A 72,089-nucleotide genomic window follows, 5' to 3' on the forward strand; every position below is an offset into this window, starting at 1 on the left:
CAGAATAGGTGATGGAATTTTAACAAAAAGAAGCTAGTAAAACCAACTAAGTTTGAACGATGTTGTTGTTAATTGTCTCAACATGATATGGTACAAATAACTTTGTTCAAGATTCGATTAGATGTGGAAACATGAAAGGAATTAGGATAGATCCTCCCTTTGATGTGTTTCAAAAGTCAAAATAGAACAGACGTTGCTCTTCCAAGATGGTAGATTTTCCTTTCAAAAATAAGAGTTTTATTGGATTTCTACACCAGTTCAAGTAGAGTCAATCTTATCATAGGGAAGAATTTTTTTGGGGGTAAGAAGAATAACACAACTCAAGACATGCAAGAGTAAAAGTAGATGCAAACACTAGTGGAGATGACTTAATCAGGAAAGAGAATGAAGATTGCTTTTGTAGACGTTCCTTTCACAGATAAAGAAAATAGGCATTCATACATAATACATGAATTTGTGTCATTGCATCATACATCATTTCATACATATATGATAATTTTTTTAATAATATAAGCAAAATATGTTTTGAGAAATTTTTGTTTATCTTAAGATGATTTCCCTAGAAACTTCAATCATGGATTTGGGAACTTGTTTCCTAGGAAACTCAATTTTGTTTCCTAGAGTCAATCCTTGACTTCCTTGGGAAGAAAAGTTAATTTTTGTTATTTTTAAATCCCATAGGAGCCAATCCTTGACTTCCTCGTGAAGAGAAGTCAATTTTTTCAGGACTCCCCAGTAGAGTTAATCATTGACTTACTCGTCAAGAGAAGTCAACCTTTGTTATTCATGATTTCAAATTATAGTCAATCCTTGACTTTCTTGTGAAGAGAAGTCAATTTTTCTGATTTGATATTTATGAAAAGTAATGAAATAAATTATAAAAAAAGATGGCCAGACGTCCTCATCACGAAGGAACAATGTCTTCTACTGACCAGATCTCCTCATCACGTAGGAGTTGTGTCATCCTTAGATAACCAAAATTCATCATCATGAAAGAATCGTGTTATCTCTATTATCAAAAAAATATGGCCAGACGTCCTCATTACGAAGGAACAATATCATCTACCAACCAGATCTCTTGATCACGTACGAGTCGCATCATCCTTAGATAACTAGAATTCCTTATCGCGAAGGAACCGTCTTATCTCCATTATAAAAAAAAAGAAACATGGCCAGACGTCCTCATCGCGAATGAGCATTGTCATCTACCGACTAGATCTCATCATCACGTAGGAGTCGCGTCATCCTTAGATAACAAGATTTCCTCATCGCCAAGGAACCGTGTTATATCTATTATAGTAAAAGATGGCCAGACGTCCTCATCACGAAGGAACAATGTCATCTACCGACCAGATCTCTTTATCACGTAGAAGTCGCGTCATCCTTAGATAACCAAAATTCCTCATCGCGAAGGAACCATGTTATCTCCATTATCAAAAAAGAAAGATAGCCAGACATCTTCATCACGAAAGAAAAATGTCATCTACCGACCAGATCTCCTGACGATATTGCTCATCACGAAGGAGCTATGTCATCCTTAGATAGCCAGAATTCTTCATCACAAAGGAATATTGTTATATCCATTATCGAAAAAAATGGCTAGACGTCCTCATCACGAAGGAACAATGTCATCTATCGACCAGATCTCCTCATTATGAAGGAGCCACGTCATCCTTAGATAACCAGAATTCCTCATCGCGAAGGAAAAATGTTATCTCCATTATAAAAAATGGTCAGAAGTCCTCATCACGAAGGAACAATGTTATCTACTGACCAGATCTCCTCATCACAAAGGAGTCGTGTCATCCTTAGATAGCCTGAATTCCTTATCATGAAGGAACCGTGTTATCTCAATTATAAAAAAAAAGATGGCTAGATGTCCTCATCATGAAGGAACAATACCTTCTACCGACCAGATCTCCTCATCGCGAAGGAGCCACGTCATCCTAAGATAACTAGAATTCCTCATCACCAAGGAACAGTGTTATCTATATTATTAAAATAGATGGCTAGACGTCCTCATGATGAAGGAACAATGTCATCTACTGACCAGATCTCCACATCACGAAAGAGCCCCGTCATCCTTAGATAACCATAATTCTTCATCGAGAAGGAATATTGGTATATCAATTACAAAAAAATATGGTCAGACGTCCTCATCACGAAGGAACAATGTCATCTACTGACCAGATCTCATCATCATGAAGGAGTCGTGTCATCCTTATATAGCCAAAATTTCTCATTGTGTAGGAACAATGTTATCTCCATTATAAAAAAAGATGGTTAAACGTCCTCATCACGAAGAAACAATGTCATCTACTGGCCAGATCTCCTCATCACAAATGAGCTGTGTCTTCCTTAGATAGCCAGAATTCCTCATAGTGTAGGAATAATGTTATCTCTATTATCTAAAAATAATGGCCAGACGTCCTCATCACGAAGGAATAATTTCATCTACTAATCAGATCTCCTCGTCACGAAGGAGCCACGTCATCCTTAGATAGACAAAATTCCTTATCATGTAGGAACCATGTTATCTATATTATCCCTAAAAATAGGGATATTCAAAGATTTCTCGAGTTTTATCTCCCTTAAACAATAGTGAAGCAGATTCATCTTTCCTTTGATTTTATCTCCCTGAAACAATAGTAGAGCAGATCCATTTTACAAAGATTTCTCGAGTCTGATATTCCTTGTATGAATAGTGGAGCAGACTCGTCTTCCAAAAATTGATCTGACTACCCGAAAAAGAGGCACATATCAAAATATTATCTCCCTGAATAAAGACATGAGCAAATTTCCCATCAAAGAATAAAGTCAAATGGATGAAAATTTCTTGTCTTTTCGTCTTTACTCTATTCTTGTTAACACAAAAATGAGCAAAGAGGGGCAGCTGTAGACATTCATTTTCGTCCGTGTTTACGTATTTGCCTATTATTATTATTATTATTATTAAATAATAATTACAAATAAATATTACAAACCTGAAATGATGACTCGAAGGCCCAGAACCTGGTTCAGATCCATACCCGAGAAGCCGATTCAGCAGACCCAAGACCCGTCTAAGGTTTTTTCTCACACATTACCATCCACCAACTACCTCAACCATTGGATCTAGATAGATCCAAGACCCAGATGATGCTCAAAGAAACACTAGGGTTTCATTATAACCCGAGGGCTATGCCGGCCTTCGCCTTGGATTGATGATGATCTCACCGTTGTCACCTTCAGGTACTCCAACCAGTAGCCACCACTACATCGGAAAGATCCATAGGATCTGAGTGCATTAATGAACCCAGCAAATTCACCACACACATCACTGGCCCTAGGGTGAGTCACCACCATAGCTCCGGTGACTCATTGAGGATTCATCATTGCAGACAGCACTCTGAGGCCTATAAAAGGCCACTGGTCCAACAAAGAAAAAAAGAAGGGGCAGAGAGAGAGATACAGAGACAGAGAGACACAACAGAGAAAAAAAATACAAATACAAGGCGATCCACAACAACCAGCAGAGTATTCGAAAGAAGAAAGAAAAAGAGGAGAGAAGACTTACCCACGACCTTTAGAGCCTCCACGCGTCATCGGAGAGTCGAAACATCGAAGGTATAAACTCATATCTACTACGTTTGAGAGACTTTTAGGCTAAGGGGACGTTAGAATTGGGTTTAGGGTAAAAAGGGGGTCATTTTGGTTTTTTTTTTTTGAATTCTGACCATCGTGAACGATGGTCGGCGGTGGTTGTCACCGACGGAGTACGGTGGTCAGCCGGTGGCTGATTTCCCTCCGGCGAGGGAAATTTAGAGAGAATGGAGAGCTTATCTCTCTTAGAGAGAGTCAGAAGAGAGAAATGAGAGGTTTAGGCTTCTAAAGGCCGGATAAAGGGTATTTATACCTGACCTAAAAGGACACCGTTTCAGGGAGGGGATTCTGCATATTTTACGTAGGAGAAAATCACGTTCGTGATCTCTATACTTTGTAAACTTTACAATTTAGTAACTAAAATTGACTTCTATGTATTTTAATTTGGCTTTCAAATTTTATTTATTTATATTTTGTCACTAACCATATGTATATATGTTTTAGGTAAAATTTCAAATTTAGTACTTGGATGTTTAATAATTTATATTTTAATCCTGAAATTTAGTTATGGTTAAATTACACTGTCAATACCTAGGTTTCATGTTACTTTTGTTTATTACTATTATTTTTGATGTTTTGTAATTTAATCCATGAACTTTAATATTTTTTATTTTTAATATTATTATTGGTTTATTTACAATTATAGTACAAAAATATGAATTATTTACATAGGTAACCTTCAACTTTTGTAGTTTTATAATTTAATCCTTAAATTTATTATAGTTATTATTTTAATTTAGTATGTACATATTTGTTAATTGTAATATTTTTAAGTGTTATTTTATTCGAGGAATTTATAGAAATACGCCTTAACTAACAAGGAATGTGTTTCTAAGGATTATTTGTATAAAATAATATCTATTTTTATTTTTTTGAGAAAACAAATATCATAATTTAAATATTATTTGAATTTGCCAATTTTAATAATTAGATGACGTATAATTGTAAGTACCAATTTTGGGAGTTGTGGGGTTGCTAATCCTTCCCCACACATAACCGACTCCCGAACCCTTTTCAAAGTGAATCTCTAGTCAAACGCATATCAATTTTTTATCTTTTAAAATTATTTTTATTAAAATTATTTTAAAAGGTTTTTTTAGGTATTCGACTTACCTAACCCAAAAGTCGATGGCAACTCCATATTTATCTATTTTTAAAACCTGACATATTCCCAAAATTAAGTCCGATTGAATCCCAAAAAAGCCCTGAAAAGCCGGCGGGAACAGTTTCGACAAAAATAATATTTGAAAAGCTCTTATTCTATAGTTCGTTTGACTACTGATATATTCCTTTACAATGAATTAATTATATGTTTCTTACTATTTATTTCATTGACAATGATTGAAAATTGAATAAAAAAGATTATAACTTTTTATTCAATTTCTAGTCATAAAAGATTATAAATCTTTTGAAACTATTGATAAATTAGTCATTGTTACTATTGATAATGCAAGTTCCAACGATGTTTCTATTAATTATTTAAGAAAAAAATATAGCCCTCGAGGGGTTGTATTGTAAATGGTTAATATCTTCATATAAGATGCATAACACATATCGTGAATTTAATTGTTGTTGAAGGTTTAAGATAGATGAATAGATCTATTGCACGTGTTAAAAGGAGTTGTAAGATATGGGAGACAGACTCCAGCTAGATTGAAAAGATTTACGGAGTGTGTTGAGGTGAAAACGATAGCTAACAAAAGAAATTGTGTCTTTATTCTTTTACTAGATGTAACCCAACATACTTGATGTTAGACATTGATCAAAATTTTAAAAGAGCTTTTGAGAGATTCGAGGGGCAAGATACAAAATTTAGGACTGAACTTGAGTTAGGAGAGGGTTAGTCGACTATAAAAGATTAGAATAGTATTATAAACTTGAGGGATTTTTTGAAACACTTTTATGAAGTTACTTTGTGAGTTTCAGAAACTTCTTATGTTACATCCAATAATTTTTTTTGACGAGCTTATTAAAACTGATATCTTATTACGAGATGCTTAATCAAATGTTGATATTGATTTTAGTGTTATGATCAAGAGAATGAAAGATAAATATGATAAATATTAGGGTTACATTAATAAGATGAATATGCTTATATTTTTTTTGTTTGTGTTTTAGACCCTAGGCAGAAACTAAATTATCTGAAATTTGCACTTAAGGAAATGTATGAAAAATCTTCTGATGTGATGTAAAAGTTGAAAAATACTTTGTTTGAATTGTATGATGAGTACAAACCTCAAGTTTTTAATGATTGTGGCCAATCAAATTGGGGAAATCTACTTCTTTAAGTGATCAACTACAAAAAGTGAAAAAGAATATGAATGGTTTGTATAAAAGACATGTCATTATAAATGGTAGTAAAAAATAAACATCTTAATTGGATAAATATCTAGGAGAGGCTAATAAAAATCATGACGATGAAATTGATTTTTTATTGTGGTGGAAAGTTAATAGTCCTCAACTTCCAACTCTTTAAAAGATAACAAAAGATGTGTTAGTTATATCGCTTTCTACTGTAGCTTTAAAAAATACATTTAGTTCCAAGAAACATATACTTAATCAATTTATGAGTTTTTTAACTCCTAAAATGATACAAATCCTTGTGTGTACCTAAGATTTTATTCAAAGTCCATCAACAGAAGAGGAACATAAGAAGATTGAAGAACAAAATCAAGAGCTTGACAAGATTGATAACGGTATGTTGATACCTCTATTTATTAATTTTAATTTAATAAGTAAATTTATTTTTAGCAGTATATCACACCATGACATTAACTTTTAATCATTTAATTTTTTAGATTCGTCTTTGAATACATTAGATCATACCCTCAATTCACAAGCTCATAAGCTTGTGTAATGCGAGATTGTGAGTGTGAGTTGAAGGAAGAGTTTGCATTCTAGTCTTTTAGTGTGTATTATATATGATTGAATTATTTTAGTGTATATTCTATTATGTTCTTACTAATACAATATATATTTTGTAGAGATAATGTAAATGATGATTTTTTGGGAAGATTTAATTGATGCGATGAAGAATTTTGAAGAGTGAAGATTACCGCCTATATATAAATTATATAAATATATTAGTGTTTGTTCTAGCTTGATTTATGAATATTCATGTTGATTTGAATTTTAATGGTTGTTAAATTACTAATGTCTAGAGGCTGGAATGTATGGATCTTTTCTCTTCCTATTTTGTTTTATTCTTGGAGGCTATATTGTATGATTTTTTTATAGATGCAAACTATTTTCTTAATGAAATGGATACTGCTATTTTAAAAATAGAAAAAGAATAATAAGTTTTTATTTATTGGTTAACCGAATGAATTAACCAAATTTTATTTAATTCGATTAAAAGTTTTGAAAATTTTTGGTTAATGGTTAAAGGAAAAAATTTGGTTAATCAAATTTGGATAGTTCAGTTTGGCCGATTAACTGAACTGACCGACTGAACACCCTACTGAAGAATGTATCCTTATGAGAGGCATAAATTGTTCTTTTCTTAGTGCAAAGTCTATGTTCATATAACCAAAATCTTATGTAAGTTCATTTTCCTTTCCTTCAAATTTATTTTCTAATCATAAGTATAAAATATATATTAGCAGATATTATGGTAGCAATAAATTAGTAAATTAATTGGATATAGAACAAAACATAATAAAACAAGCTCACATTGATATTCGCAAGTAAACAAATAAATTCAAAAAAATAATTATTAATTTCCATCACACGATATCAAACACTACATCAATATCAAGTATTTAGATAGTAATATTAACAGTAAATGATACTTTTATTGTATTAATCAAACATTGACAATAAGTTACATTGAACAATAGAATAATTTTTGGACTATTGTAATACTCATTTGTCACATATTATTATCATAGGTGTCGCTTGAAATCCAACCAAAATTAACTTTTCTTTGGGTCAATTAATAAGCTCATGAATCACAAGAAATATATAATTATATATTTTAAATAAACCAATATACACAAAAGATACTACTTTAGTGACATTAAATTTCAACTAATCTATCAAAATAACAGACACAATCATAATATGAATTAATTTGTTTCCAAATATATATATTTAATAACCAACCATCAAAACTAAAAATTTGAATTGAATATATTTATATACATATATTGCATGAATAATATAAAATATATATATATAAATATTGTCAATCAATCATTTTCTTTTAATTTTATCTTTCAATTAAATTGAAAGATAATCAAAATAATAATAAATTTGAATACACTTAAACCTCATCTCAAGATAGCATATACTCCATTAACATTTTATCTTTAGACAAAATATTTACCTTAAGTGATATCTGATCCAGTAACCAATCACTAATAATGTGAATATATCAAGCAAAAATCTTCATTTTGGTCGATTTATTACTCACACATCAAACCAAATAATTATCACATGTTTATTATCAAATTTGTACATGTAATTATGTCAACTATTAATTTTCCTTTGGTTTGATCAATACTAACATATCTTATGTTATATGTACATAATTTTTATATTTTCAAAATCAAAATATTTTCCATAACTGATGTCACTTTAACAAATTATTACTTTAATTAAGTCATTTCAAAATAAATATTAATATTAATATTTAATATTTCTATAATAATCAAAGGTTAAAACTTAAATTTCTGATTGCAACATAGAGCAGAAGCATGATTGCAAATTAAATTGTCTATTGCCTTTAATATTTAAAATTAAATTGCACTTAAATAATTATTCCATGGAAAGTTTCAATCGAATAAGACAAATTATGCATTCATGACTCATGGTCATCTAATTAATATCATAAAATAAATTCTAAATATAAACTTTAATCCACAAACTTAAAATCACGAGTAACTAAAAACCAAAGAAATCGATCTCAAAAAGATTAAGTTACATTTAATTAAATCACCAAATTACTATATAAAACACTTAAAATTTTAAGAACAAATCAACTCAGAAAAGAATAAAAGAATAATTCGATTCTCAATGATTCAATATGATTGTGCGATGATACCACTTATTAAAACTAAACCATAATAAATAAGAAATTAACTAGGATCTACTCATGCCAAATCATCAAGAATAAAAACTAGATGCAAAAGCATACTTGTACCTAAATTAATTGATAAGTTAAAATCTTTGAGTCTTTCTTTAGTTGTGATCTTCCAAAAAGATAGATCTCTCTTAAGTATAAATTCTCTGCAGGGATAGGAGAAAATAAGAGGTTGTCAATTTCTTGTGGACTATGACCCCTTTATATAGTTGATTTAAACAATTAGTTATTGTTTCTACTTATAACTCAGTCTCTAATCAAATTATAAATACAACTTTAATAGTATCTATATTTTTATCTCCATGATACTTCTAACACCTTATTACTTTACAACATAATTGGCCACTTAATTTATATTATATTTTATGATAACAATATACATTAAAAATATATGTCCATAATTATGAATTTTAATCCAACACATCCGTCATAGGTTCAGAGGATGGGACTAGAAGCAGATGAGTTTGGAAGGAGTATGAAAGATTTAGGATTGGGAAAACATTAGAAATTATAAAGTTTTTTGTAAATTAGATTAAAAAAATCATTGTTTAAGGACATATTTAATCTTTTAGTGTCCAGTTTGTTACTTTTGAAACTTTAATGGAGAAAACAAAAACTTACTCAAACATTAATGATCACTTTGTTTTAGTTATAGCATCTTAATTAAATAAAAAGGAAAATGATAAGATATTATGTTTTTTTAAAATTTGATGAGAAAAAGTGTACAAAACTTAAATAAAAGTGATTAATCATGTAATTTACCCGACAATCTTATATTTATCCAAGCGCAAATTTATGTTCATATCAAATAATCCAAATGAAATAATATAGTATTTTAAATAATTATAAAATAATATTATATTATAATAATTTTAATTTTAGACATAATCTTATGTAAACCAAATCTCTTAAAATATATTTTTTCTAGGGTTTGTAACGTTGAAAGAAGTATGCAATCCTAGGGGTCTTCATTTGTTTTGTTAGTCAAAACAAACTGTAGATTTAAAATATTAGAAAGAAAGAAAAAAAATGAGAAACCATGGGTATCCTTCTTGTTTGGCTTTTGTGTTAACTTGCTTTGCATATTTTAACTCAACCTACAAGTTGGTTTCCATGTCTGTGTTTACAGTGTAAAATTGGTTCCCAAAACCACTCTAAGATCACATCTAAATATGTATCTGAATTATGTGTCTAGTATGGTAAGCTCTACATTGGGACCATTCTCTCAATGGGCTATCATGTGGATTGGCTGAAACTTACACATAAGAAAAGGGATATTCATTTCATCCACTATTGCCTCAAACTTTTTATTGTCATATGTTTTTCATGTGACCAAATATTTGAATAAGAGTCCTAAAATAAAAATGCAAGTGAACAAGGCAAATCATGGCGTGGTAACATGAAAAACATCATCTGTCTTTGGTCCTAATCATTGTGACCGACTAAGGACCACCACCTTCCTTTTAGCCTCTACTCATAGTTTTCATCAGATTGTTTCACTTTTCAATGAGTAAAAACGTGTTTTATAATAACATCGCTCCATGGAACGACCTCTCATGTTATGGCACAACCCCTATTTCAGCCCTGCCAAGGTTTTCGTGGGTCACAATCTTATTTTATATGCCAATAAATTAGGACTGCTCCTGCCTTGTTTTTCTTTTATATAGTCAATTTTATTTAAAAAATCACCCAAATAATTAAAAAATACACCCTTTCTAAAATCGAGATAAGGAGGCACATTTAGGATACGCTTTGTACATGTGACAAAAAGGTGCATCCCAAGGGACACACTTTCACTGAGGTGGCAACACACACTAAAACAAAACAGGTTTTTAATGGCGTTTTTCAGTCATTAAGCGCTGTTAAAAACCTTTATTTTAGTGGACCTTAAAAACAAACGTCATAAAAAGTGCCGCTGAAACAAACGCCGTAAAAGGTAGCGGCGTTTGTCGTTCACAAACACCACTAAAGGTTATGTTTTTAACGGTGTTTTTTTATAAACGTTGCCAAAGGTTATGATATTTAATGACTTTTTTTTACGAACGCTGCTAGAGGTCATGATATTTAGCGGTTTTTTCCAAACACCACTATTTATCTTTTCTTTTGTTGCTTGTCCCAAAAAAACTCCCCTAAATGTTATGACATATAGTGGCATTTGTTCTCAAAAATGCCGCTAAATGTTATGTCATATAGTGACATTTGTGAATGTAAAACATCGCTATTGACTACGTATATAGTAGCATTTCTGTATAAACGCCGCAAAAGATCTAGAACTTTAGTGGCGTTTTTTAGAAACGTCGGTATTGACTGTGTTTAGTGGCTTTTTTATACAAACGGCGCAAATTAAAACTAATTTTGTAAATGTTGTTTTCTACTCTTTTGTTACTCAAATTTAACCTGTAGCATTATCTAATAAATTTGACATCCATAACAACAAACTTGAAATCCATAACAAGAAACTTGAAATCTCTAATGCCTTAAACAAAAATTTTACGTATTCATACAATTGTTTTCACACACTCACACTCAATCGCATGGACAGAACATTAGGCTTTCAAAATAATATACAGATTTTATCCTTGTATTGGACTAACCAAAGCACCAATCATTTTTTATTGCGACAACAAAGAAAATGCCTGAAAGGTTACCATGCATCGAATGAGAACTACAACACAAGCTAGTAAGATGTTAAATATCATCTGTTGCGTTAAAATCAGCGAAGAACGATGGTACATCTGATCCCCCGTAGCATCCATCGTTTAGCTTGATTTCTTAGCCTGCCATATGTTCCAACAGAAATGTTCTTATCATATAGTTTCATGTATGAAAAGAGATAACATATACCATACAAAGGTCATCTTGTGTGCAAACTCCCAGCAAACTGATCCTATAGATGCCTTAATCTACATATTTCATCAACTTATGTCTATTCTAAAGAAGGTAAGAGTGCTCGGTATTTAAAGTTGTTCTACTCATATTGTGGTCCCTAAACATATAAAAAAGTTATGTGCCACTGTCATCAAAATGTAAAAAACAGGCAGGCAATATGGAAGTTTGGGGATAACAATACCTCAAGCAGAGGGGACCGACAATTAAAGATTTGATTTGGCTTCCTGGTCTGTCTACTAAATCTTCCATCATAAATTTTGTTTTCATTTGTCTTTGCTGAAGACTTACTTTTTCTGTTCACTTCCTTGACTAGCATGTTTACTTCTTGAAGTGGCATGCAATGCTCATTTTTCTTGGTAGAAGATCTGCTTCTATCAGTTGAAACTTACAAACTTGGACCAGACATAGAGATTGCAGAAGATCCTTGATGAAAACTTGTGGATTGGGGCTGCAATCCTGATGAATCATAAATTATGGAATAAATTCAGAACAATGAAACTAAGATTGGAGGAGACACATGGGGAGAATTTCGATTTTTTTTCCTTAAATTACTAGCGATGACATAAATTTTCAACAATAAAGAAGATTTATCTGCTTGAATTGAGGAGTGTCAAATTTAAGCAACCAGCATGTAGGGTTAACAGTACAACAAAATCATACCAACTACTACTGCTGCTTGAAACTTTTCTCTCATGATTCTAACAAATTTGAACAAGCCATTTGTTCTGTTCAACTCATTAATCAACTCTTTGATGCCATTCAAGGGCGGATCAAAATCCAACACTTAAGATCATAAGAAGAAATTAAAATAATATGTTAGAATAGCACCAATTCGGAATACAATTAATACAGAAGGAGGAGATTACTTACAGGAGTAGGCGTCATCTGCATGTCGAATGGTAAAAGAATATTCTTGCTTTGGATTTTCTATATCCTTATCATTGAATGTGAACCTCACCCCTAGAAAAAGAGAAGAGCAAGTGATAATGTAACAGAGGAATTAAACGGATTCTAAATGCCGTGCAACAAAACTACATTACTTAGCATGACCACCTTCTGTCTTAAAATCAAGAACCCGGTTGTACCATGAAATGGCTTCATGTGTTTCTCCATTTTCTTCATGGCATAACGGTCCTTAAGCTTTTTGGGGCTATGGTGGGGATCAATCCAACTTAATTTTAGAAAATGTCGAATTTTAAAATAAAAAAATAAATATTTTAGGAGTCACCATCGACCTTTGAGTTAGGTAGTTCAAATACCTAAAAATACATTTTAAAATAATTTTAAGAAAAATAATTTTAAAAAAATAAAAAATGATCTGCTTTAACCAGAAATTCATATTGAAAAGGGTTCGGGAGTCGATTACGTGTAGGGAAGGATTAGCATTCCCACAACTCTCGAAATTGGTACCTAAACGATTATACGTCATTCGAATGTTGAAATTGGCAAATTTGAATATACATTTAAATTATGATATTTTTTTCCTAATAAATTAAAAAGGTATATTATTTTGTACGAACAGTCCTCGAAAATACCTTCCCAGTTAGTTAAGGGGTATTTTTATGGATTTCTCGTTCAAAATAATACTTCCCTAGAGTTTTTTAGACACAACGAATATATAAAATAGATAAAAATACAAAAGGATAAAAAAACACTTAAAAATAAAATATATTATTTTATTCGAGCAATTCCTAGATACACACTCCTTGTAAGTTAAGGGGCGTTTCCATAAATTCCTCGTATAAAATAATATTTGAAAATATTTTCAACCAGCAAGAATTTTACAAACATGTAAATTACGGATTAAAATAGTAAATACGACAACTTTAGGGAAATTAAGGAAACTATTACAAATTAAATAAATAAAAAAGCATATAATACAAGAACCAAATATTGCAAGTACCAACAGTGTAATAAACCCATACGTTTGGGACCAAAATGAACAAATTCAATATTACATATAAAAAATTGAAGCAATTAGAAATGCATAGCTCATGGTGACCAAAAATGTAACATGCACTGAACATAAGGGAAAAATCATAAACTTTCATAACATATAACCATGGATTAAAATTACAACTTTACAAATTCGAAGGCCCATCCGAGTAATTTTCCCAAATAATATCAGTTATACATAATGTGACTAAAACATAAAGATAACCAAATACAGAAGTTAAAACATAAAAATAAAAACCCACGCTCAGTGACCAAATTAAAATCCATAAAACTTGAAAGGACCCCCTAGTGATTTACCAATGTGCTAAACTGATGCAAGGCTAACCCCTTAAAACGCCAGCGTTCTGGCTTGGGTATATATACCCAAGCCATAACCGAAAACACCCCACCCCCTTCATTTTCCTTCTGTTTCTCTCTCTAAAAGAGATAACTCTCTCGCCCCTCTTCATTCTCTCACCAGGGGAAGGTCGGTAGCCTCCGACCACCGTCCATCAGAGTCTGTTACCTTCCACGACTACCAATGTTCTAAAAACCGCCCTAAAACGAAGCTCTTCACACCCAAAACCTGAAAACGAACCTCATACCCCTTAAAACCAAACCTATTATCCTAGATCTAAGAGAAACGATGGGTTACCTTCAGTTTTTTTAAGGCTTTCCTTCTCTTTCCGGTGCCGAGCAAAGGATTCAGGTTTGGTGGTAAGTTTACTTTTCCTCTTTTTTTTTCTTTTTTGAAATGTTTTTTTTTATTTTTTTTGTTGTTGCTACTTCTCTTTTTTTTTCCGAAACCACTCCCCAAATATATATATTTGGTTGCTTTATCTTTCTCTATCTTACATGTGTTACTTCCGAGAGGATTTTGATGTGATTACCTAGGGATTGTTCCCCCTTTTTTATTTGGGTTTTTACTTGATTTGCTTGATTGACTTTGGTGAAGGCGACCGACTGAAATGTCTCTGGCAGGAGCGACAGTGGCGGGAGCAGCAGGAGATAACGGTGGTGGTAGTATTGACTCTTTAGAGTTAGGGTTTTAAACCTAGGGTGTTATTGGTTCGAGTCGGGTTGTAATCGAGTCAGATCCTCTTGGGTACTGCAACTGGGTTTAAAGTTGTTGGGCTTTAGTTCAGGCCTGGTGATGTCTTGTGGGCTTTGGGTTTGGGTCATATGACCCTTTGTAATTACCCCAATTGGCCTATTATAATTGTACCTGTAAATAAGATTTAATTATTTAATAATAATAATAATAATGATAATAAAAATAATAACAGGACAAAAACCATTATCTACAGCTGCCCCTATTTGCTCATTCTTGTGTCAATAAGAATAAGGCAAAGATGAAGAGACAATGAGTTTTCGTCCAATCGACTTCATGCTTTGAAATCTTATGATAGATCTATTCCATTGTTTCCCCAGGGCAATCAAATCAACAAACGTTGACTCGTTCCACTGTTCTTCGTGAAAAATTGAATCGATGTTGATTTGCTTCATTGGTTTCTGGAAGAACAAATCTGAAAAAAGAAAAATATGCTCTACTACTCTTTATGGGAGATCAGACTCGAGAAGAATTTTGATCTACTTCGCTGCTCTTCAAGGAAGATTGGATTGAATTTGATTTGCTTCCCTGCTTTTCAAGAAGACCAAATCTGATAAAAAAGAAAAATATACTCCATTACTCTTTATGGGAGATCAGACTCGAGAAAAATTTTGATCCACTTCGCTGCTATTCAGGGAAGATTGAATCATACTTGATTTGCTTTGCTGCTCTTCAAGAATATCAAATCTGAAAGAAGAAGAATATGCTCCGCTACTCTTTAGGTGCTCGAGAAGAATTTTGATCCACTTCGCTGATCTCCATGGATGATTGAATCGAACTTGATTTGCTTCGATCCTTCTTCAGGAAGACCAAATCTGAAGGATTAGATTCTGATAGAATTTTTGAAACCATCAAATATGGGAATCTGCCTTGGCTCGAGTGTCATTTGAACATCCCTATTTTAGGGATTTTGAATTGGTTACTTCTATCTTGAGGTTTCAATATTTTCAATATTCAATTTTCTTTTAGGAAACTTGTAGATACTTAATTACATTTGTATCATGCATTTATGATGACATGATCCTATTTATGCCTGAAATGTGTGCAATGAATCAATTTTAGTGTATTTTCTTTTTCGAATGAGAACCCACTCTACTGGTCGTCTTGTAACTCGGCTTCTTTTCGGGTCTAGAAAACACGACCGTTACCCAGCTGTCAACTTGATCCCATATTCTTTTGTGATACATGATCTTGGTTAAAACTATTCCAAGGTTTTAGTTTCTTGTATCACGTCATCATGCAAGCTTACAGGTTAAAACTATTGTCAGCTTCAGAACACCTGAACTTTTCCAAAACTTTTTGCATAATTATACACAATGATCTCATGTATTTCAAGTTAAACTACATGTTTTTAACTTTTATAGGCATCCTCAAATATCAATAGTACAAATGCTTTTGAACTGACACGCCACAAAGTGACTCAAGTGTAGCTTCTGTTAAACGGATATTGAGAGTTTTGATATTGCGTAATGGTTCGAAGTATTGAATCTCATATGCACTAAATATCTTTCATGGTTGCTATAATCGAGACTCCTTAATCTTCAGTCCTAATACTAATCACCACTTGAGGTTGTTACCCAACCCAGGAACTTTTTAATCTTTATAATGAATCGAGGACCTTCACCAAGCACGAAACCTGAATTTGAATGACACTCAAGCCGCCCTTTGCGGGTTTTCAACTTATGACCTCATTTGGTTTCAAGACATCCTTTTGATATTTTCATCTTAAACCCTCCTTTTATTTATTTTCTTTTTTTCCTTTTTCTTTTCCTTTTTTTGTTCTTTGTTCTTTTTTTTTTTTTTTCTATTTTTTAAGGCAAAATATCTCTTAACCGCATCAGAGTTCACTGGGTAGGGTAATTTCAACCCATCAATCTCAGTAAGAACCAGGGCTCCTCTAGAAAAAGCTTTCTTTACAACATAAGGTCCTTCCCAGTTTGAATCCATTTCTATCGGAAGTCATTTTGAAAAGGTAGGATCCTTCTAAGCACCAGATCTCCTTTATGGAACTCTCGGAGGTGAACTTTCTTATCATGTGCTCATATCATGCACTTCTGGTACAGCTGACCATTACAAATAGCTTTCAATCTCTTTTCTTAAATCAAATTCAATTGATCATATCTGTCTTGTACCCATTCTGCCTCATCTAGATTTACCCTTGACTAAACTCGAAGTGAGAGAATTTCTACCTCAATGGGGAGGACAGCTTCCATCCCGTAGGCTAAAGAAAATGGAGTTTCCCCAGTCTACGTCCGTACTAAAGTTTGATAAGCCAATATAGCAAACGATAATTTCTCATGCCAGTTCTTATAAGTCTCTGTCATCTTATTTGTAAGCCTTTTGATGTTCTTGTTAGCCGCCTCTACTTCCCCATTCATCTTCGGGCGATAAATGGTGGAATTATGATACTTTATTTTGAACTGCTAATTGTCTGATTTTATCATCTTAGTGTTTAGATTCAATGCATTGACAGAGATAATCCTCTCCGGTAGGCCATATAAATAGATGATTTCCTTTTTTTAAGAATTTGTACACTGTTGACTGACTGACGTTTGCATAGGAAATCGCTTCTACCCATTTGTTAAAATAATCTATCACAATAAAAATGAAGTGATGACCATTTGAAGCCTTGAGCGAAAATTTTCCAATAACATCCATGCGCCATATAGAAAATGGCCACGGGGGTGTCATTACGTGCAACAGGTGAGGAGGAATATGTCCATTGGTTGACCAGTAATACCCAAATCTCATAATTTATCTAGCCATTGCATGTCCATTGGCATAGGTACCACATACTCCTTCATGAACCTCTTCAAGAATTGTTTTAGCTGCTTGACGTCTACGCATCTCAATAGGATCTGATCCAGGCTTTTCTTGTATAGGATCTCACCATCGAGTGCATACCATGATGACATTCTTCTAAGAGTTTTATTTTCATTCTCGGTCGCCTGTTTAGGATAAATCTGATATCTGATGTAACACCCATAACCCGTATAATTATACCTATACAGATTATAGATGTCACCTGAATTTCTAAAAACCATTTTCCAATTCAAAAGGGATTTAAAATTTATTTTCTTAAAATGGTAAATGATATTATAAAAATATCATATCATATAAATTATGTTTTATTGTAACCAATTTAATTCAAAAGATTTTTTTAAATGAATAGTGAACAGTACCCATTAATAGTGAATTGTGTACAGTGACGATGAACAGTAGGGGAATCAGTACCCCAAAATCATTCTGGATAATTTTTCTTAAAACCGAGGTTACTGTTCATGATACAGTAATTGCTACTATCTAAAATTTTGCTTAAAAGTACATATAAACTCATAAAAATTAACCTTTCATCACTATAAAAATTTCTAAAATTTATTCAACAAATAAATTGAACATTTTCAAATTACATGCCACTATCTAAAATCAAATTCCATCGTAGGATGTCTTACTGATATTGAAATATACCTCTCGATGCTTGATGTCACTTTGAACTCTTTAATCCACTATTGGCTTTATACCTACGCGTGAAAATCATCACACGCTAAGTATAAACTTAGTGAGACAATTAAAACATTTAACAGTGCAATACAATTCATGCATGATTTTCAATGTCAAAATCGAGTTTCCATAAAATCATTTTACTAACATAACCAATATTTTACCATGATCAAAATATAAAATCCCTTACCATTTATCCCTAAGCTCGTAAGCTTATTTTACCAAAATACTTACCATTTAATTCCATAAGCTCATAAGCTTATTTTATCAATATACTTGCCATTATTCCATAACCATATACCATAGAAAATAACCATAAACAATAGACAATAGCCCAATATACAACCCTGAGGACCCTGGGTACACGAGTCAAATACTTGCACCGTAGTGCAATCCCAAATATAAACCCTGAGGACCCTGGGTACACGAGTCAAATACTTGCACCGTAGTGCAATCCCAAATATAACACATAAGGTCTTGTCCACCATTTGTACTAGGTATCCTTAAGTACAGTTCCCGAATATGACACATAAGGTCGTGCCCACCATATACACTAGGTATCCTTTAGTGTATTCCCGAATATGCAGCCTACTGCTGGACTCTATGGCATGCCAACTATACCCTGTCCCTCAATGACTTACTTGGGAGTACAATCTATTTTATTTGATCCATCCATGGCAAAGTATATTATCAATATTTAATAATGGGGCAGTTCATACCCAAAATAACATTCATGATAAAAATCATATATGTTCATGATAACATCATATGCAAAAATCAGTGATCAATGCATTTTATTTTCAACCTTTGACATATTTAGAATATATCAAATATATGATAAATGACATAAATATCATGTCAACATAAACAAGGTCGACTTATCGCAAGTCTTCCTGATGATGTATAAAACATCCATGTATAATGTCATGCATATATTGCACTCACCTTGACACTTTATAATTTTTCCAAATATTTGTGCCTCACTATGTTCCACAATAAACCCTTTTTATACTTGACTTGCTTCAATCCCAAATCAATCATAATCTATATAAATCACAAATTCATAATGATACATATGTTAGTATTGTACTAACATAAACATATCCCAAAAATAACTCCATAATATATTTGGAACTCATATTCTACCAAATACTCAGTACTTAACAATTCCTTTTAACATTGGAACCAACTTTTCCAATTTACACAACAACCCATCGATTTTCTAGAATTCAAACAACTCGCACTACCTTTAAAGAATCAATATTCTGTATTTATATACAAACTAGAATTCAATTTCGATTCTTGCATTGAAAACTAGACTCGAATACGAATCTATCCATATAAAGAACTCCTTCTAATTCATTCTGTACAATTTATGGTGAATTTTCAAAGTTGACCAACAGAATCTGTTTTGCAGAATCTGCTGTCCGATTTTTGTGACCTTTCCTTGGTTAAGAATTCATATCTTTTTGTACACACCTTGCAATCGATCCCCTTTTATTTTAAACAAAACTATATCAATATATGAACACAATATATAAAAATAACCTCCAAATTATTTTTATATAATTTCTTGTGAATTTTCGAACCTACTGCCATATTCAAAATCCAAACTGTTTTCTTTAACTTCATTCTTAGGTTCTTCATCAATTCTTACAATCAATTCTTTAAAATCACTTAATTCTTCAAAACCCATAAAACACAAGAATCAAAATCCCCTTCATCAACTCAAGATGAACTTGAACATGAAACCCTGGTAATATTCATGTCAAAATGTAGAGAATTGAACGTAGAACATTTTTCCTAATCACACCGAGTCTAATTCTCAAGAAATAACTTCAAAATTAAAACTAAAGATGTTTACCTTTATTGCGATGAAGAAGAAGCTGAAATGTTCCCCCATTATTCTTATTCTAATGTTAATTATATCTAGCACATGCTTAATATAATATCATAATGGAAAGTTTTTTCCATTCCATAAGAATTTCAATTTTTGCCCTTAATGAATTTCCATATTCACCATAAAACCAAGCCATCTGATCATTATCATAATACAAAGTCAAATATGAATTAATTTGACTTTGACCTACGAAAATGCCAAGAAATTTTCATAACTTGCGTTTTAGTCACTAAATTCCACCGTTTCGGTTAAATCTAAAAAATTGCACAATTCCAAACCAAATTTCTCTGATCCAAAATATTAAAATAATATTTCCAACCATTTTATAACATCCTTAAAATTTTTGTAAAATTCCAATTCGATCGGAATTACCGATTCCTTATCGGACTTTAACCCTTTCTAATTTTTCTTTACTAAAATTCCAAATCCATAAATATGATTTCTATAAAACCCCACTCTCAAGAGTAAACCATCTATTTATGGTATAAAATTCTTTTTAGGAAATTATCACTTAATTCCCTAAACTTTTTCCCAATTATTCTACTTTAACCATCAAACTTTCAAAATTTTCATTTTGGTCATTGTCTAAATTTTTTTTGGGTATTACATCTGATGTATTGCAAGATATCACACTATCAAGGGTTCTGATATGATCTCGATTATGATTTTCGAATCATATATGTGAATGGCCGATCGTGATTCTAGTAAGAACTTTGCAGTGCTTTGATTGAAGACTGAAAATGCATAAACAATGTTATAAGAAGGGAAATATGTATATATATAAATATGTGTATGAAAGTAATGGAAATGAGAGAATGAAGTTGAAGTGGATTGTAAATAAAAGAAGAGTGGTGGTGATAGTGGTTGAATGGATGTAACGAAAATGGTAAAGGATGTTTGTGGTTGGTGTGGAGAATGATAGTAATTCAAAGGATGGATTGTGACCCTCTAACTATATATGAGTTAGGAACCAACAATATAATAAAGATGGAATCGAAGTGATAGAGGGTGGAATGCAATCCACTAGCTATAGTAGAGCTATGAACCAACGCTATAACAAGATGGAATGGTTGAAGGCTTCAAAACCGACAAGAAACCGATAGAGTTCTAATCCAAGAACTAAAATGAAAGCAACCTTTCAAAGAGTTTATTATGCAAAACGTTCTATGTACAAATGCAATGGAGGTCATTCTTCTTATCCTTTGATGCTGGCCAGGTATATTGAAATGGATGAATTAAGCTTTAATTTGAGATAATTTCAGCCTTAATTCTCCAAAAAGGAGGGTGACTCTTGGGCTACCTGCTTTGCTTGCAAATGGAAGAAAAGAGGATAAATGAGTCTAGGATAATGTGGACATCCTACATGTCCAAATCACATTGTCTCTTCAAATTCCTTGTTGATTTTATCACTTAATTTGATGATTAAATGAAATAAAATCAGCCTTCATTTCTTGTTCCTTGGTAGCATGTGAATAGCCTTCAAAGAATGAAAAGTAAGACTTGAATAGGTGAATTATGAAGGATTGAATGCATTGTCTCTCGAAGAATATGAACAGCCTAGAAAATATGAAAAGAATTCATCCTTGAATTCTTTGAATAGAAGCATTAAGATAGTATTCAATTGCTTGTCTCTTGGTACAAGATAAAAGGACTCTTCCTTGGCACAAACTCATCCAAATAATCCATGCATGAAATTCCCGTAATGAAAATTCCAGCCTGCACTATCTTCAGTAAATCGATTATATCTCAAGCTCCCGATATTGGATTGGGGTGATTAAAAAGGCATTGGAAAGAAAAGAGATAGAGTAATAATGTCCAATTGATTGTTGGACCCAAAAAAGTCTGTATCAAATCCAGAAGTGGAAGACATTCTGACTGATAATCTTGCATCTGTTGAGACTGTTCAGCTTCCCTATTGCACCTAAACATAAAGATAAACTTTTTTCAATCATAACATGTAAATATGCATGGGATAGTTAAGAGTTAGTTTGATTAATGAAATAGTATTATTCAATGAACTAACTTTATTCAATGAACTAAATGCATGAATGAATTAGTTTATTAAATAACTAGATGCATAAATGAACTACTTCCCTAAATGAAATACATGCTTAAATGCAATGCATGCTTTATGAACAACATACTTATTAAATGAATTGAATGTCATGAAACTAATAAAACTCATGAAAATTCATGCAATGAATGATATCATATGATAAGCATATCCTAAGAGGTAAATACAAACATATGATAAAATATAGTGCATAAATGAGCAGGTATAGGACGAAGTAAGGTAGAACTCCCTTTGAATCATCCTGGTGAACTTCAATGGTTTAATCAATCAAGAAAAAAGTTAGGGCTGATTGGATCACATCATTCCCTCCCTCTTTACAATTGTCCCCAAATCGACGCTTGCTACAAAGGAAACATTCTCGACTTCCTCTAGCTGGGAACTTCTTCATTCTTGTTTTGCACAAATACCATTCTTTGGAATTAGTTTTTCTTGCTTGTGCACTCATTTTTCATCCAATCCAAATAGGTATATGTTCTTTGCACTCCTTCTTTGTGTTCCTTTGAATCATCATGAGGGTGGATGGAAAGCTTTGACCTTTGAACTCCTTCAGGTAGGTAGGTTACACCTTCTCCTTTAATCTTTGTGCCCTTCCATATTATGAACCCTGAATAAATTGATAATGCCCATTTCATCTCTTTGAATCAATCATCATAAAAAAGAGAAATTCCATGAATCAATGTTCTACAAAGTAAATCTAATTTAGAACATGGAACATTGTTAATAAAATGAATGAACATAGAAAATTCATGAAAGTTCATGAAGGGAAGTTGGCCCTTGAAATTATCAAGAATCAAATTCATTGAAACTTCCCTTTTATGAGGTTCTTCGAATGGATAGAGTAAACTTGGAATTTCAATGAACACGTCTCTTGGAATTTCAAGCGATTCAACCTTTGAAACTTCAAGTGTCACTCATTTTGGAACTTCAATGGACATGATTCTTGAATCATCATTTTGTAAAGGTATGACTCTTGGAATATCCTGTAAATCAAGAGAATGAGTGGGAAGAAAAGATTGGTTAGTAGAAAACATATTTTCCAACTTTTCACTTTCTTTTCTCTCACTTTCAAGCTTCTTTTGAACTATCTCTTCAATACCACATTCTTGTTTTTCAATGTGCTCATTTTCACTCTCAATTCTCTTTTCAATGCTCTCAATGTCTTTTTCAACTCTTGTTTCTTCTTCTTTTTTACAAACACTTTCATTTTGTAGTTGTTCTTTCAATTGTGTTTCTTTGACAAAATTATCAAAACACACATGAAGACGAGATAGACTTTTTGAATTGAAAGATGCAAAATTCCTTGGCTCACTTCGCATTGAACTTTTGACATTGATTCTTATTAGAAAATTAGGGTCCTCCTTGTAAGATCTTCTACTGCAATTGGGTGTAGAACTAGAAAAAGATCGATTGTCGTCTCTCCTTTTTAGTTGTGTTTCGATCTTCGATGGACACATTTGTGAACAAGAAGGTCGTTCGATCATTCTCTCTAATTTCTTTGAGATTGGGTCGAGATGCTTTTGAAACAAACTCCTTATCTCTCGTGTCATGGATTGCATTTGCAAGTTTAGTGCACCACCATCATTTTGGTCGTCACCTTCTGAAATATGAGAATTGTCTCTAGAAGTACGAGACATTATTAGTAATAAAAAATAAAAAACAGACCTCACCAACACAAACCCTCACCAATACACTCCAAAGAAAAAAAATAATGTCACTCCACTCGTGTTTCACTCGGGATGGCTTTTACCCTTGATGTTCACTCTTGCCTTTTACCACTCTTGCTTTACTTTAAAGTTCTTTTGGAACTCCCTTGAGGTTTACAAGGCGTCTCATACACTTCGGCTGAAACAATTGTGGCTTGGTTGGAGAATAATGTGAGTAAAGAAAAAAATGGCTACAAGAAAGAACGAAGATGAAAATAGGTAATGAAATCGTAAAGATAATGAAAGAAACAATGAAACGAATACGAAACCTTCTTAATTTTTTTTTCAAAGATGAAAAGAATTTCTCCCCCCTCTTTAAATATTTTTTTCTTTTTTTTAATATTTATTTTTTTCTTTTTTTACTAACCCGTGAGAGAGAAAACTATAATCTTACTGAATCGATTAGCTTTGATACCAAATGATATGATCTCGATTATGATTTTCGAATCATATATGTGAATGCCCGATTGTGATTCTAGTAAGAACTTTGCAGTGCTTTGATTGAAGACTGAAAATGCATAAACAACGTTATAAGAAGGGAAATATGTATATATATATAAATATGTGTATGAAAGTAATGGAAATGAGAGAATGAAGTTCAAGTGGATTGCAAATGAAAGAAGAGTGGTGGTGATAGTGGTTGAATGGATGTAACGAAAATGGTAAAGGATGTTTGTGGTTGGCGTGGAGAATGATAGTAATTCAAAGGATGGATTGTGACCCTCTAACTATATATGAGTTAGGAACCAACAATATAATAAAGATGGAATCGAAGTGATAGAGGGTGGAACGCAATCCACTAGCTATAGTAGAGCTAGGAACCAACGCTATAATAAGATGGAATGGATGAAGGCTTCAAAACCGACAAGAAACCGATAGAGTTCTAATCCAAGAACTAAAATGAAAGCAACCTTTCAAAGAGTTTATTATGAAAAAAGTTCTATGTACAAATGCAATGGAGGTGCCTATTTATAGTGTTGATAGGCACCATATGAAGAGTTTTTTACAATTAAAATAAAACCACCACCTAAATGCAATTGAATTCAATTAAATGACTTGTCATTCTTCTTATCCTTTGATGACTGGCTAGGCATATTGAAAATGGATGAATTAAGCTTTAATTTGAGATAATTTCATCCTTAAATTCGTCCAAAAAGGAGGGTGACTCTTGGGCTACCTTGCTTTGCTTGCAAATGGAAGAAAAGAGGATAAATGAAGTCATAGGATGAATGTGGACATCCTACATGTCCAAATCACCTTGTATCTTCAAATTCCTTGCTGATTTTATCACTTAATTTGATGATTAAATGAAATAAAATCAGCTTTCATTGCTTGTTCCTTGGTAGCATGTGAATAGCCTTCAAAGAATGATAAGTAAGACTTGAATAGGTAAATTATGAAGGATTGAATGCATTGTCTCTCAAAGAATATGAACAGCCTAGAAAAGATGAAAAGAATTCATCCTTGAATTGCTTTGAATAGAGAATTCATCCTTGAATTGCTTTGAATAGAAGCATTAAGATAGTCTTCAATTGCTTGTCTCTTGGTACAAGATGAAAGGGCTCTTCCTTGGCACAAACTCATCCAAATAATCCATGCATGAAATTCCCGTAATGAAAATTCCAGCCTGCACTATCTTTAGTAAATCGATTATATCTCAAGCTCCCGATGGATTGGGGTGATTAAAAAGGCATAGGAAAGCTAAGAGATAGAGTAATAATGTCCAATTGATTGTTGGACCCAAACAAGTCTGTATCAAATCCAGAAGTGGAATACATTCTGACTGATAATCTTGCATCTGTTGAGACTGTTCAACTTCCCTATTGCACCTAATCATAAAGATAAACTTTATTCAATCATAACATGTAAATATGCATGGGATAGTTAAGAGTTAGTTTGATTAATGAAATAGTATTATTCAATGAACTAACTTTATTCAATGAACTAAATGCATGAATAAATTAGTTTATTAAATAACTAGATGCATAAATGAACTACTTCCCTAAATGAAATACATGCTTAAATGCAGTGCATGCTTTAATGAACAACATACTTATTAAATGAATTGAATGTCATGAAACTAATAAAACTCATGCAAATTCATGCAATGAATGATATCATATGATAAGCATATCCTAAGAGGTAAATACAAACATATGATAAAATATAGTGCATAAATGAGCAGGTATAGGATGAAGTAAGGTAGAACTCCCTTTGAATCATCCTTGGTGAACTTCAATGGTTTAATCAGATCAAGAAAAAAGTTAGGGTTGATTGGGATCACATCAGGTTCCATCTTCTTCTTCTTCTTCAATGTTAAAGCAATGGGTTGGATACTCGTAAGCCTGAATTTTTATGGGCATCATGTTCGAATGCCCGTCTACCTTTAATTTTGCTGCCAAAGTGGCCAAGTCATCTGCCATTTGATTTTCCTCTCTGGGGAGGTAATTGAAGGTTACTTCTTCAAATTCTTCAAAAAATTCCATGACCAATTTATGGTATTCTACAAGCTTGGGATCTTTTATCTCTTATTCTCCCTTGAGTTGGCAAATTACCAGAGCTAGATCCCCATATACCTTGAGCATTTTTACTTTACATTTGACTGTGGCTCTAAGACCTATAACACAAGCCTCGTACACAACCATGTTATTTGTACAATCAAAATTAAGCTAACTGGTGAAAGGATAATGCTCTCCATTTGGTGAGTCCAAGATTGCCCCAATCTGGAGCCCCAAGGTATTTGAAGCACCATCAAAGTTCATCTTCTGATGTTTAGCGGTGGACATAACAGTTTCTTCTATTGAAATAGCCATTAGATCTTCGTTTGGGAAATCAAAGCTCAACGGTTCATATTCTTCAGAAGCCCTACTTGTAATAAATTTTGCTATGGCACTCTTTTTAATCGTTTTATGGTTTACATAATGGATATCAAACTCTGACAACAGGATCTGCCAATGAGTTAATCTTCCAGATAGTCCAGGTAGACCCATCAAATACTTAAAAGGATCGAGTTTGGATATAAGCCAAGTTGTGTGATATAACATATACTGCCCGAGTCTTCGTGTAGCCCATACCAAAGCACATCACAATTTTTTGATTGGCAAGTATATGGCCTCACATTCAGTGAACTTCTTATTGAGATAGTAAATAGCCTTTTCTTTCTTCTTAGTTTGGTCATGTTGACCTAATAAACACCCCATTGAGTTTTCATAAACTTATAAATAAAGAATTAAGGGTTTGCCCAAGATGGGTGATACTAAGATTGGAGTACTTAAAAAAATATCGCTTAACTACATCGAAAGCTTCTTGGAAATCCTCACTCCATGCCCCTGAGTTGTTTTTGCGGAGGAGGCAGAAAATAGGATCACATTTTTCAGTCAAATGCGAGATAAATCGATCAATCTAATTCATTCTCTCCAAGAATCCTAGAACCTCTTTTTGTGTTCTTGGGGGTGGTAAATCTTGAATGGCTTTGAATTTATTTGAGTCTCTTTCAATTCCTTTTTTGCTCACTACGAATCCCAAGAGCTTCCCAGATGTCACCCCAAAGGTACACTTACTTGGATTAAGTTTCAGCTGGCATTTCCTTAGTCTTCAGAAAATCTTTCTTAAATTCTCGACGTGTTCTTCCTATGTCTTGACTTTTACAATCATATCATCGAAATAAATTTCTATTTCTTTATGCATCATATCGTGAAACAACCTTACCATGGCCTTTAATATATCACTCCTACATTCTTCAGTCCAAACGACATCACTTTATAGCAAAACGTCCCCACATACTGATAAATGTTGTTTTTTTCATATCTTCAGGGTTTATTTTAATTTGATTGTAGCCAGAGAAACCATCCATGAATGAGAACAAGGAATTTATAGCGGTGTTATCTTCCAAGGTGTCTATATGTGGCAAGGGAAAATTATCTTTTAGTCTGGCTCTATTGAGATCTCTATAGTCAATGCACATACGAACTTTCCCATCCTTCTTTAGTACTGGGACAATATTTGCTACCCACTCAGGGTACTTGGCCACTTTAAGAAACCCGACATCAAATTGGTTCTTCACTTATTCTTTAATTTTTAGCAGCATCTCGGGTTTCATCCTTCTTAGCTTTTGTTGCACAGGCTTACATTAAGGCTTTATTGGTAATCTTTGTACCACTAACTCTGTATCCAAACATGGCATGTCTTCATATGACCAAGCAAATACATTCTTGTATTCTTGAAGCAATTCAATCAAACTCTCTCGTCCTTCAACAGATAAATAGTGTCAATCTTTACTTATTTCTTATCATAATCTGACCCCAAATTTAAGATCTCAGTAAGCTCCTCGTGAGTGAGAATTTGTTTATCCTCTCTTTCCACCATTTTTAGCAGCTCAAAAGGTAAGCCACATCCCTCCTCATCATTACAATCCTCAACTTCCCCTTGACATATAGGCAGCTCGAAATCAATTTCTGTAACACCCCAACCCGTATCTAACCTGGATCTAAGTCTAAGGTGTCACATTGACTTTTTAAACATTTTTCTTTACAAATTGACTAAAATTTAATTTCACAATTCAAGAAAATGAGTACTTTTCATTTATTTAAAATCAATTGGTTTTACAAAACATATCAAAGCATAATCAACTCGATTCTATTAGTACATGTCAACTATATTTAAAATAATATAATACATATTAATCATTTCTTTTCTGATCTGAACTTCATAAAGGATATGCTTACCTGTCTTGTACCTCTTCGCTTTTCTTCTTGCTTTCTAGAACCTACATATGAAACACTCACACGCTAAGTCGATGACTTAGTGAGGTATATAAAACTTATAATAGAAACTCTAATTCCTAACAATGCATGAATACTTAATATGAATATATCATGCACAAACATCTATCCTTTTATATAACAAATACATACATGCACATATATCATAATCTTTATACTTATCTTTATTATTAATCTTCTTATCATATGATCTTTTATTTAATAGGTGTGCACATCATATATCACATAGATCAATTCGCAAAGAATCAAACATATCATCAAACGGGTTCTACAATTCATCTCATGTCACATAAGAATATACAACATATATATATATATAAAGTATTTATTATTATCTCTGTCTTAGCTCATGTACACATGTGAGAACTAAAGATATGTGAGTACATTGAGGTTGTGCACCTATGTTGTCACCACAGCTCGTATAATTCCACTAAGTGGCATATAAATCTATGTCCCGAAGGACCTGTCCATATGTCTCGAAGGACATAGGTAATCATGTCCATATGTCCCTAAGGACATAGGTAACCCTCGACTCTTGGCATGCCAACTATACCTCTAGCTCTCATTTCACATAACATGGGCATTCTCTTTCATATTATTTCCCATATTCACATGTACATGTCACTTTTCTTATAACACTTATTATGTGTTCATATAACATGTATGGCATAGCCATCTCTTGTTCACATGTGTTTCCCATATATCACATATACCACATAATATCATTGATCTTAGTTCACTTTCTCATGTTATCATACAGACATATAATCTTATGTGCCCTATCAATACCATATAAGCTTACACATGTATTTATACATACTATTTCATATAATCCATATAGTAATGTCATATACTCATATCACATAAGAATTTCACCTGACTATATCTTACGTCCATTTATTTGCTTAAATCATATACACCTTTAACCTTCTCATAGGATTATAATTATTCATTCGATAATTCCTATATCATAATTTACTTTAAGTCTATACAACTTTCCTATAAGGCTTATCCTATAATTTTGTATTATCATTTACGTTCATGTCCCCTAATTTATATATTATCCTCATATGGTCTCATAATTCATTATTTTATGATTTATATTTGCATAACTCATCACTTATACATATCTTATATTACATTCTTATTTATCACATTTATCTTATCATATGGCTTACCTCTTATGATAATATAATTACACGACTTATTTTATATTCTCATGTTATCCGAAAGATCAATGTTAGTTAGCTTCTCTCACTTTTCCTTTAATACAATAAGTTTATTATACTAGTTTTCTCTAAACTTATCTCATATAGTTTATGTCTTGTTATCATATCTTCATCTAAACATATATCTACCTGTTGATAATCACTTAGCTCATATTCTTTCTGTTGTTATCCTATACGTCATTTACTATTTTATATGATTCATGATCTGATAACTTATTTTACATGCTCATATAACCCTTTTCATACAGTTTCATAATCTAGTATCACATAACTTCACTTATATCATATTATCATGTGTTCACATATATCATGGATACTTAACATGTATTATATAAACATGTATTCTCATGACTAATATTCGCATACTTAACCTATAAACATATGCATGTGTTCATATCCACAAAGAAATCATATCAATACAACAATTACATTTATAGACCCATACAATCTAATAATGGAAATAGACTCATTACAAGTCTTATTCCCATAAAACATCTTATACATAATAACTAGCACTCACCTGGCCTCACTAGTTAATACCGATCACTTATAACTCTTTCCTGATCGATCATATCTCATTGACCCATCTAGTACTTACTTCCGATTGATATCTACACAATCATACATATTATATACATATCATCATTCCAAATCTCATGATATGATCCTTAATTTCTTAAACTAAAAGAAAGGAGTAATTCTATTTTCTATTTGGAGTAGTATCGCTACCCCTATATAGGGTATCGATACTTCCCTAACTTTGGTATTAGTACCCTGTCTAGGTATCGATTCCCATATTGCATTATGTAATTCTCGTTTCAAAGATGGTATCGATACCATCCTTATGGTATCGGTACCCTTCGTAACGATACTGTTCTTCAGACATCGATACATCATGAATGCCTTCCCTATTTTACTCTTGAAGTATCGGTACCTGATGAAACAGTATCGATACCCATAGGCAATAAATCACTTTTCCTACCCAAAAATTCACCCAAACTTACTTTTATATAACCTCCTTTTATCCCTTTAAACATAAATACACTTATTCTAGCCAACTTATATCACTTTAACTCATCTTAATATCCAATATTCGATCTTAAATTTAGAAACCATGAATCTGACCAATTTATCAACATGTTATAAATTATTTTCTAACACTTTGAATTTTTTATTTTGACCGATGACAAGTTAAATTTAACTTCCAACTTCAATTACTAACTCTTTTCCAAGATTTCACTAATAGCCATCTTATCTTTAATCATTTCTAACTTAATTATCTTGGACTTTTAAGCTACCTTAAGCTTTACTTAAGATTTCTTATCATCTCAAGAATTAAACCCAACTTAAAAATGAAAGGAAACATTCACTTGAGATCATCTTACCTTATCAATGGAGCCACGGGATGAGAAGAAGAAGAAAGCCAAAATCTCTAGAGTTTTATTTTCTTTTTCCTCTTAATTCCCATATTTTATAGCCCACAAAAGAAAGATAAAAATCTTTCTTGTCAAATAAACATTTTACCCTTGTTTCTTTCCATCTTTACAAATAAATCCTAATCACATAATTTCTAATTAAATCCATAAACTTTTGAATTATTTTAAAATTGAGCATAAAGTTTCCAAAATTTACATTTTAGTCACTAACCCTGTATTTGGGATGTTATAATTTTCAGGTCAATGTCATCGACATTCATGTTATTGATATCTGAGGTCCTTAAAGAATAACGAGAGCATATATCCATATAATCATGCGGGAGAATCTTATTTCATATCAAGATAAATAGAAAGAAATAATACATACATATAACAAAGAATGAAAAAATGCATGGAAGAATGGTTGCCATTTTGAATTAATATGGAATAATCTTTCATTGAAAGTAAGAAAAAACATATAGTTTAACCCTTTACATAAAATCACCTATTGCCCCAGGATATAAGCAAATGGGAAAGTTCAAGTGTATTTATCTTAAAAAGACTTGAAAACTACAGGTAATTCCTCTCCAGACCAATTATTCAACATGAAGCCCGATGGTACGGGGTAAATGCCCATAGCTTTCCCGTCTTCATATTCATCCTCCAATATGACATTGATGTCCAGCTCTCTCAGGGCATTCTCAATAATCAGCTCCTCGTCTCGCTGACTCTATTGGAACATGTAACACCCTCAACCCATACCCGACCCAGATACGAGTCTAGGATGTCACATTGACTAAACAAAACAATACTCTTAAAAAAATGATAAAACATTTGAACTTATATTATTAAAATATAATAATATACATATGTTAATACAAGTTTATCAAAATACTCAGAGCATACACAACTTGACCCTTTGATTACATGCCAATATTAATTTACATAACAAAAGGACCTACTGATTAAGTTGCCTCTGATCTGATAGTTGCAGGAGTAGTGTTGTCCAGCTGCTTAACCTGTCTCGTCTACTTTCTTGGATCTTACGTGTGAAACACTCACACGCTAAGTCATCGACTTAGTGAGGCAATATAATAATAATGACAAAAAAGAAATATAATGGAAATGCCATAATAAAATGGAATGAGATGAAATCATTTCCTTACCTTCATCACATTGCTCATATAACTTTGCATACATATTCATTTAAAACATGCTATATAATGCACATAGTATGAATTCATATTATGATTCACAATATGAAATGAATCATGCATCAATGTATTGAATCAAGACTTCTCACAAGTCTAGAACTAATTATATAATTATAATCATGTTATGTATATGCACTCACCTATATTTCCTTGTTTTTTCCTCGATCGATCCTTCTAGGCAATTGTTCTGGACCTTGTTTAGGCTCTGTATCTACATAGTAATTCATTGATACTTATCAGTATACTAATTAATATATTATAAACTATCATTTCTTGGGCTAAAAGAAAAGCCATTTTTATCTTTTAATGAAGGTATGCATCGATGCACTACACCATGTATCGATGCATCCCTTGACGGGTGCATCGATGCACTATCTATGCATCGATACATAAATCCTATTTGATGTTTGTATTTAAGTGGGAGCATCGATGCACTACTTGTGCATCGATACACTGATGGCATTCGATGTTTTTATTTTAAATTATGCATTGATGCACTTCATGTGCATCGATACACCTTGAACAATTTCTGGGATTTATCCTTGATGCATTGGTACACATTGAATGTGCATCGATGCACATAGCCCATAAATGTTATTTTGAGCATGAAAATCTCTTTATAATCCTCTCAACACTTCATAATTCACCTCCTTTTATATCCCTAACTTGTATACACTTACTTAAACTAATTATTATCCATTCAATACTTCTAAAACTTAGAAATACAATCCTCCATATGGAATTTAAGAATCTCACTCAATTTCGAACATGTTCTAATTTTAATTCTAACACTTCATATTCCTTAATTAGCTTGATGAAAAGTCAAATCCCACTTCTAATTCTTATTATGAACTCTATTCTAAGATTTCACTTTTCTACTTTCTTTCTTTAATCCTTCCTAACTCCATCATCTTTTGATTTTAAGATAACCTAAGCTTACCTTAAGGTTAGTTATCATCTAATGATCAATAAGCAACCTTAAATTCATCAAGAATTTGATTCACAAGAAAACTCACCTTTTTCTTGGCTTCACGATAGAGAAGAAGAATGAAGAAGAAGAAAAGTCTGGAAACTTTGGTTCTCTCCAATAGCTTCCACATTGGTATAAAATATCCTCAACTAATATTTAATTATTTCCCTTATTAAAAGACTCATTTACCCCTTTAGTTCCTCCTTCTTTGCTAATTGATCCTACACAAAACATTTCAATTAATTCATTGAACTTTTCAATTTATCTAATTTGGTCACTGAATTTTTAAATCTCACAATTTAATCACTAACCCGGTATGGAGGATGTTACAAATCTCCCTCCCTAAAGAAAATTCATCCCCGAGTTTTCATTGTACGAACAGATGAGGATATTGAAATCGCATATCTTCTTCAAGTTCCCGCGTGGCTTCTTCTACCTTGTGATTTCTCCAAAAAACTTTGACCAACGGAACAATTTTATTTCTCAATTGCTTAACTTCGTGAGCCAATATTTTTATTGGTTATTCTTCATAGGTCAAATAAGGTTTAACTTCTACTTGTTCTGGTGAAACAATGTGAAAGGCATCGGACCTATATCTTCGTAACATGGACATATGGAAAACATTATGGATTTTCTCCATTTCTGGTGGCAAAGATAACTGGTATGCCACTGGTCCTATTCTTTTAACAACTTCATATGGCCCGATGAATCTAGGACTTAGCTTTTCTTTCCGACCAAATCGTAATACTTTTTTCTATTGTGATACCTTCAGAAACACTTTATCCCCAACTTCAAATTCAATCTCCTTTCTTTTAAGGTCATAAAAGGACTTTTTCCGATCAAATGCCACTTTTAGGTTATGTTGAATTTCCCGAACTTTCTCTTTCATATCTTGAATCAAATTTGGACCAAGTACACATTAAACTCAATGCCAGTTTAATGGCGTACGACACTTCTTCCCACATAACACCTCATAGGGTTCCATTTTAATACTGGACTGATAACTATTATTGTAAGCGAACTCTGCCAGTGGTAAGTATTTCTCCCACGACCCTTTAAACTCAATGACACATGCTCGCAATATATCTTTCAATATTTGAATTGTTATTTCTGATTGTTCATCTGTCTGAGGGTGAAAGGTGGTACTAAAGTTTAAGCGAGTCTCCAACGCTCCATGCAAGGATTTCTAGAATCTCGAGGTGAATCGAGGATCTCGATCAGAAATTATAGAAACAGGCACTCCATGCAATCTAATAATTTCTCTAATAGACAGTTCTGAATACTTTTCCATGGAGAAATCTGTTCTGACAGTAAGGAAATGTGCTGACTTGGTCAATCGATCAACAATTACCCATATTAAATCTCATTTGTTTGGAGTCAGGGGTAACCCCGAAACAAAATCCATCATTACATTTTCCCACTTTCATTGTGGAATGGAAAGTGTTTGCAATAATCCAGATGGAACTTGATGTTCAGCTTTGACATGGTGACATGTTAAGCACTTGGACACAAATTCAGTAATACTTCGTTTCATTCATGTCCACCAATACCGATCTTTTAAATCCATATACATCTTGGTTCCACCCGGGTGCATTGTTAATGGACTACAATGAGCCTCTGTCAATAAATCTTTCTTCAACTCTTCATTATCTAGTATCACAATTCTTTCTTTATAATACAATTTCTCATTAAACTTTACCTCAAAATCATTACTTTCCTTATTCTTTACTTGCTCTAATCTTTTCAAACATATTTCATCTTGGCTTTGCAATTCTCCTATTCTGTCCAACCATGATGGTTTAAGTTTTAACTCTGCACATAGACCACCGTCTCCAGTTAAAGATAACCTTGCATCCATAGCTCGTAAAGCTGCAAACATTTTTCCTCTCAAAGCATCTGCTACCACGTTAGCCTTTCCAGGATAATAGTCAATTATTATATCATAATCTCTCAAAAACTCAACCCACCTCTTTTGTCTCAAATTAAGCTCTTTTTGAGTCATCAGGTATTTCAAGCTCTTATGATCCGTATACAAGTAACATCGTTCTCCATACAGATAATGACGCCAAAGCTTGAGAGCAAACACCACTGCAGCCATTTCTAAATCATGGGTGGGGTAATTCTTTTCATGTGGTTTCAACTGTCTCGATGCATATGCTACCGCCTTCCCTTCTTGAATTAATACACACCCCAACCCATTGTGGGAAGCGTCACTGTATACAAAAAAATGCTTACCAGATTCTGGTTGAACCAATACAGGAGTTTCTATCAGAATTCTCTTTAAAGCTTCAAAACTTTCTTGACATTCAGAAGTCCAAACAAACGGTACATTCTTTCTCATCAGCTTCGTTAAAGGTAGCACTATCATCGAAAAATTCTTAACGAATCTTCGATAATAACCGACAAGTCCAAGGAAACTCTGAACTTTGGATACATTCTTTGGAACTTCCCAATCCATTATAGCTTTTACCTTTTGAGGGTCCATCCGAATCTCATCTGCAGAGATCACATGCCCCAAGAAAATTACTTCATTTAACCAAAATTCAAATTTGGAGAATTTGGCATAAAGCTTCTTATCTCTGAGAATTTGCAAAACTATCTGCAATTGTGCGCTATGCTCTTCAATGGACTTCGAGTAAAACAATATGTCATCAATAAAGACAACAACAAACTGGTCCAAATAGGGCTGAAAAATCCTGTTCATGAGATCCATGAAAGCAGCAGGTGCATTTGTTACTCCGAATGGCATTACAATGAATTCATAGTAACCGTATCTCATTCTGAAAGCCGTATTCGGAATATCTTTCTCCTGATTCTTCAATTGGTGATAACCCGAATGTAGATCGATCTTCAAAAATACCGAAGCTCCTTTTAGCTGATCAAACAAGTCATCAATACGTGGGAGGGGATACTTATTCTTGATGGTCACCTTATTAAGTTGTCGATAATCAATGCACAGATGCATTGACCCATCCTTCTTCTTAACAAATGACACCAAATCTCCCCAAGGAGACACACTTGGTCGAATAAATCCCTTCTCTAACAACTCTTGTAATTGATTCTTTAACTCTTGCAATTTTTTCGGAGCCATCCGATAAGGTGCCATTGCAATCAGAGTTGTTCCCGACATTACTTCAATTTGAAATTCTACCACTCTATCTGGAGGTAATCCTGGCAACTCAGCAGGAAAAACATCAGGGAATTCCCAAACTATTGAAATTTCATCTAATCTTTTCTCTTTAGCTCTTGTATCTATCACATTTGCAAGAAAACCTTGACATCCTTGTAGCAATAGGTTATTAGCAAACATTAATTATATTATATTTGCTAAAGGATTAAACCTTTCACTGATCAGACTTATTTATGTTCCTCTTGGACTCTTCAGGGTTACCTTTTTCGATCTACAATGAACATCCCTATAGTAACGGACCAACCAATCTATTCCCAGAATCACTTCAAACTCGTCAAAGGGTAATTCAATCATATTAGCAGGGAATTCAATTCCCTGAATCTTTATGGGACACCCCTTACATACTTTGTTTACCCGAGCACTATGGCCTAAAGAATTAGTTACTATAATCTCATTACTCGTAGCTTCTAAGGGAATCCTCAATTCCTTTACTAACTTACTTGTAATGTAAGAATAATTAGAACTTGGATCAATCAGTACCAATACTAATTTATCATACAACTGAAAAGTACCTACTATAATATCAGGGTTATCACAGTCTTCACTTGTCTTTAAATTGTATACCCGTGCGGTTGACCGAACTTCAGGTTGAGCAGAGGATTCAAACTGGTTCCTTCCTCTACCTCTTCTTTGTCCTCTCCGTGAGGCAGAACCAACTCTCTCTGATGGTGCAGGTTTACCAACCATCAACGGATAATCCCAGATAAAATGTCCAGCATTTTCGCATCGGAAACAAGTCCCAGAAGCCATCCAACACGCCCCGAAATGGTTTTTCCCACAATGTTGGCACTGTCTTGCTTGACCCTGGTTGGATCTCCCAGCACCAGATCCCACTGACTGTGTCTGTCTAGGCCTTGCCTGACTTGCTCCCATAGCAGATGATGCAACTGATTCTGATCTAACTTGTGATCGAAATCTTGAGTCTTTTCCTCTTTTTGGTGGTGCTGAGTCCTTTTTGATGTCTGAACTCTTGAGTTACCGAATCTCTCATTCTGAGCCCTTTAAAGAGCCTTTTCATGATTGATCACCTCTTGGAACGAGGATAAATTCAATACTATCATCATCTCTTTTAATCTAGGGCATAAGCCCTCCACAAACCATTCACAGGTATCTTTTTTAGTAGGCCCAAGCTCAGATGCAAATCGACTCAGCTTGTTGAACTCGCATTCATACTCATATACATAGCGGTTCATCTATTTCAAGTTCATAAACTCCTGCTTCATCTGCCGAATAAATTGATCTCCAATGTACTTGTTTTTAAATTCATCTAAGAACAAAGACCAAGTCAACTGATCACTGGACATCCTCAGGGTGACGTTCATCCATCATATTCTCGCCTGACCCCTCAGTAACGAGACAGCTCCATCTAACTTCTCCACTTCAGAGAAGTGGAGACCATCCAACATGATTTTCAAATCATTTAACCAAATATCCATCACAACCGAACCTTCCTCAGATTCTCCCTTAAATTCGGGAGCTCCCAAACTTCTCAACTCTTTTGCTATATTCATTCATTGAATTAGTGGGGCAGGAGGTTGAAGACGCTTCAGAATAGCTTCCAACGTCCTGAAGAAAGTGTCTTTGTCTTGTACAGGCACTCCCTGATATGCATGTCCTTCACCTTGCCTGGCCAAGGTAGGTGAATTATTGCTTTCAACAGGCCTATCTTCTCGCGCTTCACTTCGGGAGCTATTATGTCCGAACATATAATAAAATAAACACATTGTTCTAATAGCAAAACAACATACTCATACAATACCATATCAGAAGTCCTCACTATTTATTGGCATGTATTCCATTTAAAGACTCTATAGACTCTGGTTTATGCTTAGAATCAGCTAAACCATGGCTCTGATACCATTAAATGTAAACCCTCAACCCATACCCGACCCGGATACGAGTTCAGGATGTCATATTGACTAAATAAAACAATACTATTAAAAAATGATAAAACATTTAAACTTATATTATTAAAATATAATAATATACATATGTTAATACAAGTTTATCAAAATACTCAGAGCATACACAACTTGACCCTTTGATTACATGCCAACATTAATTTACATAACAAAAGGACCTACTGATTAAGTTGCCTCTGATCTGATATTTGCATGAGTAGTGTTGCCAGCTGCTTAACCTGTCTCGTCTACTTTCTCGGATCCTATGAGTGAAACACTCACACGCTAAGTCATCAACTTAATGAGACAATATAATAATTAATGATGACAAAGAAATGTAATGAAAATGCCATAATAAAATGGAATGAGATGAAATCAAATACTTAACCATGTAGTTTATATCACCATGATCCTTACCTGTAAGCATAATATATTAGCATTCATGAATTCGTATTAATAAGATTATTGGCCCATGATACCATACTGAGAACCTAAGGTATATGAGTACTATGAGGTTGTGTACTATGTTGTCACCACAGCTCGTATAAATGCACCGAAGTGCCACGTAGAATTGCACCGAAGTGTCGCGTAGAATTGCACCGTAGTGCCATATAAAATTGTCCCTAAGGACCACGTAGATAATTCCTTAAGAATCATATACATATTCCAAGGATCAAGCACGTGTCTCAAAAGACCTCACACATGTTCCAAATAATACATATATGTCCCGAAGGACCGCGTAGACCCTCTACTCTTGACATGCCAACTATACCTATAGTTCTCATCTACATAACATGGGATTTTCCAAGATTCCATAATATATATCACATAGACATATCATTTCCTTACTTTCATTACATTACTCATATAACTTTGCATACATATTCATTTAAAACATGCTACACAATGCACATAGTATGAATTCATATCATGCTTCACAATATGAAATGAAACATGCATCAATGTATTGAATCTAGACTTCTCACAAGTCTAGAACTGATTATATAATTATAAACATGTTATGTATATGCACTCACCTATATCTCGATCAATCCTACAAGGCAATTATTCTAGAACTTGTTTAGGCTCTGTATCTACATAGTAATTCATTGATACATATCAATATACTAATTAATATATTCTAAACTATCATTTCTTAGGCTAAAAGAAAAAGCCATTTTCATCTTTTAATGAAGGTATACATCGATGCACTACACCATGGATCGATGCATCCCTTGACGGGTGCATCGATGCACTATCTATGTATCGATACATAAATCCTATTCGATGTTTGTATTTAAGGGGGTGAATCGATGCACTACTTGTGCATCGATACACTGATGGCATTCGATGTTTTTATTTTAAATTAGTGCATCGATGCACTTCATGTGCATCGATACACCTTGAACAATTTCTGGGATTTATCCTTGATGCATCGGTACACATTGAATATGCATCGATGCACATAGCCCATAAATGTTATTTTGAGCACCAAAATCTCTCTTTATAATGATCTCAACACTTCATAATTCACCTCCTTTTATATCCCTAACTTGCATACACTTAAACTAATTATTATACATTCAATACTTCTAAAACATAGAAATCCAATCCTCCATATGGAATTTAAGAATCTCACTCAATTTCCAAAATGTTCTAATTTTAATTATAACACTTCTTATTCCTTAATTAGCATGATGACAAGTCAAATCCCACTTCTAATTCTTATTATGAGCTCTATTCCAAGATTTCACTTTTCTACTTCCTTTCTTTAATCCTTCCTAACTCCATCATCTTTTGATTTTAAGATAACCTAAGCTTTCCTTAAACTTAGTTATCATCTAATGATCAATAAGAAACCTTAAATTCATCAAGAATTTGATTAACAAGAAATCTCACTTTTTGCTTGGCTTCACAATGGAGAAGAAGAATGAAGAAGAAGAGAAGTCTGGAAACTTTGGTTCTCTCCAATAGCTTTCACGTGGGTATAAAATATCCTCAACTAATATTTAATTATTTCCCTTATTAAAAGACTCATTTACCCCTTTAGTTCCTCCTTCTTTGTTAATTGATCCTACACAAAACATTTCAATTAATTCTTTGATCTTTTCAATTTATCCAATTTGGTCACTGAATTTTTAAATCTCACAATTTAATCACTAACCCGATATGGAGGATGTTACAGAACATATGTCCTCCGGACACAAAGGTGTAATGCAACGGTGAGAAGGTCATCGGTTCCCAACTAAGGTCTTCTCCTATTAGCCTTTCTTTCCTTGTTTCTTGTTTCTTTCTGATACCCCTCATTTTTTCCCTTAAAGTCGGTTGATATCCCAAGCTGAAGCGGTCTCTCTTAGTTATGGGGTAAACTAGATTAATCGGTCCTTGTAAGTGACTTTCTCACCCTCTTTCGACCTTTACTCCTCTCCCTAGGGCATGTTTGAGCTCTATTTTAATGCAATTTGACAATCTAGACTTGGGTATCCTATTGTCTTCAGCCACGAATGTGGCATTAACAAACTCTAATGATCTAAAAGAGTATTCAATAGCTTCCTCATCCACTTCAACATATGGAGCAGTGGTGGAGATAGAAGCGATGGTGTCTTCTTCAGCGTTGACACATACCATCCTTTCATTGATTATAAAATTTAACTTTTGGTGTAGTGTGGATGGAACTACCCCTTCCTAGTGAATCCAATGCCTCCCTAGTAAGAAATTGTAAGTGGGCATAATATCCATCACAAGGAATTCCACCTCATATGTAGTTGGGCCAATAGTTAAAGGAATATCAATCTTTCCTAGCACCTCACTTTTGGTTCCATCAAAAATTCAAACAATGCTCTGGTTATTTCTCATGATTGTATTTTGGACTGGCAGTTTCTTCAAGGTCACTAATGGCATCACATTTAAAGCAGAGCCATTATCAACTAACACTAGAGACAGAATATGACCTTTTCACTTAAACGTGATTTATAGGGATTTATGGCTACCGATCATTCCAGAGGGTATTTCATCCTCAGAAAAGGAAAGGAAGTTGTTAGCCTATATATTTGCAACCAACTTGTCCTTATTATCTACGGGCAACTTCTTTGGCACAAAAGTCTAGTTCAAAACTTTCAGCAAGGCATTTCAATATGCCTCATAGCTCAAAAGAAGTGCTAAGACTGAGATACGGGCAGACGATTTGTGCAGTTGCTTAATGATATTTTACTCATTTTGTTTCAGAAATTTCAAGAATTCCACAGCTTCATTCTCCGTTACAGGCTCATTGATGACAGGTTCATCTTTTCTTATTAGCAAATCCAATTTCTTTCCTTTGTCTAGAGTAGCCTTCTTCTCAAGCTCTTTAGGTTGGCTAAGAGAGTAACATCTTCCACTTATAGTAAAATATCCAACCTCATATACTTCTTCATTTTTCTTTTACGGTCTCTTCTATCTTGCAGCATAATTTCATGGTACTTGCTTGTATCTTTAAATAGGAAGGGGGATGGAGGGGTGATGACCACCTTCAGAGTTATTTTTTCTGGTACATGAGTCCTTGGCATAATGATTAGAGGATAGTTAACGTTGTAAACCCCTATAGACGAACTCATAGAGGAAAAATTTTCCACTTCCTCTTTTTCTGGTGCTTCTTTAAAAAAACTCCATCTCTTTATCATTCATCATCTTTTTTACCAGAGCTTAGAAATCTGGGCACTGTTGTATAGCATGTCCTTCACAGTTGATGTAATGGTATGTATTTCCACTATTAAGTTGTTCAGTGGACATATTGGGCATCAATAGATCATTCTTGATCATTTGACCCCATACCCAATACATAGGTGATTCCACCACGCTAACTTTTGTTATAATTTTCTTTCCCTTCCCTTCAGTAACTTCATTAATTTTCGTACCCGCGTGGTTTGGAAGTGGGTTTTGGGCCACATTTGGTTTCTCATTGTCACCAAAATTGATGATTTTCTTTGTTCTAAGGCTCTGGAAGACTTTCTTGAATGCAGTGCAGTTCTCAATAGAATGTCAAGAAACCCCTGCGTGATATTCATATTGAACGTTAGCATCATACCACTTAGGGTAGGGAGGTTGTGGAGATGGCACATGATAGGGTGACACTACATGTCAGTCATACAATATATGAACAACTCTTTGTATGACATAGGAATTGGATCAAACCGAGGCTTTTCTCTCTCTTGCTCGTTGCCTAGCAGAATTTTGTGTAGATGATCCTATGGCCTGAGGTCGAGACACGTCGATGTTATTGGATTCGTATTTCCTCACATTGTTAACCTCATTCTCTTTCTTTTTACTGGTGGTTTCTTGCTAGATTTGCCTCCATCTAGTCTCCCACTCTTAACTGTCATCTCAATCTTTACACCAGCTGTGACAACGTCAGTGAAACTCTTAGAGGAATTCCCTATGAGGTGAGTAATGAAAGGATCTCTTAAAGTGTTTACAAAGATCATAATTTTATCTTCTTCTTCAAGGTACGGATGCACTTGTACGACCACATCTCTCTACCTTTGGGCGTACTATCTAAAACTCTCATTAGATCTTTTTCCCATGTTCTACAACACTAGTCGATTGGGCCTAACATCTTTCACGTTCTTGTATTGTTCAAGAAAAGCTTTTGCCAAGTCTTTCCATGATTTGATATGAGCTCTGCTCAATTGGTTGTACCATCGAATGGAAGAACCTACTAAGCTCTCTTGGAAACAATGAATCAACAATTGATCATCCTCTTTATAGGCAATCATTTTTCTACAAAACATTGTGATGTGAGAAGATGGGCATCTTGTACCTTCAAATGTTTCAAACTCTGGAACTTTGAACTTAGGTTGTAATACCAAATCAGTAACCAAACTCAATACTTTAGCATAAAATCTATACATGCTAGTGTCCTTCTTCATAGCCCTAATTTCTTCTTCTAGTTGTTTCCATTTTTCTTAAATTTGTTTGCTTGACTCTTTCCTGCATTCTTGGTCAAAATCTAGGATATCTTCAACTTGTTGTTAGTTTACGGAGGTGCCAGGTAAATTTATGTACACTCTTTCTGGCTATGCAGCCGCTCCTTGTTGTGCTCTAATATGAGGTGGTGTAAAGCCTGGGGTTATAGGTTCTTCAATGGTAACACCAATAGTTGGAGCTTTTCTATGATCTGTTTGTGGTGCGAAACCCAAGGGTACAAAGGTTCTTCTGTAGTAGCACCGATAGCTGGGGTATTTTCTCGACCTATACTTCTTTCTTGTAACATGCTTGCCAATTTCTCCATCAGATCATTCTGGGATTTCAACATTTGCTCCCGCATCTCCTCCTGAGCTTTCTTAAAGTTCTCCTGCATCTCAAGCTGAGCCTTTTTCGATTTGGATGATTTTCTCGTCCATTACTTTTTTTCGGGTATTATACGGGTTCTTAGTAGTTTCCAGTATTCTGTAATGTACCCTTTATTATTAATTTCGATGTTTTAAAGATTAGTGCAAATTATATGGAAGTAAAATGTTGAATGAATAATTGTAAAAGTGCGAATGAAATGTCAAACACAAAACTTGAATTATAAATAAAGTGCAAATGTATGTACAAAGGCATTATTCATAAAACGTGATCAGTCTTAGAACAACTTTCATTTAGGAAAAAAGCATCATCATTACAAGGTGAATCCATTATAGAAAAGGCCTAGCTCTAGTATTCAGCTCCATTATCTCATTGACAAGCCAAGTGACCCTTTTTCCCAAATCTGATGCTGGATTTGTATAACTCTAGATATCTCTTGCTTGGATGTCCATCTCCTAACTGCCTTGGAACACTACTTAAGTGATTCGTGGTTTCAATGATTACACGATTCATGTTTGTTTTCCAATCCTCAAAAGTGATCACTCTCATTCTGCCACTGCCGCCTGGTGCTTCGGATATTGTGCTCAAGACTAGAGATCTATACCTGGCAACTTCGCAAGGAATCCTCTAAATCATGAACCTTTCTTCGCAAAGTGGCATTTTCTTAGAGGCTGACCCTTAGATCTGTTAGCCATCACTAACCATTCTCTGTAAATAAGGAATTTTCAAGCTGCATAATATAGGCATTATACTTTTCATTCTTTGCCTGAGCCTGAACTAACTATTCCTCATGCTCGCTTTAATCTCTTGTATCTCTGGATTGAGGACATCTATTCACTCGTTCTTTTTCCCACATCATTTTATCTAAAGAAAAACTTCATCATGCTTTCCTTGTAGCACATGATATCGATGTTACCTTTCTAATTTCAACTCTTCACTGCTTCGGCTCTTTTCAGCTTCAAGCTCATCTATTCTTCGTCTTTTAAGCTCAAGTTCACTTAGCATGCTATTCACCTCCATTCTAAAACCTTTAAACATATTAATTTTCTCAACCCTTTGCTTCCATTCCTTTATCTCACTTAATCTACTCTGATTTTTCACTTTGAGCTCCTCAATATTAGCTTGCAACCCTTGTATATCAAAAGTGAGTTCCTCTTCTCGCTTCTTACTCAGGATGTGCCTTTGTCTCAATTCTTTAGCTTCTTTTCTTTCACCACTCAGCACACGAGCCCATGACTTCTTCTCTTTCTCGAGCTCTCGATCTCTTTTCTTCTTCTCTACCTCTAGTTCTCTAACTCGACGTTCTTTTTCAACTCTAACGTCCTTCACTCGATGATTATTTTCTACCTTGAGTTCCAACTTCCACTACTATGAAGTTTTTCCTAGTCCAGTAATTTCCCAGGCCCAATTCATTTTTCGGTAATCTTTTTGTAAGTCCGCAAAATCAGCCTCAACCCCATCTTTCCTCTTTCGCATGAGCTCGAATTATTTACTATAGATTCCACTATTGAGGTTTATCATGAAATTCTCTTACCTAAGACCTTCATACTCTTTTTACTTTTTTGGAAATTTTGGCTTCATATTTATTCCTAGGTATTTCCAATTTAGACGGAACGTATCTGAACTGCTCTTTTAAAGGAATAACTTAATCATGATCAGCTAAGGGAATGGCTTCATTCTTCCTTACAACTCTCCAACCCACATAATCTGGTGTTAACATGACCTCGAATGCTACCACATCAGCTCAAAAAGTTAACTTACACGTATCTGACATTAAACATGAGGTTTTCTTGTAATGATCTTTGTGGTACACAAATCCGGACTTACTTAGGCATGAGGTTGCTAGGACTAATTAACATACCCCATATTGCCTTAACATCATTATTGGAGCGTAACTTGCTCCACCCCATAACCCTAACAGAGTTACCCAATCAGAATCCCCACATTTTTACAATAAATCGACAAAGGCTAACCAGGGGACGCACCACACTACATCGTGATCTTGTAAATTCCTGAAAAGTGAAACTTAATCTTTTCTTGTGAGATGTCCAGGCCAATCCTTGGTAAAGAAATCTTTCAAGGATGAATAGGAACTTGAGAATCGATGATTACAATCTTGATAAATCTTTCAAAAGTGGCTACGGATCCATATAGTAAGCAACTGAATGCACCCAGTGAATCGACTATTCTCTACTCTTTTGCAACTGTTAAGCGACTTAAATGTCTCATCTAAGACTATAGGAACATGATTCAATTTTCTCTCCAAACACTCAAATAAATCAACCGCGGTAGGTTCTATATGTCAAAGAACTTTTCAGAAAATCACTAACCCGTAAATTCCCAAAGCGAACATTTTCATGCTCTTCTCAATATCACTTTGTTTAATAATAAGTTATTTAAGGCACGACCAAAGAAAACAGTCAGACTCTCTTTTCTTTTGAATTCGATCAACTACCCATTTTTCCCCATTCCGATTGCGATCTTTCTTTTGAAGGGTTTCCCTTTTGTCCCCTTTGAGTATATTCTATCAAAGTGTATTATTTTGAAATAAAATAGGGAGGTGTACTCTTCCAGTGTAAGAGTCATGTCCTCCTTGTTGAAAGTAAAACAACTATATGTTGGATTCCAGAACTGGATCAGAGATTTGATCAAGGGTTCATTTACTTTTACATACAACAAAAGAGTTATGTCACCGTATTTTTGACAGAATTCATACCTTGTATCGGATTTCCAACTCTTCCAAATTTCATGTAGCCATTGCAGATCATTTTGCTTCAAACTGACTAGAGCGACGTCTGGTAGCATTGATATATAGTTTTCAATCAAACTACCCCATCTTTCTCTGAGTTTCTTCAAACCGTGACCTCACTTCTACATTCTTTATTTCCTTGTTATGAAAACTCTTGTCCATTTTATGACCGCCTTCTATTATGATGACCACTTTGTGAACTAACACCTTTCTTAATGAATGATCATGCAATGCAAAAAATAAAAAATAAACAAAATAGAAACAAAAATAAAACTGTGTTAGTATATATAATGAAAAATAGAATAAAATATATATATCATAAACCTTACCCACATGTAATTTACTTAATATTTTACCTCATGCTTTTATTTGGAAACTAAATCTTAACCACATTTTTCTAGTTCACAGGTTTTGTATAGAGATATAAAATCTAACCGCATAATTTTCTAGTTCTCATGCTTCTAGCAAAATAAATAAATAGATTTGAGGAAAAGGTTAGAATGAGTTTCCCCTTTGTGAAGAACCGCGAACAGAGATTCAATATAAAACGGACATAAATTCGGTACTGCTAGCAGGATCCTCGAATTCTCCTTTGCTAGTGTCCCCTTGAGCCTGCCAGACCCTTGATCCTCACCCATTATAGTCTTAAATGGATCGAGTTCAATTCAAGAGGATACAATTCTCCATGTCAATGCAAGGAAACTCAATGTTTCACTCGTAAACATAAGGCATATGTACCCCAGAGGTTACTTGCTAAAGCTCACGCGGAGAAAAAAGAAATTTTCTCACGTAAGCGTAGCATTCACCCCTACCTAACTAGACAGAGCACAGTTAGAAGGCTCTAAATGTCAAACGGTTTGTGTGAAGGGAAACTCGCATTCCTTTGCCTCGATCTCAAAACAATCAAACTAAAAGGTCAGTAATCTGAAACACGTAAACCAATCATAATTACCATTTTCAATCAAAAAGATGATGTATAATCGATTTCGGCCTGACTCTCAAATTATGTCCCCAGCGGAGTCGCCAAGCTGTCAGAATGGTCCTTAAGCTTTTTTGGGCTATAGCGGGGATCGATCCAACTTAATTTTAGAAAATGTCTAGTTTTAAAATAAAACAAATAAATATTTTCAGAGTCGACATCGACCTTTGGGTTAGGTAGGTTGAATACCTAAAAATACCTTTTAAAATAATTTGAAGAAAAATAATTTTAAAAGATAAAAAATGATCTGCTTTAACCAGAAATTCGTTTTGAAAAGGGTTCATGAGTCGATTACGTGTGGGGAAGGATTATCATTTCCCACAACGCCCGAAATTGGTACCTAAGCGATTATACTTCATTTGAATGTTGAAATTGACAAATCTGAATATACATTTAAATTATGATCTTTTTTTAATAAATTAAAAAGGTATATTATTTTGTATGAACAATCCCCAAAAATACCTTCCTACTTAGTTAAGGGGTATTTTTACGGATTCCTCGTTCAAAATAATACTTCCTTATAATTTTTTAGATACAACGAATATATAAAATAGATAAAAATGCAAAAGGATAAAAATACTTAAAAATTAAAGATATTATTTTATTCGAGCAATTCCTAGAGACACACTCCTTGTAAGTTAAAGGGTGTTTCCATAAATTCCTCGTATAAAATAATATTTGAAAATATTTTCAACTAGAAAGAATTTTACAAACATGTAAATTATGGATTAAAATTATAAATAACTTTAGGGAAATTAAGGCAACTATTAAAAATTAATTAAATAACAAAGCATAAATACAAGAACCAAATATTGCAAGTACCAACAGTGTAATAAACCCATACATTTGGGACCAAAATGAACTGATTCATTATTACATGTCAAAAATTGAAACAATCAGAAATGTATAGTTTATGGTGACCAAAATGTAACATGCATTGAACAAAAGGGAAAATCATAAACTTTCATAACATATAACCATGGATTAAAATTACAACTTTACAAATTTGAAGGCCCATCCGAGTAATTTTCCCAAATAATATCAGCTATACATACTGTGACTAAAACATAAAGACAACAAAATACAGAATTTAAAACATAAAAATAAAAACCCACGCACAGTGACCAATTGAAAATCCACAAAACCCAAAAAGACCCCTTAGTGATTTACCCATACGCTAAATTGATGCAAGGCTAACCACTCAAAACGGCAACGTTCTGGCTTGGGTATATAAACCCAAGCCATGGTCGAAAATACCCCACCCCTTCATTTTTCCCTTCTACTTGTCTATCTAAAAGAGACAAATCTCTCGCCTCTCTCTTCATTCTCTCGCTGGGGGAAGGTCGGCTGCCTCTGGCTACTGTCCGCTGGAGTCCTCTATCGTCGTCCACGAGGGCTTGTGTTCTAAAAATAACCCTAAAATGAAGCTCTTCACCCCTTAAACCTAAAAACAAACCTCATTTCCCTTAAAACCAACCCTATTATCCTAGATTTAAAAGAAACAAAGGGTTACCTTCAGTTTTTTAAAGGCTTTTCCTTCTCTTTCTGGTGTCGAGCAAAGGATTAGGGTTCGATGGTAAGTTTCCTTTTCCTCTCTCTTTTTTTCTTTTACGAAATGATTTTTCTGTTTTGTTTTTTGTTTTCTGTTGATGTTTCTCTTTTTTCGAAACCACCCCCAAAATATATATATATATATATATATATATATATATATATATATATATATATATATATATATATGGTTGCTTTCTCTTTGTGTCTCTTGCATGTGTTACTTCCGAAAGGATTTGGATGTGATTGAATAGGGATTTCTCTTGATTTGTTCCCCTTTTTTATTTAGGGTTTTTTGACTTGATTTACTTTGGTGCAGGCGGCTGGCTGAAATGTCTCTAGCAGGAGCGACAGTGGCGGGAGCAGCAGGAGGTGGCGATGGTGGTAGTATTGACTCCCTATGGTTAGGGTTTCAAAAACCTTAGAGTGCTATTGGGTCGGGGAAGGTTGTAATCAGGTCGGATCCTCTTGGGTCCTGTAACTGGGTTTCGGGTTGTTGGGCTTTAGTTCAGGCCTGGTGATGTAATGTTGGCTTGGGCCCAGTTGGCCTGTTGTAATTGGTCCTGTAAATAAGATTTAATTATTTAATAATAATAATAATAATAATAATAATAACGGGACAAGAACCACTGTCTACACTTCAATTGCATGTTTCACATTCTCTTCAATTTCTGCAAAAGCTTTAGGTAACGCCGTACACAGAACAAGAAAGGAAACTTGAAAAAAGCAGTAGCTCAGGACAGAAATGGCATTACGGAGTGAAAAGGAAAACATCATAAATACCCAGATAGATTCTAGGAAATAGCAGAAAACTAGAAAATTACATATGTTCCAATAAATTATATCACAACCTGCAACCCCCCAGACCGATGCGGGTAACCAGATCCGATCCGGGGTGTCACATTTGGGCCACCGGAGCGACCCATTGTAAAAATAGTAGAAAATTTAAAACTTTTTTATCTGTACATGTAAACTAATAAAATTATTTGTCGCTATTTAAAAATAAAACAGATTTCCAGACTCGTATATAAATCAAAATACAATTACATGCCCCCTAATCACATGTACCATACTCTGCAACAACACCGGAAGAACTCCCTTACTGAAGTCGATAGATGCACTGGTACAATTCTTTTAACCTGAAAAGGTGAGTAATAGAGTGAGCTTTGAAAAGCTCAGTAATACAGAACTACCAGATGATGCTGAAGAACGTGCAGATACAGATAAACATACATATCCTTATTATTTTCGAACATTTACAGATTTTTATGCTGAGAAGAGATCCTACTGATATTTCAGATGGTAACGGACAATGAGCTTTCAGTTCAGACAAATATTTCGGATAACTGAGTTCAGGAGATCAGAATAGGTTATCTAGTGTGTTCCCGTAAAACCAGTAAAAAGATACAGATCTTTTAAAACATATATATATATACCCCCATCCCATCACATCAGAATGTGTAGGTTCCCCAGAACTATACACCCAACCCAACACATCATATAAGGCCCTGAGCACAAAGCTGAGGAACCTGCGAAAATACTTCCTTCAACAATACCCCCTAATTAAAACATTTTTCCATCATTAAACGGAGATATCAGAAATAAAAACATAATTCAGAACAGAATCCAGACCAGAAATTAGAACATAATTCAGGTCATGTATCAGAATAAAATTCATGTAGGAAAACAGATAAAATAATTATATGATTAGGGAACACACCAGAGTTTATATATATTATTCAGAGGTACTGGATAATCTTAGAAAGTAGAGAAACACGGATTTTCAGTATACCGATAGAATGTCGGAATTTAGAATCTCTATTGTAAAAAGTTTAATAACTGACGGAATCAACAGTTATTCAGAATGTGAAATATCGGGATCATATCTTATTCGGACAATTTTCAGAAGTTGTACGTAATCAGAAGGGTATTCAGAATCATTTACATCCATGCCAATTGATCGGATAATCGAACAACTTGAGAACGAAGATTCAGAACCTTAACAATTTATGTCCACTTGTCAATTCATTTTCCTCCCAGGGTATTTACTTTTTAATACCACAAATTCTTGTTCATAGATCATCTTCAGAATCATCGCTGAATAGATTTTCCAATGATCTTTATTTCATTTCCAAGCTTCCACGATATCATGAAATACTGACGTGCTTGATTTTTAGTTCATGTTCCATAAGGACAATACATCTTATAAACTCATCAGAATTTCCAAACTTATCCAATTCACTTACTTAATCTCAATCATTGAGGTTACTTAGCTTATTTAGCAGTCAAGTCTATTCTAGTTACTTCGGGGTTTTTCAGAGTAATTTAGACGTTACTGAATTTTAGATACATGTTGTACTTCCGTTCCATTCAATTTGGTCTTCATGGTTGATTTGTCGAACAAATGTCAAATTCCTAGTACTAAATGCGATCTAGAGTTGAGCTGAGCTGAATACTTCCAAAATTTGTCATCGAGCCAAACTTGAGATGACGAATACGTATTCCAATAATATATATGCCATTCAGGTATTGATATAGCTTTAGGGTTGATCTACTCACTTAAATTATTTTTCATTACTTTTAAAGGTAGTCTAGTACCTATGCTTATTTGGATTCCTTAATTAATCCAAAACATTTACTTAGTTTAGGCCATAAGGTTATTTTGGTAATTTTGGTATTCAGTTTTATTCCATTCACTTCAGAGCTCAAGGATATCCAATCATTCCTGAGCTTGGTGATATTCTTGGATCATTTCCATTACAAGGGTATTTTGGTCATTTTATAGATTCAACGTATTTAAATCATTTCCTTCCATCCGATCTTACTATTAAATTCAATCTTATCATTTATTTCAGTCCTTTCGAACAATTATGACAACAGAACACCCAGACAAATTATTCTTCAGGTATTTACTCATAACTCGGATATTTCTGGGTCAAGTGTCTTATCAGATTTTACAAACGGAAAATCAGGAATTTTCCTAAACTAACTCAGGATCTTAACAATCAAATATGTACTTAATCGAGTTAAGTACGAATCCTCAAAGTATTTTATCATTTAGGGTTAACTATGACTATTTTACCTCTAAAGGGCATTTCTATAATTTCTTAACCATATAATTTCAAAATTGGCTCTTAACGAAAATAATTATAATTTAGAGATCCTATAATCAATTTCCTTCCCGAACATTCTCTTATCTTGTAATGATTCCTTAATAGAATTCTAATATCTTGCACAAACCCTCTAGGGGTTAAAAATCGGTTATCCGTATTTCGTAAGAAAAATCTAGCATTTCTTAAGCACATATGTAGTTTTATCATATCAATATATCCTTTCAGAGTTATTAATCAACTTCTAGGGACAATTCTTGACATCTTACAACTTAAGGGTATTTTCGTAATTTCACCCTACCATAGTATTATCATAATTTCCCATCCAAGTACATTTAACATTTAACCTTTGATGAAATAAACTATAAGTTACAAATCCATGTTGATTTCTTTATCACTAAGACAGAACTTGTAATTTAATTCTAACAATCCTTCAATTTCTTATAAAAATCATCTGAACCATAATCAATTACTGAACCCTTTTTACCGTATTCAGATTGAGTGTAGAAACTAATTAACTACACAAAAGAGACCAACATTATCTTAATCATGCATTTACCAATATTCACATATTCCATAAAGCATAAAGATGTAGTAAAATATTACCTCGATTTTCATGCAATACTGATTGACCATAAAAATTCCATTCGAACGCCTTTGATCTTCAATTCAGCTTCCAATAATTCCTCAGATACATATCAACATAAATTATATCAGAAACGGAGCTTAATTGCGATAAACGGATCGAATCGGGTGATAAATCAGTGAAAAATAGCTTACCGGGTTCGAATTTAGAAAAATGGACTTCGGATTCGGATTCAAGACGTCGAAAGCATAAAATATGACTTTTCAAAAATTGGATTTTTCGGTCAAAATCAAAGTCAACGGGTTTGACTGGCAATTTTGAGGCCTTCGAGTTCGAATTTCGAAAAATATACTGCGGAATCGGATTTGGAACGTCGACAAATGTCAGGATAGGTATACTCGGTCAAAGTCAAAGGTCGTTTAATGCCCGGTCAAAGCCTGTCAAAGTTTTGGTCAACAGTGGTCAATGCCGGTCAACGGTCAACGGGTCGGGTCGGGTCAACGGGTCTGGTCAACGGGTCGGGTTGTGATCGGTCAAAACAGTTCCAAAACCAGTCAAACCGGTCACTTTTTCCTTCCCCACGCTCAGTGGGGGCACGTGAACAGTGCTAAATTCCTGGAAAATTTCCTAAAAATTATTTTGAGCGATTTTGAGATACTTACAAAGCTCGGTTCACAATTTTGAACAGCGGAGAGCACGATTTCAACAAATCGAAAACTTTGACCGCTTCATCTCCTCTTGCTCCGCCGTCGACGGAGACCAAGGATGATACCGACAGACTCGGAATGATGCAAGGAACATGATGGTGCGGGAGGTGTCGTAAACGGATGCTTAGATCGTCGTGAATCGACGAAAAACCAATTGAAATTGAGTTATTACCGACGATACTTCCGACTGAAATTAACGACGAACGGCGACGATTCACGACAAAAGCTTTGAGGGGTTTTGTTCCTCGCTCGACAATGAAGACGATGGTGGTTTCGGCTCGTCGATCGGAGGTCGGACGACGAGTAGATCGGAGTTTAAAGAGGGGCTGACGGGAGAGGAAAAACAGGAAAATTTTACAGAAACATACGGGAAATTGGGGTTTATATCATCTCATAATTAAAAATGGTTAAACCAAGAGTTTAGCCACTGAACTTCCTGCACTTCATAAAACGGTCTGCCAACTTTAAAAATTTTTCAATTTAACCCACTGTTTCTTTCAAAATACCAAATTAAATCCACTACTTTATAATTTTTTAATTTTAGCCCCTAAATTGGGGTGTTACACAACCAATACGTTTACTTGCTACTGCTCTCAACGGAGAAGGTTAATTGGACTATCTAAGGAGCATTGTAATCCAAAATAACTACATAAGTCGAGCTCTTCATACCACAACTATTCCTTGCTACTCAGGTTGCACAGACTCAAAATACCAACACTTGCATAAGAAATCAGAGGCAAATGAATAAAGGCACTAAAAGGGGGAAAGGGGAGGGAAGCAGGCTCATCAAGGAATGGAGACATAGTAGTATGATTGTGATGTCAATATATCCATAGCAGCCTAAATACCATGTGTGTTCGCCAAGACCACAATGCATGAAATGCATTATCCATTATATGAGAATTGTCCTCAGTAATATCTCACGACCGACATAAGATTTTGTCACGGTACAAATTTAAGAAATTATATTAGAAACTTAGGGAAAGCAAAATTATATCATCAATAGAATACACAAATAAAACACCTAAACTATATTGAGATTTAAAATTTTCAGGGGATGCGACCGCACCGCAGCACACCCATCTGCTCTCAGTTCATCCGTGAATATCCTCAAAACTCTAGTCCCATATAACGACCAAAAAGAACAATAATGACAATGTGCATCAAGAAAGCTCTATAATTAGAATGTGAAATTCAAGACTATAAGATGTTAACCATAAATATGAACCCCAGTTGTGCAATATGTGAACCATAAACATTAAGCCATCATACAGGAGTACACAATTACATAGAGATTCTTGAGATATAATTGATCCATACTCATCTTTCCTAGCTCTTTGTACTTGGATGCTTCTTTTAAGTTTTTCTACTCTAGCTTTTAAAGTAGTAATTGACTCCATCGTATTCATCTGCTTTGCCTCTTTATGCGTTTTTGCTATACAGAAACATGTTAAAAAGCATTTATAAACCACAGAAAAACCTCCATAAATTCTTCTTTCCAATTCATAAATAATAGGTGTAATGTCAAATCCAGCAAAATCAAAAGCTGAAGAAAAAAAAGCAAAAAAGCAAAGCACTACCTGCTAAAACTTTGACAAGCTTATTCTCCGCTTCTCTCAAAATAGCTTTCATCTTTGCGAGTTTAGTTGTAACATTGCATAAAAAGAAAATCTTCAAACTCACGATCTATCTATTTTCACTCAAGTTGGGTTACTGACCATGATTTTGGGCGGTGTCCAGCGTCAGTGCTTTGATGAAATTAAGAGAAGTAGGAAACAATGCCGCAAAAGAATCTATTCTCTGTTGTTGGACACGGATCTCTCCGTCACGGATCGACCTCGGGTACTCCATTTTCAGCTTTGGATTTTAATAATTTTCGTTCTCCATTTGCAAGAGAGCTTTGATTTTGAATGAAAAAGGGTTAAAAGGGCGCGAGACTTAGAAAATGTAAACTTGTGGTGTTTGTAAACACAAACACCACTAAAGTACGAGTCTTTAGCAGTGTTTGTATAAAAATGCCACTAAAGTACGAGTCTATAGAGGCGATTGTATAAAAATGCCACTAAACGAGTCTATAGTGGCGTTTGTATAAAAATGCCACTAAGTATGAATCTTTAGTGGCATTTGTATACAAACGCCACTAATGTACTGATAAATTGTGTCGTTTATTTAAAAATTACAGTATGAATCTCTTACGACATTTTTCAAAAAAGCCACTATATGTGTCCTATTACGACGTTTGCATAAAAATGCTACTAAAGTACGAGTCTTTAGTAGCGTTTGTATAAAAATGCTACTAAAGTACGAGTCTATAGCGGCGTTTATATAAAAATACCACTGCAGTACGAGTCTTTAGCGACGTTTGTATACAAACGCTACAAAAATTTGAGTCTTTAGCGTAGCGGCATTTTTATACAAATGCCACTATAGTACGAGTCTTTAGCGGCGTTTTCGCTTAAAACGCCGCGATATGCATAAAATTAGTGGTGTTTCTATCAAAACGCCGCGACAACAATAAATTTACCGATGTTTGTTAAAAAACGCCGCTATAAACCCATTTTACTGTAGTAACATGGGAACCACATCTCATAGGGCAAGTCTTTCCAAAATTTCCATAAAGTAAATTTAAAAAAATATTTTAAAACAAATTTAATAAAATAAAATTATAAGGATCATTAATGTAATTTAATACAAATTAGATCCTTGAGTTTAAGAGTCTAATGGAGTTAGTTTATATCGGCATAATTCAGTGCTTAGGTTATATTTACTAACAATGTGGGATAGAGTTCTTCTACCTTTTGCCACGTATCTATTAAGTTATAGTTTTTTATTTTTACTATTAATAATATAAATTAGAGTTCATATTAATTAAAATTTAATATTTTTTATATGTTAAAATATTTAAATATTTATTTTTTATCATGAGTTAAATTTTGTTAAGAAATATGTTGATGAGAATATTGTAATCAAAATTAAAACTAATTGAATAAGTTATTCACATAGATAATCAAAGAGTATCAAAAAACTAGACAAGCTATAAAATCACCTACAAGTAAATTCATTGATGAGTTACAAATATATTTCATAGTTTGAACTACTAAAATGCATGAGCAGTGGTTCAACACTCCAATTATTTGATGATCAACTATAACACTCAAAGTAAGATTTCATACTCTTGATTTCAACAAAATCTCATTATTCTTTATTCTACACAAAACAAAGTAACAAACTATATCTTTTTATGGAGGAAGACCAAAATCACTTCAAGAAACTATACCAAAATCACTACAATAAACATAGTTCTTTTGGAAATGAAAACTTACATGCTTAGTTGGCCCTAAATTTCATAAAGTTTGTCACCTACTTCTATTTGCTTCTTGGTCAATTGCATAAGAAATAAACCTATAAGTGTGCTACTTTCTTTCAATATCATCAATATAGTTATTTGGGCACACAAAGTGCTCAATTCCATAACCAATTAGTAACTATAACAAACCTAATTTAAATATTCTCATTAAAATATTTCTTAACAAACTTTAACTCAATAAAAAATAAATATTTAAATATTTTAACATATAAAAGATATTTAATTTTAATTAATGTGAACTCTAATTTATATTTCAATAGTAAAAATAAAAAACTCTAACTTAAAAGATTAAGTAAAATTAAAAAATTAAAGATTGCGTGGAAAAAGATAGAAGAACTCTATCGCATACCGTTGGTAAATATAACCTAAGCATTCTACTATGCCTATATAAACTAACATCATTAGACTCTTAAACTCAATGAGCTAATTTATATCAAATTACATTGTTGATCCTTATAGTTTTATTTTTTTTAATTTGTTTTAAAGTATATTTTTATAAATTTATTGGAAATTTGGAAAAGGTTCGTCCCATGGGACGCGCTTCCCATGTGTCATGCCACGGGCAAAGCGCGTTACCCCAAGCGTGTCTCCCTACCTCTATTAGAAAGGGTATTAGGTTGGTAAATATTGAAAAAAAGAGTGTTATAATGGTATTTTTTAATTATTTGGATGGTTTTCAAATAAAATTGCCTAAAGTATAGACTTAAGAACAAAAAATTAAGGCTGTGGGATGCAGGTATAAATACCGTTTCAATTGTGTTTGTAAAATTTGTTGGCAGCTAAAATTAACTTTAGTAAAATTGTCGGTAGCAGTTGGTGATTTTATTTGAATGGTAAAAGATCAAATTGAAAAGAAAAGTAAAATATAGGGATTCAAATAAAAAATAAATGTAATAAAATACAATAATAAAGTTAAGGAATGCATTAAAATTCACTTAATGTTAATTTATAAAAAAGAAGAATTGTTTTAGCCTTTTATTTTTATTTTTATTTTCAATTTGATATCAAAATGTAAAAAAGAAAAAAGAACGAGGTAAAGTCCTCAATAGCTGCCAGCGACTTTGTTAAAGTTATCTTTATCTGCCAGTAACTTTATGAAAAGCATCCTAATCATTGTAAAAATATTTTTATTTCCTTAATTAATTAGATACCGTCTCTATATCTATATTTTTTTCTCTAATATCCATTTTCACTAATTTTATCATTAAAGATCATTATATTGTATAATGATAATTATTTTGATTATTAAGTTTTTAAGAGTTATAAAATAATTATTAATTTTTTAAATGATTATTATAATGTCAAATGTCTTTAAAAAATATGATGTGGTATGTTAATTTAATGTGTAATATCTCTTTTGGTCTCTTAATAATGATTAAATTTTTATTTTTTATATTTTCAATATTTATAAGAATAATCCAAAAAAATATAAATTTTAAAACTATATAAAAATTCACACACGTGCATAAATATATATATATATATATATTATAAAAATACCATTCATGAATAAAAACAAAAGAACATTGAGTGAAATTAAAGTGTTATATATATATATATATATATGTAAAATGATTTCAACTAATTTGTTATTTCTAAAATTTTAATGTATAAAATGAAAATTTATTAAAACATTAGTAATTATTTTTTCATCTTATTTTTTTAATTATATATATATATATATTGTACGACGTCAACAATACATAAAAAGTTTAACAACGACTAACTTTCAATATCCACATCTTAATTATATAAAAATAGAATTAATCAAATATTATATTTTTTAAATTCACTAAGAAAAAGATGATAAAACTTAAATAGAATTAATTAATTTTGTAGTTTACTTAAAGAGTTCTACTATTGATTCTCAATATATTTCTATAAGTAATTGAGCCTCTTTTCTGACTGCGTCAAATTTTTTTTCTTAGACTTCATGATAGAGATACTAAAACAAAATTATTTTTATAAATTCTCACAAAGTAGTTCTACCCAAGATGAACACATACTAATTAAAAGAAGTTTATTATTTAGATATGTTATAGATCTCTTGTCAACTATATATATGTATAAACTCTCAATTATTATAAATTTTAACATTCTCAAAATATGAAATATTGATTACTCTTTATTCTTTATCAGCTTTATGCTTAGAGAGTTGTTTTAGGAACCATCTAAATATTAAAAACCTTTATACAAAATATTTTTACTCAAATAATATTTTTATCAATTTAAATAATTTTTAAAATTAATATTTCACACATATAATTCAAGGTTCCCAAATTAAGACGACTAAAAATTCTCTTATTCATGCAATTTAAAGAATTATTCTTATGCATATAAATTATGAACGTATATTTTTCACAATGTATGGAATTGATTATTCGTTTTAGATGCCTCACATTTGATAGCATTTATAAAGTTTAGAACTATTTTTGGTTAATCTCACATTCTCTAATCTCAATTTAAGCTGTCCCTTGTTCCCATATGTAATGGGGTACGGGAGAGGTAAGATAGTAGGCTGCCCCCAACACCTAGTTGAGAGCAGCTTCCGTAAAAGACCTCCGAATTATGAAATGCCCTCCGTGAGACTTGATCCCATGACCTCAAGGTTAAGAACCTTATGCTCTACCAACTGAGTTGAATAGTTATCTCACATTCTCTAATCTCAATTGTTTAAGTTAATATCATATATGACATGCAAATAATATTTTTCTTCCGTTTCACTCAAATAAATTGAAGTAAATTCATATTAGATTTTAAACTTAAAATCATAACCATGTTTTATTTGCACATGTTTTTATTTTTCAAAGTCTCAACATACTAATTAGCACGAATATCTTCAAAATATGAAATTATTTTAACATATTTATCGTTTTTGACTTCATCTCTTTAAAAAGAAAATTCTAATATTTTCCTAATGCTTCAATAAAGAAGTCGATAATTAGGAATATTACAAATAAAAAATATCTTCTTCTTTCTCAAATTTAGGATAATAATAATAAAAATTTAATAGTTACAAAAGTTTTTAGTAGCATTATTATTTATCATTTGTTCATACATGTTAGTCAAATATTAATTTTGAAGACACAATTAACGATTCAACTACTATGATCCAAAAACATCTTAATAAAATTATCAAATTTTACTTTTTAACTTCTTTTCTAAGTTATGAAGTTTTATATTAGTCATAATATTTTATAAATTGAAATAGTGAACATAAAAAAATAATGCAAAAATAGAGGTGGTGCACTAAAGACGCTTAAATACAAAATCTTTCCCATAATCAATCCTTAACATACACTCAATATATCAAACTATCTTTTAATCAACCATTTATAATTTTCTCCTTTTATTGTCAAGGTCTCATCATAATAATTTATACTTAATAATTTTTATCCATTATTAGGCAAACAAAAAGTAAGCTGCAACTAATCATTTAATTTGTTCTTAGTCTTTAAATTTATCCAAAAAAATTCACTGTGTTTTAAAATAGTTAAAACACTTATTTAATAATAAAGAATTTTACTTGATAACATAATCTGAATTGAAACAACAAGTCTAAATAATTTAACCTCAAATATATTGACAAATAACAAAAAAATAGACTTGTTCAATCTCTGCATACCTAAATTGTCAATACTCTTATTGTCACCTTTAATCAAGTTTTTATAGACCAAGTCACTCTTTATTTCTCAATTTGTTTATTCTAGAGAAAAAAATTCACTCGATTAGCCTATGAAAAATTATACAATAACATAATATTTAGTCATAATGCTAACATTAACTCTCAATATTTATCAAAATGGTCAGTTTGACTCATATTCTTTTTTAGTGCACTTTAGCCCATAATATTTCAAGTTTGGCTAAAATGGTCTCTAATGTATAGAAAGTGTTAATTGACTAGAATCAACACATATTGCAGACATGACATGTTCATATCTGCTAATTATTGATGTGTCATATGTCATGTCACTTAAAGTGATGACAATATATGTGTCACACAATCAAAAATGATAACATCATATGTTTCATATGACTCAAGAAGATGATGTAATTGTGCCACATCACTCAAATATGATGATGTGACATATATCATGCCACACAAAGTAATGACATGTCATGTGCTACGCTATCATTGATGATGATATGACACGTGATATGTCATACAAGGTGATGATAATACATGTTACACATCAGTAATTAAGCATATTTGAAAATGCAACGTCAACAACATGCGTTGATCATTAGTCAACTAACAATTTTCATATAATAGGAGACATTTTAATAAAAATTAAAACGTTGAGAATTAAGATGTTAAAAATGAATAAGAGTTAAAGTTATTATTTTAGCAAATGTTAGGAATTAATTTTGGTATTATGTCTAATATTTATTGACAATGAAGACACTTATCTGTCAATTATTATCTCTTTATTTTTACCAAATTGTGAGATTTTCTAAATCTGGACATACAAAACTTTAACATTCGATCCTTACCTTTCACTCGTGATGCAATATCTTCCGATTTTGTTTTAAATTAATCACTTCAATAATTCTAACCTTAAATTTAATAATTGACCCTTCAATTCCCTTTTATGGCCTTATTCACATGATCGAACCCCTCGAATTGAAGTTTATGGCATTAAACGATTAATCGGGAACTTAATTAAAAAATTTAAAAGCTTTTGAAGAAAAAAAAAGATATGAATTGCAATTTAAGGACTAAATTAAATAACCTACAAAATAGGGACGGCACAAATATGCCACTTAAATGCTTGAAAACACACAGATCCTCATGACGGTTTGGGTCGGATCCATGTTACTTCCAAAATTTCTTGGTTTTGGCAAATTTTGGATGCTCCCAAAGCTGTTTCATTTTGGGTTCTATATACAATCCTGATTTTTTCAATATTTTTCTTACATTTTCTTCAATTCCTCTCTTTTTCCCCGTTCCATCACTCTCGAGCTTTCTCAATTTTCTCTGTAATTTTCTAGAAAAAATCTATTTTTTAGGTTTTTTTTAGTTTTTCTTAAATCTACAAGATTTTGAATGTTTGTTAAAAATATGAGCACTGATAAGTATTATTTTGAAAAAGTAAACAACATACTTCAAAATTAATCTCATCGGACAGTCATTGAAAGATATCGAAGTATTGATACATCAAATTGTATTTTCTTAATTTTGAGTGAGTTTCATAGAAAATCAATTCTAAGAGAAGAAAGATAGGTGAAATATAAAAGTTTAATATTGATCTTATTGTAAAATATGACCAATGGCAGTCGATGCTTTTCTCCCGACGATGGCCAAAAAGCATAATGCTAAAAAAGAAAAATGTTTAAAAAGCTTAATGATAAAATTGATACACTCTTAAAGTTTAGTGTCTAAAATGACAATGTCATAGGAATCAGAACAATCACACACAAAAAGACATTATTTTAATGTAACAGACCACGTCAACAATCATTAATCATGCCAACATTTCGTTATTAATTTAACGAAAAGGTGATATAATTAAATATAAAATTAAAATTTTATATTATATTTAACAAAACTTAAAATTTTATTAAAATAGCGGGTAAAGTACAATAATATCTTAAATATTTTTTTCTAAATTTTATTTGTTATCAAAAACACGTCAGACTTATTCAAGGGACATGTTATCCACCAGAAGGTCTATCCATCCGAATCAATTGGGGGAGTTCTGTTGTGCGGCGGTTAAAAACGGCATGACCGGTTAAAATTTAGACCGGTTATGTTATATCATTTAACCGGAAATATTATCAAGTACAATAACATATTAGGTAGCGCTTATATAATGTAATAGGTAGCGCTTATATAATAAAATAGGTTAATTACTGGAAACATTATCAAGCACAATAACATATTAGATAGCGCTTATATAATAAAATAGGTTAATTACTTAATTTGTTATTACAACATATTAGGTAAACGCCTAAAATGTTACCAAGGATAACATAACTGGTTATTTACTGGAAACATTATCAAGCACAATAACATATTAGGTAGCGCTTATATAATGTAATAGGTAGCGCTTATATAATAAAATAGGTTAATTACTTAATTTGTTATTACAACATATTAGGTAAACGCCTAAAATGTTACCAAGGATAACATAACCGGTTATTTACTGGAAACATTATCAAGTAGAATAACATATTAGGTAGCGCTTATATAACGTAATAGGTAGCCTTATATAATAAAATAGGTTAATTACTTAATTTGTTATTACAACATATTAGGTGAACGCCTAAAATGTTACCAAGGATAACATAACTGGTTAATTACTGGAAACATTATCAAGCACAATAACATATTAGGTAGAGCTTGTGTAACGTAATAAGTTGCGTATTATTAAAGTTGATGGGGCCTTAGAAATCCGAAGATAACAAAATAGTTAATTACTTAATTTGTTATCAGTTATGATAAACTTACCTTAGGAATAAATGTTAACAAAATTTAAACTGATGGAGCCATTAGGAATGCCACGATAACATAACCGGTTAATCACTTGATTTGTTATCAAGCTTTATCAATATGGTAACTGTTTACGCATATTATAATGATACCGATTGACTTTACCCGTTTTCATTGGAAATTAATATATTACTTTAAAGTAATAGATTTCAAAATTATAAGTATGAAATATATATATAATGTGTGTGGGGTTAAATGGAGCTTTAGAACCTTGTACATTGTTTACTTATATTTTTACGATATCGAATGAATTAAACCGTTTTCATTGTCAATTAACCTATTACTTAAAAGTAATAGGCTTTGGAATTATAAGTATGAAATTACTTAAAAGTATTGATACATATATAACAGTTTATGATATTATCATTATACCGGTATAATTTTACCGTGTACCTTGTAAATTTAGCTATTACTTATACAAAGCTCATAAAGGGTTATCAGAATGTTGGATTTACGCAAAGACATATACAATGCACTTGAAAGATGTCAAGCAAAGGAAATCGTCAATTGGGTGCCAATGCAATTACTTCTTACTTTTAACTGGTACTTGGATACTCTGATACATTAACCTTGCCAAACAATCTGTAGAATAGAGTCTCCCATAAAGCATGGATGAAATCAGTTCTGTAACTGGGATTATCCAGGTTAATCATGTTGACTGCATAGCCAATAAAACCTGGGGGTCCAAATGGTAAGCTAGGAATTGGTAATACAAGTTTCTTTTGAGGGTTTAGGGACTGAATCCCTCCAACGTAAGGAGTGCATGATTGAACATTACATATAATAGTTGTTTTCAGTCGTTGAAGAATTGTTCTTCATTTTATATAAGGATAGTTGTAATGATATCCATTCACGTCTTGGGACCAATTAGTTAGATGCATGCAGTACCCTATATCATCGAGGCAGAGCACAAGAAATTTGGTACTTAAAGATTTACCAAGAGCGGTAGCTTTCGCTCTGAATGAAGATCGAACCTATAATCAACTTTGCAATTATGCTTATCATGCTGAAGAGAACCTGCTGAATTATAGGATTTGCACATAACTGCAAGCATTTTAAACCCTAAACCCAACTACTATGCTAAAATTATGCAACAGAGATCTCAGGATTTCCCATATACTTGCAACTGTACGCAAATCCTATCATTCAGTAGGTTCTCTTCAGCAGTATAGGCATAATTGCAAAGTTGATTCTAGGTTCAGTCTTCATGCAGAGCAAAAGCTACCGCTCTTGGTAAATCTTTAAGTGCCAGATTTCTTGTGCTCTGCCTCGAGGATATAGGGCACTGCATGCATTTAACTAATTGGTCCCGAAACGTGAACGAATATCATTACAACTATCCTTATATAAAATGAAGAACAATTCTTCAACAACTGAATACAACTATTATATGTAATGTTCAATCATGTACTCCTTACGTTGGAGGCTAAACCCTCAAAGAAAGCTTGTCTTACCAATTCCTAGCTTACCATTTGGACCCTACAAGGGGGTTTTATTGGCTATACAGTCAACATGATTATGAGCTTCCTTTATCCTTTGGAATTCAGTCAGACTGTAGAGATTTGAAATTTGTAATCAATTAAAAGTTCTTAAATACTTTAATCCAATTATCATCTCAAGAACAATTACATTAATACATTGATACTTACTGGTCGCTTTCGATTTTCTTCAATGTTGATACGCTGGGTAACAATGTAATTACCTTTGATAACCTTTTATAGGCCCATGTATATTTTTGAGAACTCAAGGTATTCGAATACATTGAGGTTGTGCACTATGCTGTCACCACAGCTCGTATGGGTCCCACTAGGGGCTATGAAATTTGTCCCGAAGGACCTATGACTGTATTTGTCTCGAAGGACCACTCCTTAAGAACCATATACATATTCCAGTGGATCAGATCTATCTCAAAAGACACTATAAATGTTCCAAAGGATACATATAAGTCCTGAAGGACCACGTAGAACCCTCGACTCTTGGCATGCCAACTATACCTATAGCTCTCATATCGTATATCATGGGCATTATTCTTATGTTTCATATGTTCATGTGTTCATGTCATTTCTCTTGTGATCACATAGCTCATATCACTTACCATATCACATGTGCATTTGGGTCTTTTCACATATATCATTTATCAAATCATATGAACATATATATTTTATGCATTTATCATAATAATTATCATGTATGCATGTTCATAACTATTGTGCTATGAAAATCAACATAGGAATTAGACTTATCACAAGTCTTATTCCCTTGTACCATACTTCTAATATGCACTCACCTTAGCCTTGCTTGACTCGATTCTAATCCTTCAATTGTTCCGGAACGAGATCACGTTCTAAATCTACATATTAATACATTGATACATATTAGTATACTAATTGATATATTCTAAACGATCATTCCTTAGGCTAATAAGAAAGTTATTTTTATCTTTTAATGAAGGCATGCATCGATGCACTACACCATGCATCAATGCATCCCTTGACAGGTGCATCGATGCACTATTCATGCATCGGTGCATAAATCCTATTTGATGTTTGTATTTTAAGCAGGTGCATCGATGCACTCCTTATGCATCGATGCACTGATTACATTCGATGTTCATTTATTTAAGAGTGCATCGATGCACATTGAAGATGCATCGATGCACACAACCCAGAATTTACATTTTAAACACGAATTCACTCTCTTTCAGCTTAATTCTTCATCTTTCACCTCCTTTAATATTCCTAGCTTTCATATACATACTTAAACTCACTTCTACTCCATAATCACTTCTTTAAACTCAAAATTCTATCTTCCATATGAAATCCAAGAATCATACTAAATTTTCTACTTGTTCTAAATTCAATTCCATCACTTCATATCCCTTAATTAAGTGGATGACAAGTCGAATTTGTCTTCCAATATGAGTGATGAACTCTATTCTAAGATTTCATTCAAGAACTCAAAATCTTTAATCTCTCATATATCTTTTCAGCTTGTTGTTTAAGAACAAATTAAACTTTCCTTAAGCTTAATTATCATCTAGTGATCATAACTCAACCTTTAAATCAACAAATAATCAAGAAATCACAAACTTACCTTTGAGCTTAGAGATACGGGAGGAAGAATAAGAAGAAGAGAGTTTCCCAAATAACTCTTTCTTTTCCCCCACGTGATTCATTCTTATAAAAGGGGGAAAATATCTTTCTTATCAAATGACCAATTTGCCCTTTAATTCATTCAATAATTACCAAACAACCTTCAACTATATTCCAATAAGTCATTAAACTATAAAACTATTTTACTTTTATCACCAAATTTCAAAAATTCTCATTTTAGTCACTGACCCGGATTTCGGGATGTTACACGTATTCCATCACTGTCTTAATTATGACATCATCTCCACCTTGAGCTTCTGGAGCTTCTTCCATCATTGCGTCTCCCATTGGTTTGTCGTCTTCATGGCCAATGGGGTTCATATCCTCATTCTCTTGATCTAATCCAACATCATTGACACGCTTCCAACAGACATTTTCAACAAAATCATATCCCGCTCTGGTAATAAACAACATGTCAATCTTGCGGGTTAATCGAATAGGGAAGTCAAGCGAAAAATCAACTTTTTCCTTATTCAACAGATGGGTGATGACACATCCATATGGTAGTGAAGTTGAAATTGATGCTCCCTTTGTGACCATAAATACAATTGTCTTAAATATCAGTTTAGCAATGTTTGGAGCCGTTTTGGATCTATACTTTGCTATCCACCAATAATTGATGTCTCGAATCATTGAATATTTTCCCCCAGTAGGCTGAATAAACCAAGTGAGCATTTTGTGAAACACTCTCGACTCTACATCTAGGTGAATTGGGCTATTTCTAGCAACCCATTGTATTGTAGTATCTAAATCATTTTCATCTGAATCCCCTTTATTCTCGACACCTATACCTGAAACAATAGTATCCGGAGATATATATATATATATATATATCCTTCCCCATGACATGGGTATTATTTTCTATTATAGTATTCTTATTAGGCTCACGCTCGAATGAAGCATTATTGTAGAAGACTCTAACTATTTGGGGGTAATATTTTGGTTCTACACCAAGGAATTCAAGCCAACCCCAAGATGTAAATGTGGATTTAAAACTAAAATCATATTTATCATCGAACAAGAAAACCAGGTCAATGACAAGTTCGGGACGAATCTTCTTTACTTTGAAACTCCTCTGCCATCTTTCTTTCTCCTCATCGGTTCTAAAGTTCAGAGTTCCAAACGACCTGATTTGTTCAGAAGAAATAATTGGTTGAGAAAGAGGTTGTCGTTGAGAAGAGCTTGGTTGAGAAGAGCTTTGAGAAAAACCACGCCTCTGACGTTTTGGAGCCATTTGGGTGTGGACGTTGTTACATTGGAACACAAACACATTAAGGAAATAAAGTCCAATCTGGAAATCAATCAAACCCTAATTTATAGAAAAATATTGATAAATTTACCTGAATATCTGATCGTAACTGTTATGAACGCTAGTATTCGACGGAGTCGAATAGTTCTCTTCTACTTATAGGTTTAGGGTTTTTCAATTTGGAGTTTGTATAGATTCTTTTAGCATATAAATAATGAAGGGAAAAAACACACTTACTTTTACAAAAGTATCGACACAAATTTAAAACATGTCGATACATTATGTAAACCTATTTTCTCATAAAAATGATATATTTATACCAGTTACATTGTAAATTTACCTATTACATTGTAATTATCGGTTTCGATGTTTTTTGGATAGATACAATTTTAAATGTATCGACACTTTATGCGTGCACCTAGTTTGTCATTCATTCTGGACAAAAAATATCGACACAATTTTAAAAGTGTCAATACATTATGTAGACCTATTTTCTCATAAAACCGATATATGTATACCGGTTACATTTAAATTTACCTATTACATTGTAATTATCAGTTTCAATGATTTTAGGACCGATACTTTTAATAAATGTATTGATACTTTATGTGTGCACCTAGTTTGTCATTCATTCTGGACAAAAAGTATCGACACAAATTTAAAAAGTATCGATACATTATGTAGATCTATTTTCTCATAAAACTGGTATATTTATACCGGTTACATTGTAAATTTACCTATTACATTGTAATTATCGGTTTCGATGTGTTTGGGATCGATTGTATCGACACTTTAAGCATGCACCTAGTATGTAGTTATTGTACATACCTAAATATGTCCAACGAAATTAATGTTGTACCCACCCTTCAACTACCACATCCTATTGAAAGCACCACTGAAACATGTTGTTCTATGAAACCTCTACTTACATCTCCATCAACTCTTGTTGGGACCACTGAACTTGCACAACAAAAGTTTTGCCATATGGATCATATTGCATCAGACAATGTTAAGCCAACAGAGGAATTCCATGAAGTACATATTATTGATGAATCTGACAGATTGGTTGGTCATCTCTTCTCTTCACGTGATCAAGCTTGGTACTTTTATAAGGGATTCACATGGGAACATGGTTTAAGTGAACGTCAGGGAACAACATGGCTTGATATGGAAGGGAATGTGAAGACACAAGAATTTTGTTGTTCCAAAGAAGGGTTTCGAGTATCCAAAATCAATATTATTGATCGTCAACGTACTTATATGCCAGTCACAAGAACGAGATGCAAGGCTAAAGTCATAGTTACAACAACAAATATAAAAGATCAGTGGCTAAGTCTTATCATAAACATAACCATGCATTGTGCACACCTGCCTAATAGAGTTGTAAGTTAGGTTGATATCAATGAGGCAACAACATTGAAAGAGGTCGGTGTTGGCACGTCACAAGTAATAAACTATTTAACATAGCAGGTAGAGGGCTATCATAATGTTGGATTTACGCATAAAGACCTCTGCAATGCACTTCAAAGAGGTAAAGCAAAGGAAATCGTCAATGGGGATGTGAATGCGCTTATTGCTTACTTTGATTATAAGAAACATAATGATCCCGAGGTTTTTATGACATACTCGGTAGACGAATCAGGGGTATTACATAGTCTTATTTGGTCAGATTCTACATCGAGATCAGATTACATATGCTTTGGTGATGTAATTGCGTTCAACACAACGTACAAAGATAATTTTTATGGTCGACCAATTATGTCTATTGTTGGTGTCAATCATCATCATAACACAATTGTGTTTGCTACTTCCATAATCGCTGACGAGATGTCCCAATGTTTCTAGTGGATGCTAAAGAATTTTTTAGAATCTATCATGAATAAATCTCCTATTTCAATTGTCACCGATGGGGATAGGGCAATGCAGAGGGATATCAAATCTGTTACCCCTTATGCTAAGCACAAATTATGTTCTTTGCATCTTTCTCGTAATGCACAAGCTAATATTGGTGACCCAAAATTTACAGCAGTATTCTCAAAATGCATGGTTTCCTGGTGGACAACCGATGAATTTGATATTCACTGGCGTTCAGTTGTTTCAGAATTCAATGTTGAAAAGCATCCATGGGTGATTGAGAAGGGAAACACTCGGCACTTGTGGGCACAAGCATATCTAACCGATCATTTCTTTTCCAATATTCGCTCAACACAAAAGTGCGAGTCTATGAATGCTTTACTCGCGATTGCACTGAAACACAAGAAGACATATTTAGATGTTGTTCGTGCAATTGAAGAAGGAATTAGTAGAGTGTTTATGAACGAGTTGAAATCGGATTACTTAATTTCCCAGACGAAGCCCTTCCAGATCACAAAACTGATTGACCTTGAAAGCCATGCTGCTGAGATTTATACGCGTAAATCTTTTCATTTGTTCCAAGAAGAACTTCAACAGGAGACGTTGTACCGGATTCAAGAAGAGATTCAGTCCTTATCAAATAATGTCAAAATTATATTTTGACAAAGTACAAAGAAAAAAATAAGACATTTGAAGTCAGTTTTGATTTCGGTACAGAAATCCTAAATTTAAGACCGTCAGACTTCCATGTCGCCATCAACTACACGTTTTGAAGCACTTGGATTACACACATTTGCTTGGATCTTTGATTCAAAGTAGGTAGACTAAGGATGCGAAGGCTTTTGCACCTAATTTTGTTGATTTGAATGTGCCTCCAGAAGTCATGCAAATGGCAAGGTTCGCTGCTCTATGTGCTACATCAAGTCGGTTATGCTACATTGCATCAAAGACAGATGCGTCTTTCAAAACTGCAAGAGATGAGATGAAAAGACTAACAGCAGAATTTGAAAACTTATTTGGGTTGAATGATTCAGTCAACCGGAGCAGTGTAGTAAACACCATTCGCGACCCTCAACGAAAACAACGCAAGGGAAAAGAAGTACCAAAGAACAAGGTCGAGAAGAAAATTAAGCGATGTGGGTTCTGTAACGGTGAAGGACATAACAAACTAACATGTCCTCAAGTCAAGCTCAGTTTGGAAACAAGCACACATCCTACATCAACTGATTTTTTTGAAGACGGAATGGAATAACCATTCAGTCCCGCACATGATGACAATTATGTTAGTGACATTTGGAATAATGCAGACAACGATCTCCATATATCATAAGTATCAACATGTACAACAAGTTATATCTAACTTTTATCATCTCATACATAATTACATTCATATACAACAACCTATTGCTGACTTTTCTCATCTCATACATAATTACTCCTACTATGTATAAGAAACATGTACAACAACCTAGTGCTAACTTTTCTCATCTCATACATAATTACATTCAGATACAAAATTATAAATCGAATACAAAATTTCCCTTACATTGACATCATCGCGCCCTTTTGTTATTCATGTGTCTGATGGAAGCTCTTGCACCTCATCTCTTTTTTATTTTGATTGTGGCTTACGAGATCATTTAATATTCGCGTACGGTCCCATTCTCCAACAACCTATATTCAAATTTTCAGTACGTTAACTATTGTAAACCACAGCATTGAATCTACGACTTTTAACAATTTTGTAACTAATTTTTCATTTCACTTACAAAATCACCAGCTGTCCCTCTAGAACCGATCAATTCCATCCGCATAATCACATATATGCCGCAATCATATCTGTTACAAAATTTGAATACCACACATGTCAATTATGAAACCTCCATAAATTGCGCTTTCTATTTATGATAACATCTCATACCCATTCAACTGCTCATTAATCTTATGCTCCACAAATTTAAATTGTTTCAATGGGACCTTTATACGGCCACATGCTTCTACCCAAATGTTTTGCTTATTATATCTATCTAATATTGTCAAATGCATTAAAAATATCAAGTTATGATCCAAACAAAGTATGCATTATAATTTACATAATTTCCTTTCATACATACCAATCTCTTAGCATCCTTCACTCTTTATTTGGGCGCTGGAGATGAAAATAGACTATCATATACCGTTGCAACATGTTCTACCATATCCAACACCAAAAAATACCAATGGGAACCCTCGTAGTTTATTGTGATCAGGATCTGCAATAAATTTCACTCCCAATTTGACATATTATCAAACAACTCGAGTTACACAACTCTCAAACTGATGCATGTCAACAAGTCAATTCATTATCCTTCCAGTGTATTCACTCTTTAATACCATAGTACAGATCCATAGATCATCCCCATAATCATCACTGAATAAATCTTCCAACG

The 72,089-nt window shown here is 33.2% G+C and overlaps 1 pseudogene; it reads right to left on the minus strand.

Moving 5' to 3' along the window:
* Positions 1-11,714: 11,714 nt before the first annotated feature.
* Positions 11,715-55,432, minus strand: LOC120215627 (annotated as a pseudogene).
* Positions 55,433-72,089: the final 16,657 nt, after the last annotated feature.

Source organism: Hibiscus syriacus, unplaced genomic scaffold (genome assembly GCF_006381635.1).
Source record: "Hibiscus syriacus cultivar Baekdansim isolate YM2019G1 unplaced genomic scaffold, ASM638163v2 tig00110129_pilon, whole genome shotgun sequence".
Classification (NCBI taxonomy): Eukaryota; Viridiplantae; Streptophyta; class Magnoliopsida; order Malvales; family Malvaceae; genus Hibiscus; species Hibiscus syriacus.